Source organism: Acanthopagrus latus, chromosome 20 (genome assembly GCF_904848185.1).
Source record: "Acanthopagrus latus isolate v.2019 chromosome 20, fAcaLat1.1, whole genome shotgun sequence".
In the NCBI taxonomy this organism is placed as follows: Eukaryota; Metazoa; Chordata; class Actinopteri; order Spariformes; family Sparidae; genus Acanthopagrus; species Acanthopagrus latus.
Window position 1 is genome coordinate 7970646 of NC_051058.1, and position 72089 is coordinate 8042734.

Consider the following 72089-nt stretch of genomic DNA (forward strand, 5'->3'; position numbering starts at 1 on the left):
TTGTTGTTTTTTTATTCAGTGAAAATGAGGTTCAAAAAGGACCATCCAATTCAAACTGGCTTCTCTTCCCTATAGCCCCAGTTAAACTTTGTGTTTTCTCCACCTCTTTCATCTGCTTTTCTAAAAAGCTGAAACAATAACACTAGGGATTCCTGTCCAAATATACTTCTGTAATGAATACACATTTGAAAACCTCATCAAGCCCATGAGCCACACAAGCCTCTTTCGAGCATTCAATCCCCAAGCTTTCTTTGTGCTCTAATCAGTGCCTTAAAATGTAAGGGTATTTGTAATCGATAATCTAGCGCTTAGTAAAGGGTGAGTTCACCCCAAAAATGAAAATTTGGTCATTATCTACTCACCCTGACGGATGGAGTGTCCGGTGAAGTTTCGCAGTCCACAAAACATTTCTAGAGCTTCACAGCAGAAGACTGTTTCATTGTTCTCCTGAACAGCTGAAGTGGATGGAGACTCGTTTTAAAATGTAAAAAAAAAAAAAAAAAGATGACTCAGGGTGGCAATCTCAAATCCAGGGATAATACCATGCTGTTGCGCTCTGTAGGGATGTCAGGAAAATGATAATGTCACCACTTGCTGCTTGACCAGTGATGAGAAGATGATGGATGGTGAAACACTGGAGGGATATCGGGCCATATTTTAAGGTAACAAGGTGTTTAATGACCAGTTAGCTCATGTTAGCGTTCAAACACTTTCTAGCTAACATTACATCTTGACTACATCCAGTGTGTTTTTTTCACTTCCAGGCTTGGTGTGTGTTGACATTTTAGAATTAATGACGCCTTTCCTGTTGTATTGTGTAACACCAACAAACAATAATGTCAGCTAGGAAGTAGCTAAATGCTAATGTTAGTTGTCTAATGGAAGCTACGGGGATTTATCAAAGACATTTTGCCTTGATAAATGGCCTTACGTTGCTTCAGAATTGTATTTTTTGAAATGATAATGACATGTCAGATTTCCCACATTTGTTGGACTAGCTTCCTGGAACACAACAGTACGACATTCGAGATTCCCACCCTGAGCATGATGTCAAAAGAAAAATGGTTGGTCATGGTCTGTTGCTTGTTTGCAGATAATTCCTGTTACACATTACACCTTTAGGTGACATAAAAAAAAAAACACTTGCGTCATTTAATGCCGTTTGTGCTGCTGTTTCAAAAAGGATGTAACCGACTTTTGCGGTCCAAAATGAAAATAAATTGCGGCGATCGCAAGAGGCTAGAAATCCCAAGTGAAAATACCCTTCAGGTCAAACAAATTTACCGGCGGTTGACACCAAGTGGCCTACGGTCGCTGGCTGCAGCGGTCGTGTTTACACATGAAGCGAGACAGGTGTAGCGGTGGTGTGCCATCTGCGAGGCCATGTTGTGTCCACACCGTCCAGTGACCCAGAAAAACAGCATCCTGCCTATTTGTGTGCAGGACGGATAAACTGAACGGAGCAGCGTCGCTCTGCAGCAATTTGCACATGGCAGCGATAAATCCTGCATTTTCTCATCCTCTAGTAACACCAAGCGGGTCCTGTCGTGCAGCCTGATGAATTAAAGAGCTTCTAAATGCGTGGTTTCGAGTGGCAGCTCCTCCCGGCAGAACGGCGAGGTCGGGAACATGATGTGATTTGTGTGTTTTTTTGTTTATGTCAGCAGTTTGTTTCGTGTAAACAGAAGAACTGGGTACTTAGCAATTACAATAACCACAATATTAGTACAAAGACGTGTTTCATGGGAAATCTTTGCTGTGAGGTTGGAATGAATGAAAATTGGGGGGGGGGGGGGGGTAAGTCAAGAAACCCAGGGCCTCGGACCCCGTTCACCGCCTACGTGTGGCACTTCTCTTGTCCTGCTGTGCTGCTGCTGGACAGGCCCTTGTATGTTTATAGCTATTCCTGTTGCCACATTCTCGTATGCGCTCGCTGCTCCTGATGCCAAGTCGTCAGCATTCACCCGACCTCGCTGAAACACTCGCAGCAGCTCAAGAATTGGCAGAGGGGCACACACAATCAGCAGAGGCAATCTCTTTTATTTCCTGCAGGGGAGGAAGCAGCGAGGAGGTTGGCTGAGGACACGGAGAACTCTTTGACCCCCTCCTTTAGCACCGCCACCACCGCCACCAACCACACCACTGGCATGTGCGGTGTGGGTGTTTATGTATGGCGGGGGCGTGCGTGTGGACAGCTGGTGTTTGTGTTTACATCTACGGAGCCGTGGATTCGGGGAGGCGAAAAAGATAGCAAGTGGCCGCGGAGCTGAACTCCCTCTTTCAAAAGCTTTTTCTCCTCCGTTCGGGGCTTTCATCCGTGGCCCTCGTCGCTCCGGAACATCACAAGGATTTCTAAGTTCTCAGACACAAAAAGAGAGAGAGATCGAGAGAGGTTTGTGACTTTGTAGTCTGGCTGGGTGGCTGTGTTAAATCTGCCTGGCTGAGAGGTAACTAGGCGGGAGATTACAGTGCATCCATAGTATCCCACTGTCATTATTTACCACACTGCTCTGGCTCTGGTGTCTCTAGTTCGCTCACTCCTCACACATAACTTTATGTCTCGATCAGGCGGCAAACTGAGAAACTTGGACTGAAAAATGAAACCAACGCAGAAGTGCTACAAAAACGCAGCTTCTAAAAATGGCCACTTAAGGCTGTCTCCAAAAGCAAGTATATATTATCAACAACGAGGGGCAGCCTATCACCGGAGTAACTGCTAACTGTATTCTGTTCATACATCCGAGACGTTAGTTACTGTTGGCTCAGTTAGCAAAAGAGCGAGACACACAACCAGGGCGTTCACACCACTTGCGCAGCAGCTTTGGATCAACGTTTTCAGACACAGAGCTAGCTGGTTAGCATTGACTTCAGTGGATATCTCCACAACATAATACATAAATGACATTCTTCCAGAATTTCGGTCAATTTTTGAATGCTCTAAACTATGCTGCACCTTTACGGCTCCAATGTTAAAATGCCTGTTGTTACAACAGAAATTTCAACCTGTTTATAGCCTGGAACTGAAAAAAAAATGGTAATTTAAGCAATTTTTTTTTTTTTTTTTATTCACGCCAACTGTACGGGGGACACATTTTTATGTAACTGATATTAACACTTGCGCATAATTAATGGTGTGGCTGCTTTAAGCGACACCTAACTTTCTAGCTAGCTATCTCGCTAGTTGCTGACAACTAGCAAGATGACAACTAGCCATCTTGCTAGTTGTCAGCAATGCATCTCTATCATGTTTCCAATAAGGGTAAAGCTGGATACAGCTCTGAAGGCAGAGTCTGTTAATTCCTATTAAAGCTAAGTGCCGCAAGAAGGAAAATAGTTTTGCCTAAATTAACCTGTCCTTCACATAGCTTCTGGATTGTGCTGCCCACTGAGTGTGCACACAAGAGACTTTCACCAGCAGAGAGGCTAGCGTTCATTTCAACTCAACACTAACATGAATGGGGGGAAATAAAATAACAGAATCGTGTTACTTTCCATGTTATCAGGTCAGACAGCTCAAATTGTGATTTGTGGGGCGGTGACGCTCAGATACTTTAATTCAACGTTTTACAGTCGCTTCTTTCATAATGTAATCTTATGGGGGAAGTTTCTTTGGCCCAGTGTGCATCACTGGATGTTGCAATTACAGGGTCTGGCCGTAATGACATACTTGATTCAAAGCCCAGCGCTGTTCCGCGGGGATCGGGAACCACCAAACCGAGCTTAACAAGGGCTCATCAGAAACCAACGAGTGACGTCATGGAGACCACACTGATGTCTTCTTCTACAGTCTCTGGTCTTCCTCAGGAGACCAAAGGACACTTTCTATGATAAGCCTCATATTCAGCTTTACAGCCAATACTCACACACTGCAGTGCTGATTAGGTTGACATACAATATTTATTTAGGTTCACAAAAAATGATAAGTTAATTATCAGGTAGTCCACAAATATTGTGGGAATGGTCTCATACAGCCATACAAGTGGGGAAACATACATGAGAAACCATTTAGGAACAGGCCCACCCAGAGACGCTCTGATTTAACCAAATAAAAGTATGAAGCATGGAAAAAAGGATGAACTCAAACATTAGTTTAGTCTAAATAATAAAAAGAAAGTTGCTTATTTATTCATTATTATATCCATGATTTCCCCAATTATCTTTTTTTTTTTTAAAAAGACCTTCAGCTATTCAAAATATCTCTTCTTACTCTCTCCTTTGTTATCCAATGGAAAAATAATCCAAACAGGAGAAATTAAAAAAGGGACAGACCCTGCATTTAAAATATTGCCATATATCAGGGTCATCCCTGAACTGTCCCTCAGCAGTATCAATGGACCAGGGACCGGTCGAAAATCTAGAGACCTAAATGTTGTAAAAACCCCTCAGAAGTACAGTTTCTGAGGGTTTATATATACTGTATATCTGGAAGTAGTCTGTAGTGTCCCCAAATAGCCTGTGGTGGGCTTCCCGAAGCTGCCCCACACCCATTTTCTTCTTTGTTTCTCTTATCTAACAAGACATTTCATGAGAAACTCTCATCTATTGCATTTCTATTAGCTTTGGGATTGAGACCCACCACCCCACCCTCATCTTCAGCTCCACACACCCCGTCCCATAAACATGTCTCGACCTCATGTATGTTTGCTACAAAAGATGTTACACGTTATGAACACATCATGCAAAGTGGCAATCCTGTTTACAAAGATGGAGTAGTCGTGTTTTTCTTCTTTTTTCTTTTATAATCTGTAGCCATTTTAGCTGCGGTTTGATTCACTCCTTCCAAAAAAACCAAATCAACCTGAAGTCCCACCCATTTTCAAAGCCACCTCCCTTAACCACTCAACAAAAAAAAAAAAAACAAAACAACAGAACAATTAGCATTTATAAACGATATTATATTAAACCATGATTTTCTCTTTTTTTTTTTTCTTGTAATAACCCAAATCTCCAGAAAAAAGTGGACAGTTGTAGTCGTGAGTCCAGGTTTGAAAACTGTCAGGAAAGAGCCATTGCAGCAAGGATTGGTTAGCATAAACCAGAGTCGGCTGCTGCCTTTGAGAAAAAACCTTTAAAAACATGTCCTGCGGCGGCGGCGGTGGCAACGGTTGGTTTAAGAAGAATCCCTGATTGGCTGAAAGAAGTCAGGTGACCACCAGGTGAGGTAAGAAAAGTCCCACCTTTGAGGATGGGGATGACAGTATGGAGGTGTTGCCTCTAAACTCTAATGTGTGTGTGTGTGTGTGTGTGTGTGTGTGTGTGTGTGTGTGTATGTATGTATGTATGTATGTATGTGTGAATATATATGTGTGTGTGTGTATACATTTTTTTGATTACAAACCGACCACCCGCTCACATGCGTACACACTCACACTCAAGTGCGTGTTGAATTTTTTTTTTCTCTTTGAGTCAATCTCAAACACTGCATTGCAAAAGTCCCTCTCTCCTCATGCAGCACAGACAAGTTGCAGAAATGCCGGCGGCAAAAAACACCGGTTCAAACAATGGAGGAAAAAAAAAAAGTACTAAACGAAGAACTGAAAATTAAGTTTGCTGCCTTAAATGTCCTTGAACGTCACAGAGAATCCTTGGGCGTGACAGTTGTTTTTTTTTAATTTCCATTTTGTTTTTTGTAAGTTCATTAATATTTCTCTTATCTATGCATTTACTTAGGAAAAACTAACAAAGATTTTCAGTTGCTCTCTTATTACTATGTGTGTGCGTATCTTTTTAGTTTTTTTTTGTGTATTTTTGTATTGACATTTGCATTGGTTTTTCTCCTCTTCTTAAAATGTCCACGTTGGGTTTTTCTTGGTTTGCGTAGTTTTTCCGTCTCGTTCCACATCCTTTCATCCTTTTTTGGAAAAAAAAAGACCAAAACCCGAATTTCTACCTTTTATCTCCTCCCTCCCTCCCGGTCATTATTCACCCCCTCCCTCCGCCCATTTTCCCTCCCTTTCCTGAAGTGGAAGGGAGATATTTTTCAGTCCTGTGCTGCCCTTCATCTCTCGGCCTCCATCGCTACGCTAGCCTTCTGCTCAGCGCCCGCGTGGGGGTTCACGCCTGTGGGCCAGGCGGGGCAGGGCTGCATGGGGGGTTGCCCCTGAGTCCAGAGTCCCTGTGGAGGTTGCGGCACATTAGGTACGTTTGGTGAGACCCCCCAGCCGCCGACCTGGGGGGGCGGGGGTGAGGTGGCCATGGAGGCCGCCATGGGACTGCCACCGCTGCCGCTGTTGAAGCTCTCGGACGCCTTCAGCCGGGAGAACATGGTCAATGCATCCGGGAAGTTGGGGGGCGTCGCTGGTGTGTTGGCTGGGGTGCACATCTGAGAATGAGGAGGGACAGAGAACAATGAATGCACGTACACAACACCTCTACTCATACTGGAACCATTATAGATCTATTGACGATAGTTTGATTAATGCACCTATTTTTTTCTTTGCCATCTGTGGTAGTAAATGAAGAGTCTGTGGGTTTTGGACTGTTGGTGGGACTCAAGAAACAATATGAAGGTGTCAAATTTGGCTCTGGGAAATTGTGATGAACATTTTTCCACACATCTTTGACATTTCATATACTTACAGATAATCAAAAATCAGCAGATTAATTGATAATGGAAGACGTGTTTGTTGTAGCCCTAGTTTAGCCACTAACATGTCAAGTCATCTAGTTCAGTTAGCAACGTCTGATTTCTGCAGTAGAGCTGACAAGATAAGCTGATAAATCAAAACAAATCCATTTTGATGATAAGTTGAGTCATTTTTCAAGCACAAACACCAAGTTAACGGTGTCCAGCTTTTCTCAAATGTAAATACTGGCTAGTTTTTTGGTCTCCTCTGATGGTAAATTGAGGTTGATCAGATAGAACAATGTGAAAATGTCACCATGGCTCTGGGAATATGTTGCTTTCACCATTTCTTTATTATTACTTCTCATTTTTTTGGCATTTGAGTATAAGAAACAATTAATTTACACAGGAAAAATAATCAGCAATTTTCTGAGTTCTGACACCGAATATGTTGGGAACTTACTGCTTTCCTCTGTGGGTTACAGTCTACTTGGGGGATTATTCTGAAGCTGCATCTCTGCATTACTGAGACCTTTATCAGTGGACAAACTGGAATCTGTGGTTCTTCCCTTTACACAATGATAAACTCCAATATTGCTGTAATGGAAAAACCATGTTATGCTGTCCTATTATCTCCAAGAAAAATAGGTCTACACCAACAAACAGAGTTACTGCAGCCATGTACGTTACAGGTCAGATCTCAAAGGAAGTTCTCAGCCGTGTTTAAAAGCAGACATCGGTCTAAAGAAGGCAAACTGCTGTGTATAACTGAAGGGAAAGTTAGGGGAATCCCAGGCACTCTATGCTTCCCCAGAGGGTCCCGATGATGACATTACAGTCCTCTGTTTGCATCCACTTCCTGTTTCAACAGCAATATAACGTCCAGGACTTCCAGACTACAGAAAGGTGGTTGCACATACAAGCAAACTCACACAACAAGTCCTTTTGGCTTCACTATATCCCCCTGTGCTCTAACCTGCTCTGACCCTCCTTTGTGGCAGCACCGTTATTGTTCTGCTGCCAGGAACACACACACACACACACACACACACACACACACACACACACACACACGCACACAATACAAACGTGTGCCCAAAACAATAATGAACCTACCACCTTGCAGCTAACATGCCATGTGAACGACATGTTCAGCTGCTCAGAAATAGTAAGCCTTCATCCTCATCGCTGGTCCGCTTCCTCCTCTTTGTCCCTGTCCATTTGTAACCAGGAAAACAACAAGTACCTGCTGTACTCCACAGGGAAGCAGAGGTGGAGCGATGTTTAGCCAGGAGGCTTGTCCTCTAAAAATAAGATCCCGGGCTGGGAGGCTAACAGGGCAGGCGCCTACATGACAAAATAACCCTGGATCACCTGGATCTAAACAATGGAAGAAAACTGCTTGGCAACTCCCAGGATTAGGACTGTGATCAACACATGACAGAATCATAAATCAGATTCATATACTGTGATTCATATATTCTTAAAGGGTCAGTTCACCCAAAATTCTAAAATGCATATTTAACCTTGTACCTGTAGTGTTATTTATCCATCTAGATTGTGGTGTTGTGAGTCACAGAGTTCTGGAGATATCAGCCTAGAGGTTACTGTCTTCTCTTGAATATAATGCAGCTAGATGGCTAGTGCCAGAACATTTGTTTTGTAAAAGTCATCAACAATGTCTCTTACTTGGTTACTCAAGATAACCTATAGTCCTTGTTGTGAGCCGTTGAAAGATTTTCTTCCTACACCACTGTACAGAAGGAAGTGTGTCTACTCAGCTAACTAAGCTAGCTAACATTACAGCTCCACCATGGAGAATGATCGTGAGCCTAGATGCTCATTTCCCTCTGTGATACAGTTAGGGGGTGTTGTTCAGAAGACAGAAAACAGTTCTTACTAGGGCTGGGCAATATATATCGTAATGGTTATTATATCATTATATCCTGATATGACAGTGTTGTCTTTTCCCTGTTTTTAAGGCTGCATTACAGTACAGGAATCTAATTTCCTGAATTTATTGACACATTGCTGATGATTATTTAATGTAATTAATGCAATTGTGTTGGTAGTTTGAGAAAGTATCCTCCTAATTACATTTTGTGGATTATCTTGCGTAACCAGGTCACGACTTCTAGAAAGAGACATTGCTTTGGCTTTTTGACACCCTGGGCACCAGAAGTTCTGTGCCATCTAATTTGAGATGGCACAGAGAAGAGAAGAGAAGGCAGATATATCAAGAGATCAAGAGAAGGCAGATATATCTGAAACTCCACAACTCACCCCATACAATCTAGATGGATAAATAGTGCCACAGGTGTCCAGACAACGCTGTCTACAGATTCAGGTCAAACGTCTCTTTCTGTTTTAAGGGGGGTGAGTTTTCTGGAAATGGGAGTCACTGGCTCCATGATTCAACGTTGAGGAACAACAGCTGCAGTCACACATGGATACTGGACAAAGTATGTTCGCATGCTGAAAAGAGTGGAGAACAGCTGGAAAACAACATTCCCCTCACTGACAGGCAGAACTCAGGCTGACCCGCGCTATCTGGATCCATCACCCAGAATGCTCAGTGTGTGACACGCTGCCTTTAGCGCACAAGCAGCCTTCAGAAAAACAACAAAGGTGACAGGAACACCTCTCCTCCCTTGGGGTGTAATCGGATCGCATTGCCCGCTAAAAGTGCTGTGGCCTGCAGGTTATAGCCCCGCGTATGTACAGTCCCGAGCCGGGGCCGAGGTAAACTTTTCTCCGAGTCGCACACTGTTTTGAAAGGTGAGTGTGTGTGCTCTGACAGGAAACGCTGGCTCATGTCTCTGGCTGTTTCCTGTGGTAAAGAGACACCCTGGAATGCTGAAGTAACCTCTGTGATCCTTCCTGTTCTTGGCGAGGGAGGCTGCTGGTTGGATTTGTCCGACCTCGTGATCAGCCGAGGGTCCATGTGACTTGTGTTCGCGCAGGAAACAATAGCCTCCTGCCTCCTCGGAAAATGAGACAGAAAATGCTGACACGTGACCTTTAAAGACGGCAAATGAGGCCTTCGCATCAGACTTACTCATCTATACACTCCTACACACCTGCAGTCAGCCAGGAGACTAAAAATGTGACTTATTTTTGCTTCATATTTAACCAAAAACGTGAGAGATGGGGGGGGGGCTGATGACAAAACCACGCCAGCGTCTCACAACTGCCCACCTCACACTCCTCCACTCATAAAATAACACCACACACCTCTAAGTGTCGGCATGTGTGTCTGTCTTTGCAGGGGACCTTGGACGCAGACAGTATCGACCCACGGGGAAGAGGATCTGGTCCAAAGACACAGCAGCTGTCTTTTCTCTGCCAGGCTGTCTGAGAGTGGATCTGACCGCTTATCGGACACTGATAGAAGCTTCAACACAGCCCACACCAGTCAGTGAGTAATCACTGATGATCCAAAGAAACATCATCAGCCAGACAAATGAGCCACATATATGGGAAATGCATCACGTGACCTGCGGAGGCATAAACTCTGCATGGTGTCCTACACTGAGATTAACGTGCTGCTCTGGTGCAGCACACAGAGGAAGCAGGTTACTGTGTGATTTCCCCTTGTGTGCATTAAGCAGCCTAGTCGCAGATTAACTCTCGCTGCAGACCGAGAGTCAAATCCAATTGGCTCCTGACCAACAGACGAAGCACGTGGGCCGCAGCAAGAGAGTTAATATTTCATTTAAGGGAGTCACTACCTGTGTGTACACAGATACACACACACACACACACAAACAGACAAAAATAGCAGACAGTATGTAGTTGCATCGTGCATACATCGTAAAAGAGATATGGACCAGAGGCACGTGAGGCACACTGGAGATATGTGCAGCTCAGCTCTGGATGGGGTTCGTTGTAGAGTTGCAGAGATTATCAATTTAATTGCTACCGATTTTAATTGATTAATGGGTTTGAGGATTTCTTTTTGCAAGAAATAAAGATTCCAGCTGCTCAAATGTCAGTATTTTATGGTTGCTTGTTCAATAAATGACAGTAAACCGAATATCTTTTGATTATGGACGAACAAGTTATTTCAGGACGTTATCATGGGCTTTGGGAAACATTCATTGACTGTTTTTTTTCACATTTAACAAGTAAATCAATTAGTCAAGAAAATAATCAATACATTATCATTAGTTGCAGCCCTATTTATTTGAGAAAAACAGGCTGAAAGGAAATCAGTTCATTTGGGATCAACAAATTTCTAGATTTTGATTAAAAAGCGTGTGCACAATGATCTATAACTGTGGGTTTAATAATAAAAAGATCTGTTGTTCATCTGCGAAGAATTAGTGTTAGCTGTGGTCTAATGACAAATGCACTGAACCAAAACTGTGTACATGAAGGATGACACAAATATGTTCCTCGGAATTATGTTGTTTAATTTATCTAACAAGCAAAGATGTTTATGTGCCCATTTAAGAGCTGGTATCTTCCCACTTTGTTCTATGCACTCTATAAATGTTTTCTTCACCATGTAACACTTTGTAATAAAAACAGAATGCATGATGACGGAGTTGGCCGTTCACACATGAAACATTTAAAGTAGCCGGTTACTTGGGGACGGACTGAAGATGAGGGAGAGGGAAAAGGTCACCAAAAAAGGAAATTTCAGCCATTATCTACTCACCCCCATGTCCACAAAACACTTCTGGAGCTTCATAGCAAAACAGCATCCTCCTAAATAACTCAAGTAGATGAGGACTTGTTTTACATCATTAAAAAAACACTCTCTACAGATTGTCCGGCATAATCCAAGTTTCTGGAGTGTCTTAACATCATTTTTGGATCTTGGGGCTACTAAAGACTTGGATGGCTACAGACAAGTTGTATGGAGCCTTTTTATTTTAATTAGCTACATTGTTTATTTACGTTTTAAAACAATTCCCCATCTACTTTAGTTGTTTAGGAGAATCCTGCAATGCTGTTTTGGTCTGAAGGTCCGGAAATGTTTTATTGACAACAAGATATTTTTGAGCAGCCCTCTCAGTTGGGAGGGGCCATATGTAAAAATGCACAAACAGCAACCATATGTGACTCCTTCATGCACCATCAGGAAAAATCTGTATGCAGATACAGTATTAGATAAATATACAGCAACTGGGCAGGAATGGATGCATTTGAGTTCAGTGATGTTAAGACAGCACATGAGGAGGTCTGGTGAGGTAAACCTTTTTTTCCAAATCGAGGTTACTGCGACAGTTAATTGTCTGTCTCGTCTCTAAAAACACCGTGGGATGTAATTCTAGAAGAGTCAGCTCAGTTCACCCGAACAAACGGCTGTCTGTTGGCTTTGTTAGCTGGTTAACGACCAGCGTGATGAAACATTAAAGATCAAGTCAGACTCGCAACAGGAACAGCGCAGACATTTACTGTCGTGCTGTTCCTCTTTGGTCAAAACTGTTGAGACACACAAGCGGATGTTAAAAGCTGTTGCTGTATCAAGGTGGGGATGATGGGCTCTGTGCATGCGTGTGGGACTGCAAAAAGTGTGTTACAGCAGTGAGGTCTAGACGTGTATTCATGATACAGATGGAGAGACGTGGGGAATAACAGACAGACAGCCAGAGCCAGTTTGTGTTCAAAACAGAGCCAACAGAGAGGGGTTGCCATGGGGACAGCTGGTTATGAGGAAGCAGCAGAGATCTTGTTGACGGGGCCATGGCTGAGGCAGGAGCGGCTCTGTGGTCGCGCTGGCCCAGCCTGTCCTCAAGTGTGTTTGCTGAGCCCGGCATGAGGAACGCATGGCTGACAGGCAGCGACCACTCTAAACATGCCTGGCTTCATCCAAAAACCTTCAGCACTCCTCTGTTTGTGTACATCTGCGAGTGTTTGTGGACAAACACACACATTCCTCAGACATATCGTGTGTGTGTGCGTTTGTGTGCACGTGCCAGGCTGAAAAGAGGATCTTTCTGTGCTCTTGCATACTTGTGCAGAGGGTCCAGTTACATCTCGCGACCCCAGCTGACCTCCCCTGTGTGACGTTTACCTCGGTGCAGCAACCATACACTCACATTCATCTCATTTCAGGCTCTCTGGATGTTTTCCGTGCAGCTGTCACAAGAATTAAAAGCCAGATTTTTTCTGATAATGTCATCAGCTTGTTTTCATTAACTTGTGTTATAATAGACCAAAAGTCAAATTCAGGTTATACTGAGAAAGTCATAGTTGCCAAGGCACAGCTAATGTTGGCAAAAGGAAATACACAGAAGCACGTAAACATTTTTACTGTATTATGCTTGTTTCTTAAATGCATTAATCTAATCTCACAATGTCCACATTTTTGAAAAACAGTACTAACACAACTTCTCCCTCTCTATGATTTCGTCAGCTGTGAACGTAAATGTGAACCTATGATGCGTCTGTTTTCTCTCCCTTCTTTATCTTTCTCTCACTTCCCACTCCTTGTCTCCCTCTCCCTCCAGTTTGCGGCTTGTTGCGTACAGTTCACACACTCTTCGTCAGCGCGAACAGCAAACTGTGCCGAGAGATCTGTGAGACGTGATAATCACAGCAAAGCATGCGGCCTGACATCCACAGGACCACAGTGTTATTGGAAATTAAGTTTCTGACTGTAATATAACATTTAAGTTTCTGTTCTACATGGTGTATATTAAACATTAAGTGCTTGGACATTTGATTTACTGATTTCTAAATGTTAAGTGACACTTGTCTCACTCTATAAACAAACTACTTTTTAGCCAATTTCTAAACTTCATAAGATATGGAAGCAATCAAATTGAAATTCTGGATTTGGGGTATTATTCAAAACAACACGTTGACAGGAATTGGTCAGAAAATGTTGCTTCACCAAGTCTTGCAAAATAACACATGGTGCACAACTGCAAAAACAAAACGAGGTGGGAGCACGGAGCCACCGGGCATCAACACTTCAGCATCTTTATTTGGTCAATTGTTGAAGCCTCGGGCGAGGTATGGTGGTACACTCAGCCTAAAATGTTTAGTTACACACAGTGAAATATAGTCTATTTCCATTTCTACGTGTTTTCAGACTTTCTGCTGCTAGCTACCATCATTTCAACCTTGCTCAAATAAAATGTATTATTATTATTCTGTTTGTTGTTTAGTATCTCAGAATGTATTGCCCAAAAGGTCTGCATCTGATGTTTTCTTCATGGTCAGGGGTCTGGAATGATGGTAATAACAAAATAACATTTAATCAATTAATTGATGTCAGATCTGTCACATCTTAAGACATTTAACTATTACATAATGCTGCAGAGAAACAACTTGAAGCTTATCAGAATTACAAGGACAAGAAATGTGTGAATTTGCTGATAAAAATAAATAAGAATTTCTTATTTTACTTAAAAAATATTACTTACCTTATTTCTTAATTCTACCTATGTAGAAGTGTATGGGGTGTAATTATTTTGGCATATAATTATTCAAAATGTTGTGGTGAAAGAACAAGAAGGTAATAACAGATGTGGGGCTGTGTATTTCAATAAAGAAAAATAAAAAGACAATGTTTTGTGCCAATTCAAGCATAGGTTTCTGAGTTTACGAAATGCATGTGAATACAACATCAAGTCCCTGTCCATGTGTGAGTGAAACTCTAACACAGTAAGCAGAGGACAGAAGCATTCTGTGAAAATGAATAACTCCAAGCATAGTGTTTAATTCATCTCTACTTCAGCACAAACATCTGCCTGCTAGTGTGATGCATAACCTGATGACATTTACTCACCAAATGGATATGGCCACATTTTGAGACTTTTTCTGGCTCAGACATATTCTTACAACTTCATACAGACTCCTATGCTTACGATGAGGCAAGTGTTTTTTTCCCTTCCCTAGCATCCCCTCCCATCCACATTGTGTACATATAGCATTCTTCTCCTTGGCTACAATGACAGGCCACGTTATAATGCTCAACTGACGGGAACATTTTACTCAATGATGATGGTGTCATTATAACTCTGGACAAAGTCAAGAAGCCACTCAATCCATCTGTTCCACTGAAACTGCAATACAGTGCACAGTTAAGGACTATTAAATAGGTATTTAAGGGGTGTAAAGCTGTACAACACTAAAAAAAGGAACATGAAGTCTTTACATCAATTAAGGTTGAAAGGAGTAGCCAGATATGGACAAGAGATGACAAACTGTTGGCTGCATCTAGTGTTGCAACTGGTGTTAAGAGCTGGATGTGTGGGAGGATGCTTAGACTCCAGCAGCATCACGTCTGGACTAGTCCTGGGTGCGTTCATGTCGCGCATGTTTAAAGCAGTTTATATGCATTCGGAAACATTCATTCCTTTTGTTTGGTATGTGGGAACAATGCCAGTCAATCCCTGGCAACACTGACTATGCAGGTCTCTGGTGCTGCAATACAGTATGTTCTGAACAACTTGCATGAACCCACATGGGACCAAAAAGAAGAAGATGAATGTTGACCAAGCCATGATTAGCAAGATAAAATCAAACTTGGCACCCAGATGAAATGAAATGCCTCTTCAGTATATATCAAATCACTGCCAGAGAGCTCAGAGAAGTCCGTCATGTTTTGTTAAGGTTACGGGAACTGGAATTGGATGTTTTGACAACATGCTTCCCAAATATGTGACCTCAACAGATGACGGTTTACCAAAACTCTGTCCAATAAACAAGCACCATGTGGGTCAATGTGACATCCAGAGCCTACTTGTAACCTGGCAGTGAAAGCAGCGATAAACCACAAACAATGACGCCATAAAATAAACTTTTCCATTTATGGATTTTACAAAAGACATACTGATGTGGCTATGGTCGGATATTGCAGATGCTGTGAAACTGTGGAAATGAGGGCTACATGGACAGACAAGACTAATCAGTTAAGAGAGCAAAGGAGTAAAAAAGGATAAAACAGAGAAAGAAAACGTGACACCAGCTGATAGTGAGGGGACAGAATGAACGATAGCCAAGAGAAGGCATTGCTGCATTAGCTGTGCATGAGTCTGCCCGTTAAATGTTTAAACAGGAGAGCTTTTATGTTGTGCATGTAAGCTAGCAGAGCTTTTTATTGCTTTTGGATCTCGAGTTCAGCAGCTGGATCCAGTACAAATATGACCCACTAACAAGTATGGCAACTACGCTAACCATAACAAGGATACTCATGACAATAATAACAATATAATAATAATAATAATAATAATAATACTAAGACATCCTGAAAACGGATTAATTGTGTGTGCGTGTGTATGACTTGTAAATTAAATATCTGGATGTTTCAAGAAAAGATTTTACATGATAATACAAAACTAAAACAAACCAAAACAAAAAGCTGCTCGTTTAAAGGTGAACTGTGTAGTTTAGCCAAAGAAATTTCAATCTAAACAAACTAAATAAGCTAACTCTATTCATTGTGACGACTAAATAAACAAACTGACCTTGAATGACAGCACAAGTTCAAACTGTTTTGCTTTGTATGTGGTGGACCCTGCCACCTTTCTAGCTTCAAAGAGTGTTTCCTCTGAGAACAGAGTGTTTATTCAGTTTTGGAAAAATTATGTTAATTGCCTGATTAATATTGAAAAGACAGAACTCTTACAAATTCTTCGACATATTTTAGAGATACCTAATACCTAACTGAGAGTATAAAACTAAACACCAGCACCTTCATCTATCTGTTTCTACACATCCTGTACGAGCTGCCGTCACATAACTCGTGTAAACACACACACACACACACACCAAAACCAGACAAGCGACTCTGTCTCTGTGTTTTTATTATCCCGTCACACACTACGTTTCCTACACAAACTAAATAAAGGAATAAACAGGTGCTGCTTGGACAATTTAAGTGTCCTCCCCTCCCCTCTTCACCCTTGATCCCTCACTCCTTCGACCTCACCCAGCTTCTAGCAGCTGAGCCCTGAGACTGTGTATGTCTGAGTTAATATTATACACACATACAGAGGAGCATAGTTGGATTTGTGCTCACGAGGGCCTCGGTTGATCATTAGCCAGGCTCTGTTTTCATGTGCACTGTTGTGACACTGTATAATGCAGGGAGGAGAATAAGGAAGAAAAACAAAAAAAAGACAAGAGCGATGACAGAAAAAGAACAGAAACAGAAAGAAAACAGCAACTGACAAAAGATAAGGGGGTTGAGACTGGGTGGTGCAACAGCACACACCGCGCTGGTCACAACAATGGCTAACAGGCTAACAATACATGTTCAGTGGCTCACATGGATCTAGAAAAAGGAGTTTGGCCTGTCGACTGGTAACAGTCTGGCAACAGAAACCACTAGGCCAAAGGTCATCGTGAGGGAAAATAAAACATGATTATGATGCAAACACCGAAGATATCTTTCTCAATCTACACTGTAGATCAAGTTCAACTGTTTTTTTTTTTTTTATTTCACCTCACATGGAACCCATTTATCAGGCTCTCTTATCAGTGTTAGCTTCAAGTTTCACTCTGAACCACGGAACACTTTTATTTGGATAAAAACTCAAATCAAAACTTATCAGAGTTGCCTTCCCAATACACAAACTGAGTTATTGATCTTATAGAGGAGCACACAGAAGCCCATGCAGAGTTTAAAGCTCAAAATCAAACTGGCTGCGTGCTAGAAATAAATTAAAAAATTGTGAAGCTAAGAGAGAGGAGGTTCAAACATGGTCTCAGTGATATGTCAAGGGTCATGAATGTGAACCAGGAAAGCAGGAAAGGGAAGGACAAGGCTTAGGAAGGTGAAAGCGCTGGAATAGTAGGACAAGGTGGCAGAGGGCCACTGTGAAGACGTCCGCTGACCTGAGACTGGCTGCAGCTAACCTGAAATAACAGAGGCCTAGGAAACACAATGTGACAACACTCCTTTATGCAAAAGGCATGGGTCCCATGTGCTGCTTGTGTTTCCTCAGCCATAGGCCTTACCCCTGTTCGTGCTTATGTGTGTGTGTTTGTGTGTACTCAGTGACTCCTAGAATCAGCGTGAAACCCAATCTAACTCAACTGCTCATAAACACATCTGGTCCTCGCAGCCATCCCACATGGATTCCCATTCCCAGAGTCCCTTGAGCCAAAGTTCCTGTGTGCGCCTCTGAGTGTGTGTCGGGGTGTGTGTGTGTGTGTGTGTGTGTTTTTGCGCACGCGCCTTTGTGTGTGGTTAGGGTTCTGGGAAGTCGTGCTCCTGGAAACATGCAGGGCAACACGCTGGAACATGCAAAGCGCAGGCCAATCCACCTCAGATGTGGCTAACTGCTTGGCATGACTGTACGGCATACGGATACAGACAACCACACGGACACACGCTCACATATCCAGGCACAGATACATGCACACCCATTAATAACATTAACCCATCTAGACATGATTAACTTTGAAATCTGAGATACATCACTGTATACAAAAACCCTGTAGATTACAGTGCACTGTACACACGCACACAAAATCATATTTGAAGATACCACCAACGACAGAAAACAAACTAGACTTCAGCTCATTCTGCACTTAATAAGTGTCCCTAAGTAGTAGCTGCAGTGGAGCTGCAACAATTTAACAATTAGTTGTAAAAGGGGCACTATATAATATCTTTACAATATTAATGAGGTAATAACACAGAAATATTTATCTTTTCCAAAACTGACCAAACAAGCTGTAATAAACAAACTCTTCGTTTTCATGACTGAATAAACAACTTGACCATAACAGACAACACAATTTCATACTGTTTTGCTTTGTTTATATTCGGCACAGCCTGCCACCTCTCTAGCTTCCAATAGTGTTCTGGGGATCTTATTTTTTGCCTTATTAATATTGTTGATATCAAAATTCTGTGTCTGAACTTAATCTCCAAAACTGCATAGTGCCCCTTTAAGAAACAATCCTAGTACCGTTTATATACTTCAGTTAGCCTTCCTCCATCTCCTGCAGTGATGATAAACGCACAGAGGCCGAGACAGAGAGAGAAATAGCAGCAGACAGTCGTCCATGTTGTCACATCGTGATTTATGAGAGTAATTATACCTCTGCTCTTCTGCATGGGCACACCACACACTTCAAATCTCACTGGGTTGAGATCTTACATGGATGAGAAAGTTCAGGTTCTAAAAACCTATCTCAAAAGCCACACCCGGACACCAAAACCAAATGTTTGTAGTTACCAAAAACACCCACTCAAGCAGCGCGCGCACACACACACACACACACACTCACACACTCCAACCCTCCTCCTTTCTCCTACTGTGTATTTATATTGCCAGGAAACAGCCTTTAAACAACCTCACGCCCACTTTTATCACTACCCTGCAGTACCCAATACCGTTCTGCTACATCACTGCGCCTCATCAGTTGACGTTGAACGTTGACCTCCATAAAATCCTTTCTTTCATTTTTCTTGTGCGTGATGTTAGTGGAGAACAACAGTCATAGCCCAATACAAAAAAAAAGGTGATGACTGAAACCGTGGAGCTGTTTGGTCATGATTGCTGGTTGCAGCAATGTAGACCATGCCTGGTTGTGCTTAACGCATATATTTAGTTTATATGCTCGTCTAATTAATGAGGAAACAAGAAAGTCAGATCTGCAGAAAGGAAAAAGAACCAGGAGCTAAACCGAGAACTAAAAGTGTTTTACTTTCATTTTTTTTTTACATCAAAATACAAAGGCAAATCCAAGTGAGAACAGGAGGTGGATAAACTGTGGGACTGCAGATAGGATTCACGAGGAAAATATTTTTATTAGCCTGACCTACTAAAAACAACATACTTTTCAGCATCACAGCCCTTACTCCACTCTTCCACAGGGCTGCTGCACGAGGACCACCTCACTAAATTTTTTAACAACCATGACTCTGGCACAAATTACACACATGTGAAGCAGCCTTTGTGGCTTAGGTTAGTTCTTTTCCCTGCTTAGTCACATGATTGGGGGGGGGGGTGTCACATGTTCCCAGACAGCATTAGAAAATCATCCAAGCTGGGCTACTTCCTCCTTCATGGTCACATGAGGATTCATTCATTCACTTGGCTGTCTGTGTACGAGCCCCACATGGAGGGAGATTCATCATGGAAACACCGACATCGGTGTCAACATGTCAGCATTTTTCCTTTCAAATTCATGGAGTGGCACAGTGAGCAACTCAAAGACAGACAGTTACTACACTGTCCAAAAATACTTTCCAAGGAAATCCATTTAAGGCAGCTTTGCTTACAAATGACCAATGATTTCCTGTCTTATTACTCAGCAGTGAGGTGACAAAAGTAGCAAAAATAGCTCAGACTTTATCAAGGCAAATTGTTCAAAAATGCCTTAAAATGAGGTTTGGACATTCCTAAAAAATGTCTGAAAACAAAGAAGGCAAGAGTGCAAAAATATGTGCATGATATTTGATGAGAGGGATCAGCATCAAAACAGCCAGAAGCAACATAAATACAACTTCCACCTCATGTATTCCAAGTATGAGCAAACATGCCGGTGCGTCGCTCTGTTCTGTGAGAGGAAGCCGCTTTGAGAATGATGGTAAAAGAAGAAGATGATGAGGACAGGGAATGATTATAAAATTCTCTGACAGGAAACATAAATGGCTAAGTGAATTCTAGATCCTTCTGCATCTGGAAACAGACAGACAGAGAGAGAGCAAGCAAAGGAGGGACGGAGTGAGAGTGTATAAACTACAGAGAGACGGGCTGCTATGTTTCTAGTTATACCGGCACCCCTCCGCTGTGAAAGGGTCCATTTTGGGCTGGCGTGAGCGTCGCATCTTGTAGGAATGTGTTGCGGTGGCACTGTTTGTAAAAGCAGGGCATGTGGAGGAGATGGCTGGGAGGGGACTGAGCTAAGGGCCTGGGTGTCCATCGTGGGACATAGATGTAACCTTTGTATGCCTAATTTAGGACAAGTGGACAAACTGTTCATCGCTCTCACTGAAAGAGACTTAACATACACACACAACAACAACAATCACAGACTTAAATGTGTGCCTGTGCACAGATAGTAGTCAAAGCACCGGCACTCCCCTGGCTCTGGGATTGCTAGTAAAAGAAAATCATAATGACAGGAGCTTTAGCTAAATCCTCACAGCATTACACAAGACTGTACTGATGAGTGGGTTAACTCACCTCACCATTTAATATTTGATACAGGGTATAAACCTCTGACATACAATGCACAAATTATGAATTAGCAAAGCACATGTGAACAAAATCAGACTTGACTAGGCCTGCAAATCCTCTGCAGACAAGCTTTGTTTAGAGATACAAATGTGTTTCTTAAACAACCGCGCTCTTGTATCCAACATGGTTTCTCTCCCATGATGCCATATTTAGATGGGAAAGTGATTTGGCACATCACGTTCAGCCTCATGCATTGTTTCAGTACCTCAAAAACAATAGAATAAAGCAGTATCCATAAACCAACTGACCTACATGACGTCCTAACCCGCTGCACTGCCAAGAACTGCATGTCTACAGGCTATCTGTTGGGGCCAGCAGGGCTGGGGGTGAGGCTTCTAGCCAAAATAGCGATCTCAAGGATGAGTTGAGCTTGTGTTGTTAGGCAAAACATTATAGCAACAGCATGTGCGACAGAAAATGTAACTTAATGTCGTTCATGTTTAGATTGAGGGACAGAGAGTTAAGAGTGAGAGCGAGAGCTAAGTGGATTAGATCTGTATACCGGTGAACACTGTGGCCTGATAAGCTGCAGGAAGGTTGGACACACTGCCCTACTGTAGTACATTTGTGACACACACACACACACACACACACACACACACACAAAAACTCTGTGCATGCACCAAATGCAGCCGTGTGCATGTAAAGCACGAGAGACCTGCACACATTCTGGTGTATGCAACAAAAGGGAACGTGAACTTGTGATTATGCAAGAACATTTCTGCAACAGTAACATCACAAACACACGTAGATGCTCTGCATCCCGACTTTCATTAGCCGGTGTCTGCGGCAATCAAGCTCATGCCTGTTTGGCAGACAGAACAGCACAGCTCTTGGCAGATTGTTTACTCTCGAAATTAAAGTGAGACATTTCATGAGCTAAATAGAGGATGGAGATGCTCTTATTTACTGCTCTGATGATAAAGGAGGTGTGCCTTTCTTTCTTACAATAAAGCTGTGATAAACATGATTCAGCTTGCCGTGAATCGTTTTGATTGCCAACTACACTGAGGCTATAAACACACACACAGTACAATAAAAATCCCAATCTTGTTCCCTTTCTTCAAACAGCTTGATGGCAGCTTAAAAAAAAAATAATGTCGTCCAAAATGCCCCCACTTCCGCGTCTTCCAGAGGGTAGCTGTTGCTAGATGCTGCCATGCATGCAGCTGCAAACAAAGACTAGTGTGCTGCCAAAGTGGGCTGCTGCTGCTGCTAAAAGCCCAAATACTGCTAGTGTTTCATAATGTTCAACGCCTGTGTGTGTGAGTGTGTGTGTATGCAGAGTCTCCTCCAGCCCTAACGCCTTCCAGTTTACTCTGCTCCAATTTGACTGCCCCCAGAAAATGTGTGTCGTGTCGGGCGGCACCAGCAACCCAAAACAGTCAAATTACTGAGAGGCAACTGCACGGGTGTCTATTTGAGAGAGGCAGCTGTCCTCTTCCTGGAAAGAGACTTTTTTCCTGTCTTACCTTCCTGTAGTTATGCACCTCAGCCAACACAACAAAAAAAAAAAAGAGGAATTTCTTTTATCTGCATTTAGATCCCTTTTTCTCCCACACATTACCCTCTCCCTCTTTCTTGCTTTCCTTATTTCTCTGTCAGTGTGGCTGCTGCGGCTGCATGCCTGCCTGTGTGTTTATTTCTGGAAGCTCACAACATGGCCGACATGTGCTTTGTTATTGTTAGTACAACATCATCCCTCTTGGCCTATAAGGGCTGTTTGGGGCCCCCCCTCCTCCCCTTGTTCCCCATCCCACCCCAAGCAACACATCAGCCTTAAAGATATATTAGCACAAAATCAGGCTTGTTAAAATTATATAAACAGAATAATAAACAGTGTGTTATGATCACCACCACCATCACCTCCTCCCCCCTCGCACTCACCATTTGATGATGATGGCCATATGGAATATTTGTTTCTTGAAAAAAGGCACTGAGGGCAGTCTAAAAAACACAGAGAAAATGAATGAGATTTGGTGAGAGAAGGAGAAGAAAGGGCACTAAAAATAGCTGGGAGGGGGGGGAGCATTTTGTCCGATCATCGCTTGTTTCCGTGCTGATTTTAAAGCCAACAATACAACGAGCTTGCGGGGCGAAGGCAAAAAAAATTTACAAGCTGGATCTATATTGGCTTGACCGCAGACTAAACAATGAAAGTACTCTTTAGTAGGCTAGTCGATACAACACGGCGGTCATCTTTATTGCGTAATCGCACTCGCTGGCCTCGCCTGTACACTGCTGTCATGTGTCGGATTATAGTATTTAATCTGGAGTAAAGTCTAATTGGATATGCTAGCTGGACGCTCTGCCCCACTGCTTTACTGTGCACTCCTTGCAGATTTACTCCTGCTAAAGCTCACACAAATACATAGGTATATCTACTTTGAATGAAGTGAAAGTTATTCTTTGAGAACGGGCCGACTCCTGGCCACCTAAAGGGACACACAGCGAACACCAACGCTTTGTTTTGTGTTGCTCAAAAAGTGTCGAGAGGTGGACAGGCGAGCTCGCGCCGGGGCTAACCTAACGGTCGGTCGGACATAAACATTAGCCGTGTGGCTAACGTTACTCCGCCAACTGTAGCTAACGTCAAAGCCTTGATCGTTTTTATGTTTCTGTTACTTCTTCTTCTTTTATAAGTATCATTATTATCATTATTATTATTATTTTTTTTACCTCGAACTGCCAATGTGCCGCCTGCAAAAGCTGCTTCGCCTGGTCTGCCGCACAACCCGCCGTCAGGACGAACTGGTTAATCATGACTTGATGTTTGAGTTCATCCATTTTCGACGAAGCCCCGTGTCCTACTCGCGGCGACTGGCTCTGAGACAGACTTTCGACCGTTTTTCCTTCTCTTGCTTCACTCTTGTATTCCGCTCCTCTGCCTCAGTCGTCCACCATTACAGCCGGTTGAGCAAACACAAATATTTACTGTAGGAGCGGTAGTAGAAGGATCGCGGCGTGATTGACAGGCGGCGGCGGCCAATCGGGTGAGAGCGTCGCCGGTGGGATTTGTATGCTTCGAGCGGAGGGTCTCGGCTCGGCGTGTTTCTTTACCGACTGGTGCGTGTCCGTTTTTACACTTCAACATACGTTGGACGAAAGTGTTCCATCGCAGTGCGTGCGTTTTAAATTACAACACACACGTGGCGTTGGAGGCGCCGCGGAGGAGGTGAATTCCCACTCGAGTGATCCCACAACGGGTTTGTTTTGGACTACAACTCCCGTGAGCACGCGCTTTGTTTGTAAAGTTCCAGAAGGCAGACTTTTGTGAATGACGGCCGCTCTCGTCCAATTCCCAGGCGCGCTGTGTCACTATCTTGCCAAATATGGTAAACAAATCCACCATCGCCAATTACATCGCTCGGAGTTAAATTAGGGGACAGCCGACAGTCATGGGTGAATATATTCAGAAGCGTCGTGTCTCCTCTGCGCACTTCTCCTCATAAAGCACATCTCCCCTCTCAGTGTGTGTGTGTGTGTGTGAGAGCGTGTGTATCCCATCAGTGCCGCAACTTATCTGCACACATCAGTGCGGACTGCGGCGGTACTACATCCCCATTTTCGCCTTTTGTTGTGTAATAACACAGCGAGCATGGGTTTTCAACTGCAGGCTGCTGCTTTGCTCAAGGACACGACAGAGTGAAGATGTGGGGTCTGAGAGAAGGAGAGTGATGAGTGTAAGAAAAAAACACCCAGCTTCATGCAGACGGCCACATTAAAGGCTAATTACCCTACAGCTATACATTTCTGAAAGTAATGAGCATACAATAATGGATAATTGGTCATTTGTTATTTTAGATGGCAGTCTGGAGAGATAGCAAGGAAGAAGAATGCAGTCATGTGTGCTCACTTACACAAAGGTGGTATTTGTAAGAACACTCTTTATTCTTTATTCTATTTGGATACACACAAAGCTAGATCAAATCAGACAGAGGCCAAGAGGCCATCAGGCTCATACCAAGGACCCGCTTAATTATTTAACATAATTTGGAAGTGCCAAATATCGCACAATAAACAGAACAAAAAAGAAATCACTAGACAATGAACAATGAATGAAAATTGAATACAGTACAATAGTTACACTGAAATTATGTAATTCTTCAAATCCCCCCCACCCCCCTTAGCTTATTATATTTGAGAATAGTCTCCAGCCCAACAATAAATCCCCTGCCTGCACTGATGAAGGGGGATTAGGGTGAGGATGGGAAATATCCAGGCTACTCAAGCAGCAATTTTGAAATAAATAAATAAATAAATAAATAAATAAATAAAATGCAGGGCTCTGTGTAAAATGAGCCCTCTGATGTCAACACACACGCATGCACAAACACACACCCACCGCTCAGAATTGTGGGAAACTGTAAACTGTAAACATCCTTTTATCAATGGCATGTTTGTAGCAGCTGTATGAGAGGAGAGATGGAGGAAAAGGTTGGAAATACTGACACCTAGTGGTGAATAGAAGGGAAGCACAAAATAAAGTTACAATTTACTGTAACACTAGGGGGGAAAGTTGAGGTCATTGACATCCATGGTAATAAAATCATGTTTTTACATGGCGTAAAAACTAGTAAGAGAAACCAATTCACATTTATATTCTAGTGTGACCTTAGATGTGGTCACTCTGGTTAACAGTTGACAATTTGTTTGTTACCTGCAGCTTGTTTCGGTTTTCTTTATGGGCACTTGCCATACCATTTTTCAGATTTCCACTTCAAACTTCCACGTCAAATCCAGGTTTACACAAATACAGAAATCAAGCAGCCAAAATGTCCACTGTGGGCAACTTAAAGAAACAGTTTTTGATAATTGGGGAATATGATGAACCATTAAGATAAGAACATTGGCCACTCTCATGCTTGTACTTAAAGTATGCAGCTATTGCCAGCAGCGAGCTAATGTAGCTTAACACACTGAATAGAAACAAGGAGCTCCCTGTCTCCGCGCGTCTATTTTAAACTCAGGAATGAACAAATTGTATCTCATTTGGTTAATTCACAAAAAGCATGTGGGTTTTTGTTATGTTGTTTCACCCTGTTGTTAGTTTTTGTGTTGAGCTTGGTTAGCCACAATGTCAAAATGGTTCCCTTTAAAACTGGAGCTATGTCTGGACATTTGTGGTTTTATTCCCTAACTCTTGAACAAACCTTGTTGCTTGACATTTTAGCGGAGATGGTCTGTGCTTCTGCATTTTCTTTCTGAGAGTAACTAAGAAGTTTGAAACCACTCTCATGTTTGTACCATAAACATGCCATTATTGCCAGATGGCTAAACTAGCTTGATGCAAAAAGGGAGACAAAGTGAAACAGCGAGCCTGGCTCCGTCCAAAGGTAATAAAATCACCTACCTGCACTTTGTGATTTAACTAATTAGAAGTCATTTGTTAATTTATTAGCCTTAAATCACAACAAATAGCTGGGTTAGCTCCTTCCCCTTGTTTATTGTCTTTGTGTTAAGTGTTATGAGCGAGCTTCAGGCAATAGCTCATTTGTCAAGTACAGAGATCAGAATTGTATAAATCTTAGCTAAATCTCAGCAAGAACCTGAATAGGCATATAGGCTAAATTGTAAAAACTGTTCCTGCCCACAGAAATGATTTTGTCCACACATTCATTTTAATTTTCTAACTGTGAACAACTGTGGATTTTACCTTGTAGCTCAAGAGTTTGCGAGATATGCTCACTTGTTCTTTTTGCTGAGAGTTAGCTAAAAAAAGAAAAATGACAAGGCTCTCATTTTCGTAGACCTACTTTTAATATGCAGCTGTTGCCAGCTGCTGGCTAACCTAGCTCGACACAAAAAGTGGAAACAGGGTGAAACAGCCTGGCTCTGTCCAAGGGTTCCAAAAACACCTACCTGTACTTTGTGAATTAAAGAAACAGGATGTAATTTGTTGGCTGTAACTACAGCACAGAGTCATGCCAGCACCTTTCATGTGCTTCCACTCTATGTGTTAAGCTAACATAGCTAGGTTGCTAGTGATAGCCTCATTTTTACCACACACACAGCTACAACAGTGGTATCAATCTTATTGTACAACCCTCAGCAAGAAACTGAATATAAATATTTGACACAGACAAAGTTTAGGTTTTCCCTGTGTTAATGTACGTGTCAAAAATGAGCTGATTTAAGAACGTTCTAAAACTCATAAAGGGAGAATTCCTGATGTCTGCGCTCTGCACAAGTTTGTTTATTGATCACTGACGCGAAAATATCTTCCACCTGTCCCTAAAAATGAAGTTGTGAGCTTCACAGGAGGGATGAAGTGAAGGGACTAATAGGAAATACATACTGGAGAAACAGTCCTCCTCAGTGGCCTCTTTCAGCCCCATTAGCTGTACTGTAGCAGTATTGTATGTGTGCTCAGTCCCTGCTGTTGGGACAGCCTGGCAACAATAAGAACAGCTGTCCAAACATTTGCCCGTCTCAGCAGCATGCCCTTTGTCAAGAACCTGAACAAACCTGGAAACGTTTTTTTAAAAAAATCAAGCCCCCTTGACGGCGTGCAGCAGCTGGCCCGACGTATCCACGTTCTTTGAGTGTTGCGGCATCATCCATCCTCGGTGCCCTACGTGGAATGCCAGCCCTCGTCAGCGCTCCAAATCTTCAGCAGATGTGTTGACAAAATGTGTTTGGGTGGAGGAGAGATGGCTGGCACTGCATTATGACATATCCTCAGGGCTCAGGAGCAAGAGCCATCATTAATGCATGTGGGCCGCAGCTCTTGTAAAAAATTACTTTCAGGCTCCAGTTGTCAAGTGGCCATGATTTTTTCAGTATACAGTGTTTGACTTACACCGGATCTACCTTTTCTTTAAAGGTGCACTATGTAGAGTTGGGGAAGAAATTTTAATTGGAAGATTTTTTTTTTACTTTTCTATGCCTAAATAAACTAATTAGACAAACTCTATTTGTTTTCATGGCAGAATAAACTGAATAAACAAACTGACCTTAAAGGACAACACAATTTCATTCTGTGTTACTTTGTTTATATGTGGCGGACCCTGACACCTTTCTAGCTGCAAACAGTGTTCTGGGGACCTTATTTTCCTCTGAGGACTGCTTGTTTTTTTTTTAGTCATGGTTACAATAAATATTTCAGTGTACTGTATACTGTAAATATTAAAATTCTACGTTTGAATTTACATCTCCAAAACTGCGTAGTGCCCCGTTAAGGAATGGCAGGAATCACTATACTTAAGTTTTGAGGTACTCATACTTCAGATCAGATGCCAGTGAACATTTTAAAAGTTGACTTTAAAAAAGAAGCACACTTAAAGTAATGCTTTCCATAGGATCTCTTTATCAGATTTCACAGCGTAAGAAAGGACTTCTGTTTGTCTGACATGGATGGTCGCATCTCTCCCTCAACCAGAAAATAAGGCAAACGTACAAGGAGTGGGATGGAAAAGTCGGATATGACATTTTAGGAAAGCCAGGAAACTTTGCATCCAAGGAAATAAGAGTAGAGGCATTTGCCAGCCGTGTCTCTCCTCCTTAGAGTTAACTTTTCCAAACCCATATGCCGGTCGGTGCTCATCAAGTCTGGTGTACTTGCAATACAGTAATAATCCACTGGGTGGCAGTGTTTCAACATGACCTCCTCACACAGAATGAATGTTGCGCTACAGTTACAGCAAACTGCAAACCAAATCTACCGGCACAAATAAAGTCAGCTAAAACTGAAGCTCTACAGAACCTGACAGTATGCTGGATGCATTCTGATGGCATTTCCTTTTATTCATTTTTTTTTTTTTTAAAAGAATGTCAAATATAAAAAGGTTGTTTTTGCCGGACCAGCATGACGGGGCATCATTCAATATCCGACATGCTTCATGAGAAGCGACAGGAAATCAAAACACTGACAAAGCAGTGACACATCCTCTAAAGGACAAGTCCAACCAAAACTGAAAATCCTTAAGCTTAGCAGCTATAGTGAAGGATTTCTGCTTTAAAGGGGCACTACGTAGTTTTGGAGAAATTCTAACTCAGAATTTCAAAATGTACAATATTAATGATGTTACCTAAAAAACAACAAGCTGTTCTCAGAGTAAAATAAGGTCTCCAGACCATTGTTTAAAGCCAGAAAGGTGGCAGGGTCCGCCACATAAAAACAAAGTAAAACAGCATGATACTGTGTTGCCCTTTAAGGTCAGTTTGTTTTTTCAGTATGTTTAGGGGTAAGAAATATTCTTCTGGTTAAAACTTCTTCCCCAAAACTACAAAGAGCTCCTTTAAAGGAAATTAAAAGACAGAATTTTTATATTTACAATCTTGAGTTTATCATACAAACTCTATAAATATGTATTCATTATTTGGAGGTACAAAGGTGGCGAGCAGCCAGACGAGCTGTATTGAGACATTTTATGAGTTTGTGTTTTTTGTTGTTGTAGGGTTTTGTTTTGTTCTTATTTGTTTGTTTGTTTGTTTGTTTTTACATTTTAAAACAAGTCCCCATCTACTTAAGTTGTTTAAGTGAACGTTTTTTTCCCATCTGTTGCTCATGACTACAAAACTTCCCCTGACTTTCCCTCAGCATGGGGATGAAGAGATAATGACTGAATTCCCTTCTTTTTTGGCGGGGCAGACTTGTCCTTTAACTTCTGTCTCAGCTTATCTTCCATACATTAACAAAGCATTTGTTTTGAAACAGAGCGCATTTGCAAAAGGGATTAAGTCGGAACCCGCTGACAGGTAGGCCGTCCACATTGTGAGGGAATGACAAACAGGGGCCGGTCGGGTGAGGTGGGCTCTGCTCCCCTGTGAGCGGGATGCGTGGCGCGTGTTTTTTGTTGTTTTTTTTTCAGCGCCAGCGGGGATGGAAGGGGCCGTGACGCGCGCCACAGAGGTCACGTTACAGCCTGTAGCCGACACACTGACTGCTGCGGTGAACCTGTAGTACCCTCACATTCAACAGAGGGCCGCTCCTTCTGAGTGAGCGTGTGTGGAGAGAGAGAAAGAGAGAGAGAGAGGGAGTTAAAGCGACAGCTGAAGGAGCGGGGCAAGGATAGCCAGCCAATCAGAAACACCCCTCGGGCGGTTAAAGGGAAGGTGGGCAGTCTCTCGGGGCTTTATGAGCGACTTCTCTCGCACATTCACGCGTCTCGACCTCCCGCAGACACTCAGTCCGGTCACTTCCTCCTCCGCTTCAGATCGGAGGTGACAGGTGATCGGCCGGTCTCGTCTGTCTGTCCGCCTGTCTGTCTGACTCCCAGCAGCGGATGTTCTTGGCCAGGCTCCTTCTTCTTCTTCCCACCGCGGTGAGGCTGGACGGATAGCACTCACCATGGCGCAGGAACCGGAGGGGAACAACCGGCTCCTGCAAGACGTGCTGGTCAGACCGGGCAACGATACGTGCGCGGACTGCGGCAATGCAGGTAAGAAAATAAATAAATAAATAATTAAATTAAATTAAGTTAAAAAAAAATCAATCAATAAAAAAAGCTTCCGAACCCTGATCCGAACCGGGCTCCCATGCAAGCCGGTGCACGGAGAGCCAACTGGTGCTGGGAAAAAAACCAACAAGTCTGAGTGAATTCCAGCCCAGAAATAATGACAAAGGCCTGGTCAGGCAGGACACATGCACCTGAAGACAGGCTTTTTTCTTCTTCTCTGCAGGTGTAATGAGGCCGAGCAGACATGGACTCTGGACTGAGCCATAAACACATATAACAGTGTGTGTGTGTGTGTGTGTGTGTGTGTGTGTGTGTGTGTGTGTGTGTGTGTGTGTGTGTGTGTGTGACATGTCAACTGTCCCCCATCCACAGTTATTACTGCTGTTACTGACAGTGTGTGTGTGTGTGTGTGTGTGTGTGTGTGTGTGTGTGTGGTGTCATCATGTTCCACAGTGTCAGCAGTCTGCTCAGTAATTACCGGTGTGTGCATTTTTTTTAGTTAGTTATTTTTTGTTTTTGTTTTTTTGTTTTGTTTCACCTCTTTGTTTTCCATTCACAGGACATGCATTTCACCTGATTATTCTCTATTAAGCTGCTTCATCCCCTTTCTCCCTCTCTCCATCCTCTCCCTCTTTTTAATCCAACCAACCACCACCACCCCTCCTTTTTCTTCTCACTGAAAATGGCATTAAACCAGTTAGCGGCCACAGAGGCTCCAGTTTCGGGCCGTGCGCCCAGGATGCCTGTTTCCTTGGCCCCGGCTGCACAGCTCCTCAGAGGGGTACTGGCTGTAGTGGAGCAGCTTTTTTCCTTTTTTTCCCCGGGGAGCCAGAGGCACCCTTGCAAATTTAGATGGCTTTGTCTGACACTCGAAGAGGGATCTCGTTTGGAACCCGAGGGGTGTTATCTCGTTGAGGAATAAGCAGAGATGTGGCTCGCGTCGGGGTTCGGTGCTGTCTGCGTGTGTCGAGCTTAAAAGTGTCTGAAATTTTTATGTGGCCCTTTTTGCTCCTCAGTACCACCAACTTACATAATGCATTCCAGCCTGTAGCGCGGTTTGTAAAAGCTTTTGCATAAATTGTCGGAGATGCTCAGTTTTAAAGTATGGTTTCATCTGCTGGTTTGTAGCACTGGCCAGCAGGATTAAGTTTTTACAGCATGAGGGATTGGCAGAAAACTTTGAGCAGGTATTCATGGTTCCCAGAGGTTGAATCTTAATGACAGCAAGTGCATGAGTTCCCATTAAATTTGATAAAGATATTCCTGGCCCCCACAGGATGAATCGTAATAACCTTTGCAATCCCTTAATTCCTCCTCTACTGCCATCATTATCCCAACACTTTAACCTCTTCAACAGCCAGAAGCTGCTGGATTGACTGTAATGAAATGAAGAAAAGACATTCGTGGTCCAAAGACGATGAATCCTAATGATTAGGCAATTCCCTCTCTCTTCCTCTTGCAACAAGAGGCAGGTTTAATTATCAGCTGATCCTGTGAAATATCTCAATGTCGACATGATGGATTGACCTCAACAGCAGAAAGCAGCATGGAGACAGCTGACAGCATCATACTGGTTGCTTCTGCATGTATTTAACTTGAATCTTTCATTGTCGCTCAGTTTAGAGTGAACCATGTTTGAGCAGCACTGCTTGAATGGAGACGGTCAGAATTCGTGGCTAAACTCTGCTGATCGGAGCTGGAGCTGATAAACACCTTGAACTACTGCCGAGTCATTCCTCACTGAGGACAAACGCAAAATGTCACGAGGTGGCAGCGTGCTTTGTCTCCAGTTTGAAAGTGGTTTTAGTCTTGTTTGGGGAACACTGGCGCAGTCACCTCTACCCACATATCCTTACTGAACCTTTGGGATCCATTTTTTTTTGTAGGCTCTTCAAACTGTCGTCCAAAGACTGCTGTGGGCGTTCTTGAGTTTTGCTCAGTTGCGGAACAGTCAGAGAAGAGTGGTAACTGCAGGTTGACTGATCGATCACAGCTAAGGAAATCTCAGCGGGTGATGTGACTCATGTACGCTCTGTTATCGCTCAACAAGTGCTGGGATTGCCTTGAGCAAGGCACTTCAAACACAACTGCTCAGCGGTCAGGAGTACAACTTTGCATAAATCCGGCAGCTGCTCTCGCCCAGATTCGCATGTGCAAACGCTGGGCTCGTTCTGTCAAATTTCCAGGAAATCAGGCTGAACAGATGAGGGGTGTTTCAGGCGGCCATCCATCACGCCAACCGTTATCTCTCTCCCTCCTCCTCTGCTACCAGATCAGGCATTCCCGGGCTCATAATTCACGTCTCATAATGGTCAAGATATGAATTATTGATGCTGGTTTCGGCGGCTCCTTCCCAGATGGGGGCCGGGTCTTATCTCAGTGGTTTTTCCAGAAAAACATCACAGTTTCATTACAGCTCAAAACACCACAGATCATCTCAACACAGCAAAGTAAACAGACAAACACGTACCGGTCTAGATGGGAAGTACAATTACCAATGTTATTTAAGGTTTTACGTGCGTTTAGTAGGCTGTTTGATGGAGCTAATGACAGTATACATTTGCTTGTAATTTGATTACATGACCCTAATTACATGTAAAGAGTTAGTTCCCCCTTTCTAAATATGCAACATACAGGGCATAAAAAAGAATAAAAAAAGAAAATGACTTCTTCAATAATATGAATAACGTGGTAAACAATAGCCTCCCAACTTGAGGGTTCGAATCTTTCCCAGGGGTCGCATGGTGCAGCTATTTTTTTGATCAATCTCTGAGTTGTTTTCACAATTAACGGATTAATCACATCAAAACATGTAGAAAAGTAGTCATCACAGTGTCCCTGTGCCGTCATAAATGATGAAGTGAAGCAGCAAATCCTTACGTGTAAGAACCAACAAACACTTGACATCTTCCGTCGAAAAATGACTAATAATGACATTTTAGTTCCTGTTTTCCTGTCAAACGTTTCTGCAGACCATATATGCTGAATCTTTACATTGTTTTTTCTCCAGTTTCACATTTCTTTAGGTTCACTTTATGATTCTATGTCGTGATGATGCTGTGCTTATGGCCTGGTCAGGTTCAGGCACACTAGGTTGGGGTTAGGAAAAGACCATGTTTTGAACGGTCTAGTTCTGTGAGCCGCAAACGCTGCTGGAAGTTGTCCTGACGTCTTGCTCAAAGGATCCTGTGGTTCCACGCTTAGGAACGTTGAAATGCTGTCACGAACAGTGGTTTGTAAAGCCCCCTGACCAGCCCCTCCACCTCCTGATGGTAAAGAGAGCTCATATGGACTTAATGTGAACTTGATATGACAAGTATTGTTTTTTATGGTCTCGTTTCCTGTTTTATTTTGAAACTGTCCCAGTCCCATTATCCCTCCCAGTGTTTTTCCATTCTTTGCCTCAGTCTACCTGCTCCTCATCCCGTCATCGGTGTCTGTATGTAGTTTTTGTTCTCGCTCTTGTCTTCGTCAGTTCGTTCCCTGCTGTTCCGAGTTGCTCCGGCCTTCCTTGACCTTTAATTCTGGCAGTGGGGTCGGTCGGCTTAGGTCATCCTTTTGCAAAAAACTCAGTTTCCAGTTTTGGGGTTAAAAAATGTTTTTGACTGGACGCATGGCTGACAACACAGAGGTAGAGATGCATTTTAAGATTTAACTGGCCTAATTGTTGACATGCTCTCATACTCACTACAGTCAACAGCAACAATCAAATGTGTTAATGACCAGCTTACATGGCGACGACAAGTTGACATTAACTTCTAAATTCATTTAGATGTGACTGACACAATGTTTAGTTCCCAGTCAGAAGCATCACAACAGTCAATTATTTTTGCCTTGCCATGCTAGCAGTGAAGGACCTCTAATATGGCCGCTGCTGCATTCCATCACATGAAATCCCTCCATTGTTTCTGAATCTGCAGGGCGACAGAGGAAAGGCAGACTATCACATCATCGGCGGCGACGCGTCTGTCCTCCCTCACCTCCGCCTTATCTCCCCATCGCAGATACAGCATCCACTGAGCAGACGGAGAGGCTGATCTAATTGGTCTGCGAGCGCACAAATTGGCCGACACGGCTTGGGCATTATTTGTGCTTAGTCATTCCACCTCTGCCTTCCTTTCCTTTTGCCTTTTTTTTTTCTCCCCCTACCTTTTCTCTGCTTGTGTTCTCAGATGAGACCGCTCAGAGGCTGAGCTGGGAGCTTATAGGGCAGGTTTTCTTTCTTTTTTTTTTTTTTTTTTTCTCCGTAGCTCAGCAGCGCTGTGGTTCTGCCCTTCGCTAAGGACACACAAACGAGTTATTCCCTCCAGAGAGAAGCCTCAGCAGTCCTCCGAGGTGTGAGGAAGGTGTTTGTTGAACAGCAGAAATGGCAGGAAGGGGTGGGGGGGTGGGGGGTAGACTCCTATGGAAGCCCGCTCATGAATTTCTGTACGATTTTCCAGTGATATATAAAGGGAAAGTTGACGAAACACATTTTTTAAAATGTATTTTCCCACTGCAACTCAATGTCCTGATAGAAACTGGTCACATTCAGTCGAGCCCTAACCAAAAGTGTGGTGGCTGTGCAAGTTGAGGTGAATATTGCCTTGTTTCATGTGTATTTGAGTAAGAAAATTCAGTGTCAACTTACACTCGTAGGCATAGGTCTCCCAGCTATAGCTCAGCCACTGCATTAACTTTTGTGTGCTCCCCGTGCGGTAAACTGACAGACATACATCGTGTTTGTATCCCCCTTTTACTGTGGGTATTGATCATCTGGTCATTCTTTTCACTGAGCCAGCGTCTTTTTGGGATGTAGTTAATGTGGGAGTTACACCTTAAAGGATATGTTTACCCAGAATAAGAATTCTGTTGTTGTCTATTAAACCTCTTGCCGATGGAACAAGCAGCAAAATCAGCACACACAAAAAAAAACAACATCTGAGAAAAAAACCAAATAAACATATGCGGGTTCCATACAGCTCATCTGGCATCGTCAAAGCCCTGAGATCCAAAACTGATTTGAGAACATATTATCTACATCCTCGAATTGTGGTTGAGTGCATGCACCCATGTGATAACTCCTTTAGCCGAGCAGCGACAGTGATGATTCTCTCTGAGAAAGCGTGTAAATTATGGCCTTTGGGGCTTCTGGGTAATGTTTGGGGGCTCTGCGAAACTTCACCTGACTTTCCGTCAGCATGGGGGTGAGCAGATAATGGCAGAATTTTACGACTGATCCTCTGCTCATAGCTCTGCCTTCTATCGCCGTGCCACCGCGTTCCATCACCGTGTGAATATGACTGAATGTTTTTGGTTAGCTGGTAGCGAAGCAGCTGATAAATGAGCCGCTGAATGTGAAGCATGAATGAAGCAGCTGATGCCAGACGGCTAACGGAAGCAGGACCTCGGTGCTCAGCTTGAACTTGAAACATGGAGTTTGCATGATAGTACTCAGATGACTTAGTATTTACATATACTGTACTCTGACCAATCAGAAGGAATTTGGGGTTCAGTGTCTTGCCCGAGGACACAGGAGGATGTGGGGATTGAACCCTGTGATTAGTGGACAACTCATTCTACCTGCTGAGCCCAACCCTGAGGGTGATTACAATATGACTTATTTGAAGGGGCGTAAGTAGCTAATCACATCTGTAATCAAGACATTTTTGGGGTACTTTTAGGGTGCTATTTTTGCAGCCAACTAAGCTATCACAGCGATCACAACCAGGCCAATGAAAACCATAATTTGGGGAGAAAAAGCAGGAAACTCTGACCGTCACCGCTGATTTGATTTTTCCAAGATTTGGAAAAAACAGAAACCCTCTTTAAATGAAAGTCGGCGTCAGCGTGTCAACATCTCACCATTACTGTTATTAATGCCTCCTCCGTTTAATCTCTCATCTGCTCTGATGGGATTGTGATACCATCCTCCCAACCGCACTCACTCAGCCGAAAGTTCATCCTGTCGGAGAGGGAGGGAGCGCTAAAATACTTCAACAAGCAGGATGTAAGCGAGATGATACAGCAGATTTTAAAAGGGTGTTCACAGACGCACATTTTCACTTTGGTAAAAGCCTGCCATACTCAGAGATTTTGAGACATGAAACTGTGTCCTTTTTGTGGTTCGTGCATTTCTCCCCAAAGGCGAGGGATCCCAAAGCGGTGATGAAAATCGAGACCCTCAATGCCACCTTCTAGCCGGCCAAGATTGGCAACCCCTGTGGCCTGCAGATCACCTACCTGAAAGACAACAGCACAAGGAACATCTTTGTCTATCACAGTGATGCTAAGGTACACTGCTAATTGTCACTTTGATCATGAAGCTGACACTACTTTATACAATATAGTAAAGAGTTAAGTACCAGGGGACATCATTGCGGGATGCCTTTACCATACTGGAGGCAGCAGTGAGTCACTATGATCCTCACGCTTTTCCATAGCTACTTGTCACTTTTGTCATGAAGGTGACACCATCTAGTTCAGAGAAAATCATAGATCAGGACTAAATTCAAAGAATTTTATCACTGCTCATAAAAGAGTTTCCCACAGTGGCACATCAGTGTGTAGACTCCATGTTGAGTCTTAGATTCCAGTAATACAGGGAATTAATACAAGGTTAGCGGTATAATATGCATTCTGCCTGCTTTACAGAGTTGGAAAAAAAAAAAATACCTTTGGGTATTTTATGTAACACGGCAGCCAGAATGCATTTGAATAATGGTACATTTTGGTGTTCAGGAAAGTATTTTTAATCACTACAGTAATAATTGTATTTATTGATCCCATAATTTCCGTTCTGTTTCTTGGAAAGAACAATGCAAATTTAGTGTTACTGCTAGGAAAAAAAGACACACATGATCTGAGTCAGAACACCAAGTACTCATTTATTGTGGTTTTCAAGAAAGAACCAGGAATTCCTAAATAAGAGGTTGCCCTCATTCTCTATTCAAGCAACATTGTGATTTTGAACCTCTTTATGTTTGTGTGTGTGTGTGTGTGTGTGTGTGTGTGTGTGTGTGTGTGTGTGTGTGTGTGTGTGTGTGTGTTTGAGTCAGAGAGCGAGAGAGAGAGACTGCATCAAAAATGAGAAGATTAGTGGGAAGAAAGAGACAGATATTAATAACCATCCGGGGAGAGAGTGGAGCCTCAGACAGGAATAGCACTGCTCCCTCTGCTGGCTGAGCGCTGTCACTGACGGCCGTGACTGAGAGAGTTCATTGGGTTCATTCGGTGTCACCGTCGCTCTCGCTCTGTGGCGGAGTTATCGACAGCACTGCAGCATCCACAGGGCCAAGATGCCTTTTGGCTGCACCTTATTTTGTCGGAAATGTACCTTCACCCAGGTTAAAAATACATACTGTGAATAGACAGTGCGTGGGTTTCCAGCAGGATATGTTGTCACTAAAGGTGGTTTTTTTTTGTGTGTGTGTGTGTGTGTGTTTTTTTTTTTTTTTTTACACAGGAGATGGTCGACTGGTTCAATGCTATCAGAGCGGCCAGGTTCCACTACCTACAGGTGGCCTTCCCCGGAGCGAGTGACGAGGAGGTGAGGGCGACTGATTTGATGTTATGGAGCGTAATGTCGAGAAAAAACTGGTCTGAAATACCAAGAAAAACCAAGAATGTAACATCAGTAATCATTCAATTTCTTTTAGTGTCTGTGTTAAGCAGTTTTATTGCTTGTTGACTGTTTCTTTTTATGTCACTTAATTCTTTAATCATCTTTTAATATGTGACAAGCACTAATCGTAATCTTTTTTTATTTTTTATTAAGCTGGTGCCCAAACTGACCCGAAGGAAGGCTTTATGGAGAAGACGGGTCCAAAGGTTTGTGTTGTGGTCGTGCTCTCTGGATCCTCACGCCCCTCTACAGTCAAATCTAGAAAATGTATATTATCACACCTCAACTTTACAGTTATATTCGCCCAGATCCTGTCAAAGTGTCTGTAGTTCAGGTACAGAACAATAGTTTCCAACCTTTATTGGGCTTATTCTTTCACACATACAAGTATTTGGGGGCATTGACTAATCCTCCATTCTGTCGGATGTGCAGACAGAAAGGTTGTTCAAGTAACCACTGCGAAGTGGTGTAGTGCAGGGATTTGCAAAAAAAAACAACTAATGAAAAATGAGGACAATAGCTCCAAATATGCATTTCTTAATTCCCCAGGCCACGAGATACAGCCTAAGAGAAGAGCACTAAGACAATAAAGCAATCTGCAGGGACAATGTTTCAGTCCATGAAGATTCAACATTTGTATATAGTGTGCTATAGCACTTGGCTGGAGCACAGAAATGTGACATATCGAGGCATAAATATATACTAAGTTAATTCACCTCCTGATGTGTTCTCTTTAGAGTTTAGATTCTCTTCCCCAGCCCGAGCCTGACCCTAACCCGACTATCCTTGGGCCGGGTCGGGCTGGGCTTGGCCTTTGATCAAGCATTTGTGTGTGTGTGTGTTTTTTTTTTTAATAACTCAAAGTAATGACTGTATTTTCAGATAGAAAATGCGCAAAGATCGGGCTCATAACTACTGTTAATATGTCGGGCTTGGCTGGGCTCAGACACAACGTGCATGCGCTCGGGTCAGATCGTGCTTGATTTTTTTGGGCCTGATATAAGCTCTAATTCTCTTATACCTCAGACACTATGGCGGATAATATCGCATGGAATTGTGGGTGCACTTGCAACCCCTCAACGCAATGTATTGAATAAGCAATATATAAGATTTCTTTTTTCGAACACAGTCGGAGAATGTGAATCACAGTTCTGACATAAAGGAATTGTTTTGTATAGATATATATTATATTTAGCATGCTAACCAGGTAGCCCCGTCCTGTTCCGGTCTGAAGATCTCCACACTCCCAGTTCGGACTGTGAAACTAGACAACCTTCTAGGTAATGGCTGCTACATCAGAATGTTTATTTTGAAAAGGTTTTGATATTTTTTTTGAGTAATTGAGGCCTGAAAAGGTAAAGAATCTGGTATTTCCTGTGAAAAAGATCACAGATTAGGGATAACTTAAAATATGTTACATGAATCTTTTTTTATATATTGCTGTTTTGTATGTCAGAACCACTTTTTTCGTTTATGTTGTGACTGCCCCCCAGCTTGTAAAATATTGCTTTAAAGTGTACTATATAGCTATATATAGAGCTCAGTATAGCTATAGCTTATACAGCAACCTTTATTTTATTATAGTTAGACATTTTTTTTATTCATATATTCATGTATATTTAATTCTTACCTAACCAGACACCCTTTAGACCTCTGATGACAAATTCTAGTGTTTGCAGTGTACCAAGTCTGTTTTTTCTCTCTTCAAAATGCAATTGTCTTTTGCTCTGCCACAGCACACAGAGGGCTTCAAGAAGAGGTGGTTTACTATGGATGACAGGAGACTCATGTACTTCAAAGACCCTCTGGTAAGGAGACATGACCTTTCCTTCAGTCCTGACTGATCCCTTTAGTTACCACAACTTTTACTTTTCTCTCTCTCTCTCTCTCACTCTCTCTGCTTCCCAGGATGCCTATGCCCGTGGCGAGGTGTTCATCGGCAGTAAGGAGAACAGCTACACCGTCCTTTCCGGCCTGCCCCCGTCCACGCAGGGCTACCACTGGAACCACGGCATCACCATCGTCACGCCCGACAGGAAGTTCCTGTTTGCCTGCGAGACCGAGGCCGAGCAACGAGATTAGATAGCTGCCTTCCAGAGGGTCATCAATCGGCCGATGAGGCCACAGGAATATGCAGGTGAGGAAATCTAAATATTTGAATACCGACAGGATCCCTTTATTCCTGTTATGTCTTTAGTGTTTGTGGTGCCATGTTTTAAGGTCCCCTGTGAAGCTTTTTGACTGCTAGCCGCATTATGCAACAATGCTTTTAAGCATGGGTCTCTGTATGGTTGTATCTTTTAACACACAAGGTGCAAACCAAGCAGCATAATTAACATCACAATGTATTTTGTGTCGTAAACTATCTCCTCCTTTGTTAGAGGGTCCGTTTTTATATCGTACATGTGTTTCTCTTCATATCTTTTATGTTTTCTCTATGTTACTGTCACAGTAGCATCAGGGGCCATCGTTGCCTTTCCACTGAAGTACTTTTGGTATAGTAACCTTTGAGTCCCACGTAACCCCTGGTAACTGTATAACTGAATAACTTTCATTGACATTCTTTGCTCCTCATTCGATGAAGAAACCAGTTCTGATGTAAGTGATGCTATAACAGCATCTTTGCTAACCCCATGAGGAGCAGTCATTTATGAAAAAATGTTCAAATGAACAATACTTCTCTAGCATGCCGACTGGTCTGAACAACTTTGGCCACGAGCACACATCCTGAAGCCTGCCTGCCCCACAATGCCAAAGTGACATCAGAGGCCATTGTTATGTTTGGACTGAAAATGTATGGATGTGAGATATGTGAAGCCCCAGTGTCCTAATGGATGCGTCACTGGCCTCCTATGTCAGTGACTGACACATATGCTTCCCATATTGTTGCCTTTCAAGTGGTACCCTCTGTATCAGGACACACGTGGGCATCAGAGAAGCCCCAGTGACCTAATGGATAAGGCACTGGCTGCCTAAGCCAGGGGTTTTGGGTTCAAGTCCCATCTGGGGTGACTGATGGCAGAGTGAAGCCTTCCTGAGGCTAGCAGGCAATCAACCATAACTGCTCTCTGCTAACAGTATTTAACTGACAGCTGGGCAGTCTCTCACTGCTGTCTGACTGAGACAGTTACACGGCTCATGGTGAGTTCTAGACAGCTCAAAACTTCCAGCCTTCCTAATTAAAATACAATGAATGCCACTCAAATCAGACTTTTCCACTTGTAAACTCGGAGCAGATCCATCTACCTCAACCTTTGTGACCGTGGGATGCATGTGGAATTCATGTATAGACTATAGTATTTGTATTAGGCTAGTAACTGGACATTTTTGGATACATTTTACCTATAAAAGTGCCTCAAATTAAAATGTGCAATGGTGTCTGATACCTCATGCATCATTTTTCCTTTTTTTAATCTTTATATGAAAAGAGGCTGCGCTGCTGTTGGTTGCCGAGGGAAATGCATTTTGTAGCAGTCAGCCATGTTTAGTGTGGTAGTAAGTGTGGTAATTATTACATATGTTATCTGTATAGAAAAACAAGAGTCATAATGTCACATCAAGGCTTTTTTCCACTAACTTATGTCACTAAATGCTATCTCTCATCAGCATTTATGTTGTCGGCTTTTCTTAAAAAAATAAATAAATAAATAAAAAAGAGAGTAAGACAGTCCTGTTAATGATTTTATGTATTTTTTTATTTTTATTTTTATTGGCAGTTGGGATAAAGGGCAAAGTTACTTGGCAAACAGCAATGTAAACAAATGTGGGTTCAAAAACGATAAAAAAATCAGCGCTGATGATATGCTGCCCCCTGTTAGTTTTGAGTATGAATTCGACGTGACCAGATCTGACATACTGCCCCTTTAAACTGGTGTTGTGTATAACATTGTGTGTGTCCTTGCAGTGGAGGCCCATTTCAAACACAAGCCTTGAAGACCACAGGGAGCCACAGCTCAGCTGGATCGGCCCAGTCTCAATCAGATCAGAGACAATCCCAACGTGTGACCGCAGACCATGGTGGGAGGTGGTGGGGTGGGGTGGGGTTGGGGGGACAGAAAGGGGGGTCTTGGGATGGGCCGGGATCAGAAAAAAATTGTTGGACTAAAAGAAGAGACAGTTTGACTCAAGTCTGTCTGTGTGCTGACACTTTGAACTCTAATGGGACTAAAGACCCGTCATGGGTTGAAACACTGGTGATCAGAGGCCAAAGGGTAGATGATGTCATCACTAATGCGCCTACCAACCCTGTGCTATACATTATCACCCTTCCTTTCCCCCCGACCCTTTCCCCTGCAACAACCTCCAGATTTTGTCTCGTGAATGGTTCATTCTACTTGTAATCTAATGTAATTATGTAATCTAGAGTCATTTCACTGGTTGCTTAACAAAGACAATGCATTGTTAATTTATTGAATGTACAGTTTTGATGACAGTGGCTTACCATGTGTGTGTGTGTGTGTGTGTGTGTGTGTGTGTGTGTGTCCGCGTGTGTGTGCACGCGCGTGTGTGGAATCGTGACGTTTTTGTTGAGGACGCTGTGAGGTCGAACCACTGGCACTGGCACCCTGTTATACCTGAAACTACAAAGTGCTGTTAACAACAAATATGCATAAAAACCACACAAACTCTCAGTGATCACCGTCGCTGTTAACGTAGCCGGAGGTGGCTGATCTGCATCCAGACAGGGTTCTTTTACAACCTCAATCTGACAGCTGTTCTCTTATTTATTTGTACTGTTGAACATACTGAGTCATCGTACACAGTTATTGCTGCTTTAAAGGATTGTAATGTGACAGGATTGTAATTTAAATAACACTTCTACAACTGTTTTATTTACGTTTTTTTGCATCTTGTTTTAAAAGACACATTGTTGTGTTGACGTTAAAATCACAGTGACAGTTTGTTTCATTATAAAAATGTTAAGATTAATACAGTTGATGCTGAAATCGCGTGTCTGTGTTTGATTTTTCCTCAGTCATTGTAATTTCAGCATATCTGAAATGTAGCTTCACTATATATACAAATATGACAGATTTCAACTCAAGGACAAAGGGATTTTCCAGGTTTGATTTGGATCTTAATTTTATTTTATTTTTTATTATTATTATTTATCTATTTTTTTAAAGTATTTTTTGCCATAAAATGGTTTTAACATTGTGTGACAGAGATGTAAATGTGGAAAAATGTAAAGAGACAGATAAAGATAAAGAAGGACAGAACATTTGTGACGTAAGAGGCTCTCGGGCAACGAAGAGTGAAGACGAGGTGAAGGAGCGCGTGTCAAGTGATAGGCTGCTGTGTCTGGACGCGCTGCCATCTTGGTTGATGTCATCAATTATCATCAACAATTTGAACTGTTATCCTGAACAAAACTTTTTTTTAGGTTACACGTAACCAATGGGAGAAACCGAAGCACTTGGAGTAAACCCAACCACACATGGGGGTGAACATGTGATCTCCACAGAGACAGGTCTAGCCTGAGCCAGAACCCGACTGTGAGGCACATTAAGTGGCCCCATGCTGTCCTACAGAACAGTTCCTCTTTCCTTCCCTGCCTGCAGATGTTCCCCTGCCCCAAAACACAGAAGGAAAATAAGAGAGAAATGAAGGTAGAGTGTGGAGAGAGGGGATCCTGTAAGGGAATTTGGTAAAAGGGGAAAACTTTTACCTAGTTTTTAGGCTAACTAATTGGAGAAACCGGCGCACCCGGAGAAAACCAAACATGGGGACGAACTGGCTAATGTTCTCCAGCATTCTTTGAAGCTGAGGCGTTCATACATTTTTGGGAATGGTTGTTTTGGTTTCTATGAATGCGTGGTAGGAGAGTCACTGGTTTAATATCAAGTGGAGGTAGTTCAATTTTATTAACTGGGCCACAAGTATCACAATTACGTCTACCCATTTGCCCAACATCCTGGTTCTTTCCTTTCGCCACAGTCTGGGTAGAGGGGCCCGCGTGATGCGGGGTAAGTGTGATTCTCTTTCCACGATACTCTTTCACCACATGAGTGCTCTCCTGTCTTACAGCAGTCGAACGTACCTCATGTATGTGGCTCAGGGTTTTTGGATCCTGGTTCCTGTTGCACTGCTCCGGAGCAGGAACAGTAAATGAACCTGGTTGATCGGTGGTCTTGACAGGGGGGAATCTGGGATATGTGGGCTTTTGCATCCAGGGCGGTCTTGGCATGTGTTTGGGAACCGGTCTGTCACATGAGAGGCACTTATATCTCTCTCCAAGTGGTTTTCTTAAACCAGCAGCATCGTCCGCTTCCTGAGGGCTCTCGTGCTGTTTGAGCAGCCTCTTCAGGATTGAGTCCACATCAGCTCTGGCCACCTTGGAATCGACCTGAATGCTGAGTTTGGACAGCTTCGACACAAAGTCAGACTGCAGATAGCTCACTTTGCCTGCCAGGTTCTTTGTGTCCTCGTTGAGTTTGTCGAAGTTGCTCTGTCCTTTACTGGACATCGCTTTGACATTCTCTGTGTCCCTCACCATTTCTTTACAGACATGCCTTTTCACTTCCTCCTGCAGCTGTTTGTGGAGTTGGAACAGAAATTTGATCTTGCTCTCAATTTCCACAAGGCTGGTGGTAGAAGTGGACCTGTCTTTACTCTCATCCTGATCAGACTCATCTTGGATGCACTTGGGGATCAGAGACATCACTGTATTCTCAATCATGCTTCGCAGGTTGGGAAGGTCTTGATGTGTGTTTGTCTCCTCACAGAGAGTCACTTTAGCGCTCAGCTTCTTAATGTCATCCTTCTGCTTATTGACAGATGTCCTGAGGGAAGATATTTGCTGCCTGAGCTCATGAGAGGCTTCTCTGTGTGAATTTAAACTCTCTGATGTTGCTGAGATTGTTTCTGTTTCTGCTCTTTGGTTCAGAATCAGGTCCTCCAAACTATCCAGTCTCTCTGTTAGGTTGTCCCTGTGCTGGCTTGTTTCATTTACAAGGCTTTCTATTAAAGAGTTAATCTCGCTCAGTTGCTGCGAAGAAACCTCTGGAGGTTCCTCCTGAGAAACGCCGAGATGAACAGGACCTGAATTTAAAAGCTCCTTCTGAATGCTTTGTTTCTGACTTAGCAGAGCAGACTGCATGGCATCCCAAGTCACACACTGGTTCAGTATTTCTGGGTCCGGATACATGTCCAGTTTTTCCCTTATAGCTCGCATTTCCTCCTCATGTTGTTCTGGGTCTGGATACTTCGGGAGAGTTTCCCTCTGAGATGGTATTTCCTCCTCATGTTTAACTTGGTCCGTAAACTTATGGAGAGTTTCCATCAGAAATGACAGGTTCTCCCTGAGTTGGTCTGGGTCCGGATACTTGTCAAGATTTTCCCTCAGGGATCGCAATTCCTCCTTGTATTGACCTGGGTCTGGACACTTCTGGAGAGTTTCCATCACAGATGACAATTTCTCCCTGAGTTGGTCTGGGTCCGGGTACTTCTCAAGCGTTTCCCTCAGAGAACGCAATTCCTCCCTGGGTTGGTCTGGGTCCGGGTACTTCTGGAGAGTTTCCTTCAGCGATCGCATATCCTGTTGTTGGGCTACCTGCTGACTTTTCATCTCCTCTATCTGCCCCATCATGTGGCTTAAAAGAGAGTGCAGGTTTGTTAAGTTCACTGTTGAAGCTTCCTGGAAGGATGCGGCCAATAGCTCGTTCGAGTCTCTGTTAGCCATTTGGTTTCTCAGATGTAAATTGAAAGTGAAATCAAGCAAATTTAAGCTTATCGAGCTAAATCTTTAAGTACTACTTGAATACTTATCTAACAAATGTAGATTGAACTGCTGTCTCAAGTGCTCTCAGAAACTGATACGTGTCCTCTAGTGTCACTCAACTGTAACAACTAATTCATGGGATGGCAAAGCCCCTATATACTCTGCTCTGCTTTCATCCTTGACATCAAAGCATTGACGTCACGTGGAATGTTTTGATTGAAAGCCGCGCAGGCTCCGTCCCCAAAGCTGGAGCGATTCCAAGTGACGTCACACGGAGCTGAGTTCAGGTGATCAGTGCGCCTGCGCAAAGAACGGTAAACATATCCAATGGAAGTCCACGTGTTTTCTAGAAAGGGCGGCCTACAGTCACCTGTTTTCGTTATTACTCGATTAAATGTGCGTCATTAGTGATTGTCATCCACACAGATGTGAGTGACAAGCGGCGCACTACACTAAATGTTCTGTTCAGAGACCGTCATCGTCTTTTTACATGGATACAAATGAGGTTACAGGAGGACTGCAGCCGACTTCAGTCCAGGAGGAACTGAGCTCACTGCTGAAGCTCAGTGAAGACAGGTGGACCCGCGGTCTTTGCAGGTAAGGCGATGTAAGATGAGAGCGTTCAAATGTAGTTTACACGTCAAAACAACATGGCAATCACTTTAAGTTGACTTGAGTGTTGACAAGCTAACCATTTCGAAGTTGCATTTGCGTGCTAGCTGCTAGATAATATGAATGCATCACCGAGTTTCTGTGAATTAGCACTCGTCTGCTGTGAGGTAAACAAAGTCATTACTACCGCTAGTAAGGTAATAACACGAATAATAGCCCCTCACGAGTCCTGTTCAGTGCACCCATTAGCTCCATTAGCTTCTAAATTAGCCTGTAGGCTACTTTTTCCATACATAATAGAGTCACGTGTATTATTAATCTACTCGTCTGGGGATCTTTGCTAGAGTGTCAATTAAAATTTCTGTGGTTTTGAACACAGCTTGGCTGCCTTTGATCCCACATTATGGAAGCAAATCTGTTCCATAATTCAAATTAAAATGGATTAACAGAAATGCTTTTTTTTTTTCTTTCATACCATATAAGCAACATAAGGATAACATTTAAATCTGGCCACGCCTCTTCTTGGCACACCTGACACCTGTGAGTGTAAGCTAGGTGCTGACAGTGACATTTACATGGCTGCAGACAGATGAACACTGCTGAATTATTCCAAGTATGTCAGCTTGTCTACGTACTTGTGTGATGATATCAGAGCTGTGGTGGCTCTGCTGTATTCTTGTAAGTGAGCGATCATGTGGGCTGACATCAACACGTATTATTGTTCTCAACTTAGAACTTGAAAAGTAAAACCCAATGGATCTGTAATTTCTCTCGCAATCAGTGACAGGACTATTTGAACGTTATATAAGATATCTGGTGTGATTAGAGCTTTATGTTTAAACACTCTGTGTGTGTGTGTGTGTGTGTGTGTGTGTGTGTGTGTGTGTCCGGCTAAACTTTGTAACATGTCTCTGTCTTCAGAGTACAAGCAGCAGAAGGAGGAGCCCTGCTACCTGACCGAACACACTCCATTTAAAGAAGCTGACAATGTGGAAGATTTCTGTATTCAACACAATCAAAGAGTGCCTCAAATAACAGTCATCCAAACAAGAACAGTTATTCTGGCAGTTTTTCCTTGAATGTTTGCAAATGCTGTTGTCTTGTTGAGGGGGATAATACAACAGATTTTTCTTTTGGAGAATTAAAGCTTTCACCTGACAGTGTGCGCACCTTGCTAATATTTACACACACTCACTAATATGCAGCTCAGTATCAGAGCGGTAATATGGAAGATTATACTGGTTGATGACTGCACATGACAAGAATTGCAGACTAATTAAGAAATAGAGTTGAAAAACATGGATAAGAAAATATTAATTGTGTGCAATTCCATAAGACTGAGCAATATCCATGACTCCAAAACAAGAACAACACTTTTAGCAATTTTTGCTTTTAATGTTTCAAGTCTGAAAGTATTGTTGTGTCGGGAAAAATTGCACACACTGAACCCTCTATATATCCCTATAAATAAGATTGTTGCAAGATCATTGAATCAACCTGAGAACTGAATTCCTCTTTTGGAGACTCAAAGCTTTTCCTTCAGAGTGTGCAAACCTTGCTAATATTTACACATACTTGGCAAGATCTCACATAATGATTTGACTGCACCAAATATATCATCAGTTCCCATCTGATCTCATGTCATGTTATGGGTGACACTAACTTGTAAGTGATGGAGTAATTAATAATACCCAGTTATCATAATAAATGTCTCACCATCAGCACTGACCCTGGTCTGAATAACAATATAATAGAAGCTGTAACAGTATGATGGTGGAATTAACGAGGGATCACGCTTGACAATGCTCTTAATGAAACACTGGTCAGTCTTTGTCACTTGCGTTTTTAATTCTCGGGACTAATAAAAGGGTACGAAAAACAATCCAGTTGTTGTTCTTGGCACTCAGGCAGAAGGGTGACTGTCACTAAAGAATAAACAAAAAACAAAAAAACACAGTACAACTCGAAACATTAAAAAAGACACAGTGTGGGTTGCTTACATTTGAGGAACCCTTAAAGTTTAAACCCGACTGCAATCACCAGAAGAGCAGCACCATCTAGTGGCTTCTTTGTGCCAGTGTATGTCAGAATCACAAGCTGGTGTTCAGCTGCCTTATCATACAGTGACCGCATGGTTGTATTTTCTTCTTTCTTTTTAAACCGATTACATTTTTGGAAAAAAAGTATGACTCGGACTCTTATTTTACACGTCACTTTAATGCCATAATCCGGCTGTACAGTTTTTTTGTTTTTTTTTTTTTTTTTGCAAATAACCTCTTAATTCAAATATATTGAGTTTGAATTATGTAAAAAGAAGAGAAGATGGAAAACATCTCTACCTCACTCTGAGCTATCCTTTCAGGATGGCTCCCTAAAAAATACGATTCTCACTTAGACTATTCAGGTAAATGGCTCCTCCGACAAGTGTAAAAGTTGTAATACCTAATACGCAGACATGGGAGGTACCTTGATCTTCTCCTCAACCTCAAAAGGTCATTCAACAGTTGAATAAGAATGGAAATGATATGAGTTGTATACCTTCACAGTCTAAATACACCTGAACAACTGTGGGAGATTTAACTCAGTATTCTGGAGGAAAGGTGTTCATCCATCCAGTAAAGTTCCAGAGACTTGGTGAAGCGATGCCAAAGAACACTGAAGTGGTTCTGCAGACGCACGGTGGCCCGGCACCTTACAATGACACATTTGTGATTTTTTTTTTTCCCTTTGATTTGTCACACATCCGTGAAGAAAAGGTCACTGTAGAAGGTGCCACACTCTAGTATTTTCCTAATGCTGTTGTTTACTTTGTAAAGCAGTAGATGGCGCTCGTCAGTCACCGCGTCCGGATTCGTGTGCTCACCGTAGGACACAAGTGTGAACGGGTCTGGGTGGTGTAAATGTCACCTGATGATCTCGCCACTCTTCCACAAACTTCCACATGCAGGCTATTGGCTGGCTCCAAGGCCTCGTGGAAGTATGGATAAATCAATGTTGCTTCTGTCTGGCTGTCTTGTTGTCATTGGCAACCGGGCTGTCACGCCAAACTGCTCAGACAGTGCGCCACTGAGCTGCTGCGGGCGGGTCGCACCCACACAGGAAGTGTTTAAAAGCGGGTGGGACGTCGGCTCAGCAGCCACCATGTTTGTCTTCAAGATAGTGTGGTCACTGAGGTGCTGGCAAGTGTAGCAGATATTTTCCTCTTTGGGAATGATTACATTTAAATAGTGAAGTTGAGGCTTCAGTACATGGTACTGTGGCCTTAATTGGAAAAGAAATAAACCTGATTTCATATATGGCCCTTTTAAGTTCAATCCATTTTGGGACCGTGTCGACAACGGTCACTGTGCGTTGGAAAAGGTTTTTTCAAACTCTGTTTTATACTCTAAAAGGAGTGTCAAAACGTTGAAGCCTTTTTCTGTGTCAAAAGTCAGTGGAGCATATCGTGTAGCTGTTCGCATTGCCTGGAAAACCCAATCCAGCTGTCCTGTCCATCAGGCACTCCACCCCGAGCTGGATCTGTGAAATTAGCTGATCTCCTCACAGGAAACCCAGCAGGAGCAGCTGCTGGGACTGGAAAGAGAACTGGAAATGAAGCAGCAGGTCGGCAGCAAGAGCAAAAAGTCCAGCCGAGAGAGAAAATGGCCTCAGCGATATCAGATATGAATCTATCGTGGCTGCTGAGTGTGGCGAGTGACACCACTCTCGTATTTATTCATTAAAAAATGTAGCCACAGCCAGGGGTACAGCTACACTTAGCTAGCTAGCTCAAAGATTGGAAACGAGGACAGTAGAACTGGCTTTAACAAAGGTAAATTAATCTGCCGAGCAGCCTCACAAATTCACTGACAAACACTTTATATTTATTTTAATTTGGCACAAAAAACTCCAGAGTCTTGGTTTCAGTAGAATTATGGCAAGACTTGAGGTTTCTGAACAGGTCAATTAGTGTCAAAATAGTCAAAATTTTTATATTAGCGAGGTATCAACTGACTTTGTGAAAACAATGTGACAGTGTGAAAGGGGTCGCTTGCACTGATGAATCTACAGAGACACGTCACAAGAATCTGCATCTCCCTTAAGCTTTATACTGAGTTTCATCTGATTATTCAGCTTTCCTGGCCTTGACGTCACCATTTTGGTTCGCTCTCATCGCAGTGTAAAAGCAACAGGAAGCAGCTTTTTCAACAAACACTAACAGACACTCTTTGGACCCCTTAAAGCTGGGCAGGTGGGGTATTTTCATTTGAAATGCTTGTTATGCGGTCTTCAGTGATAAACTGAGAGGTGAGACACAATATCCTGGTCCCCGTGATCCCTCTTTGCTTTTGGCCATAAACTCCTTACAGATTAATGCATACCTAACTCTTGCCTCGTAAAGGGAAAAAATGAAATACCTTCGGTTCAAATCAAAATGTAACACAGTCTACTTTGGAACCATCAATAAGAAGTTTGAAGGTAAAGACTTTATTTTTCTCAGCCAGATTAAGAGTGGAAAACCTGCTGTTGAACCTGAAACTCCCCGTCTTAAATAGGTGCTACTTGCATACCAACATTTCCTTAGTGTGAAGTTTTAATTTTAGTGTCCAGTGCAGGTTTAAATGTCACTCCTCAGTGCTTTCCACTCAGAAAAATCTTTAGATTTTTTTACCCCCAAGAAAATGAACAAATTTATTGTAACATAAATTATTGCACGACATGAGTCATTTGAAGCTTTGGCCAACAGATACCAGCTTGGTCCTTCAGAAATCCAGCTAGGTTTGGTCCATATGCACAGACTTTTAAGGGGCTTCTCCCTCTTTAAGGCCTGGTGAGTGTTGTGTAGATAGGCTGCTCCCAACCAGAGGGTGGACTGTGTGCAGGTGGTGCCAAAGCCAGGCTGTTGATAAGCGGCGTGGCGTAAGGCCTGCAAGAGGAGTGAAAGTATGGATACTGAGACAGATACAGTACTTTCCCATCAAATATTATACTTTTATTTATGCAGAACTTGAGACAATGCACTTCTCCTCAGTTGTCCCATTTCCCATTTTTGAATGAAATTCATATCCTGATTTCTTTGCTTGGGAACACTGATGGTTCTGATGGTTTACATCCAAGACTAACTCATTAGCTAAAGGTGAGGGTCTCTCGTAGAGCTCCAGTACCCACCGCCACAGTCTGCCGAGCGTCTTGCTCAGCTCGGCGTTGTGCAGATGAGGATACAGCCGGTTGAGCAAACACAAATATTTACTGTAGGAGCGGTAGTAGAAGGATCGCGGCGTGATTGACAGGCGGCGGCGGCCAATCGGGTGAGAGCGTCGCCGGTGGGATTTGTATGCTTCGAGCGGAGGGTCTCGGCTCGGCGTGTTTCTTTACCGACTGGTGCGTGTCCGTTTTTACACTTCAACATACGTTGGACGAAAGTGTTCCATCGCAGTGCGTGCGTTTTAAATTACAACACACACGTGGCGTTGGAGGCGCCGCGGAGGAGGTGAATTCCCACTCGAGTGATCCCACAACGGGTTTGTTTTGGACTACAACTCCCGTGAGCACGCGCTTTGTTTGTAAAGCTCCAGAAGGCAGACTTTTGTGAATGACGGCCGCTCTCGTCCAATTCCCAGGCGCGCTGTGTCACTATCTTGCCAAATATGGTAAACAAATCCACCATCGCCAATTACATCGCTCGGAGTTAAATTAGGGGACAGCCGACAGTCATGGGTGAATATATTCAGAAGCGTCGTGTCTCCTCTGCGCACTTCTCCTCATAAAGCACATCTCCCCTCTCAGTGTGTGTGTGTGTGTGTGAGAGCGTGTGTATCCCATCAGTGCCGCAACTTATCTGCACACATCAGTGCGGACTGCGGCGGTACTACATCCCCATTTTCGCCTTTTGTTGTGTAATAACACAGCGAGCATGGGTTTTCAACTGCAGGCTGCTGCTTTGCTCAAGGACACGACAGAGTGAAGATGTGGGGTCTGAGAGAAGGAGAGTGATGAGTGTAAGAAAAAAACACCCAGCTTCATGCAGACGGCCACATTAAAGGCTTAATTACCCTGCAGCTATACATTTCTGAAAGTAATGAGCATACAATAATGGATAATTGGTCATTTGTTATTTTAGATGGCAGTCTGGAGAGATAGCAAGGAAGAAGAATGCAGTCATGTGTGCTCACTTACACAAAGGTGGTATTTGTAAGAACACTCTTCTTTATTCTATTTGGATACACACAAAGCTAGATCAAATCAGACAGAGGCCAAGAGGCCATCAGGCTCATACCAAGGACCCGCTTAATTATTTAACATAATTTGGAAGTGCCAAATATCGCACAATAAACAGAACAAAAAAGAAATCACTAGACAATGAACAATGAATGAAAATTGAATACAGTACAATAGTTACACTGAAATTATGTAATTCTTCAAATCCCCCCCACCCCCCTTAGCTTATTATATTTGAGAATAGTCTCCAGCCCAACAATAAATCCCCTGCCTGCACTGATGAAGGGGGATTAGGGTGAGGATGGGAAATATCCAGGCTACTCAAGCAGCAATTTTGAAATAAATAAATAAATAAAATGCAGGGCTCTGTGTAAAATGAGCCCTCTGATGTCAACACACACGCATGCACAAACACACACCCACCGCTCAGAATTGTGGGAAACTGTAAACTGTAAACATCCTTTTATCAATGGCATGTTTGTAGCAGCTGTTTGAAGAGAGGAGAGATGGAGGAAAAGGTTGGAAATACTGACACCTAGTGGTGAATAGAAGGGAAGCACAAAGTAAAGTTACAATTTACTGTAACACTAGGGGGGAAAGTTGAGGTCATTGACATCCATGGTAATAAAATCATGTTTTTACATGGCGTAAAAACTAGTAAGAGAAACCAATTCACATTTATATTCTAGTGTGACCTTAGATGTGGTCACTCTGGTTAACAGTTGACAATTTGTTTGTTACCTGCAGCTTGTTTCGGTTTTCTTTATGGGCACTTGCCATACCATTTTTCAGATTTCCACTTCAAACTTCCACGTCAAATCCAGGTTTACACAAAGTTTTTAAATAAAGAAATCAAGCAGCCAAAATGTCCACTGTGGGCAGCTTAAAGAAACAGTTTTTGATAATTGGGGAATATGATGAACCATTAAGATAAGAACATTGGCCACTCTCATGCTTGTACTTAAAGTATGCAGCTATTGCCAGCAGCGAGCTAATGTAGCTTAACACACGGAATAGAAACAAGGAGCTCCCTGTCTCCGCGCGTCTATTTTAAACTCAGGAATGAACAAATTGTATCTCATTTGGTTAATTCACAAAAAGCATGTGGGTTTTTGTTATGTTGTTTCACCCTGTTGTTAGTTTTTGTGTTGAGCTTGGTTAGCCACAATGTCAAAATGGTTCCCTTTAAAACTGGAGCTATGTCTGGACATTTGTGGTTTTATTCCCTAACTCTTGAACAAACCTTGTTGCTTGACATTTTAGCGGAGATGGTCTGTGCTTCTGCATTTTCTTTCTGAGAGTAACTAAGAAGTTTGAAACCACTCTCATGTTTGTACCATAAACATGCCATTATTGCCAGATGGCTAAACTAGCTTGATGCAAAAAGGGAGACAAAGTGAAACAGCGAGCCTGGCTCCGTCCAAAGGTAATAAAATCACCTACCTGCACTTTGTGATTTAACTAATTAGAAGTCATTTGTTAATTTATTAGCCTTAAATCACAACAAATAGCTGGGTTAGCTCCTTCCCCTTGTTTATTGTCTTTGTGTTAAGTGTTATGAGCGAGCTTCAGGCAATAGCTCATTTGTCAAGTACAGAGATCAGAATTGTATAAATCTTAGCTAAATCTCAGCAAGAACCTGAATAGGCATATAGGCTAAATTGTAAAAACTGTTCCTGCCCACAGAAATGATTTTGTCCACGCATTCATTTTAATTTTCTAACTGTGAACAACTGTGGATTTTACCTTGTAGCTCAACAGTTTGCGAGATATGCTCACTTGTTCTTTTTGCTGAGAGTTAGCTAAAAAAAGAAAAATGACAAGGCTCTCATTTTCGTAGACCTATTTTTAATATGCAGCTGTTGCCAGCTGCTGGCTAACCTAGCTCGACACAAAAAGTGGAAACAGGGTGAAACAGCCTGGCTCTGTCCAAGGGTTCCAAAAACACCTACCTGTACTTTGTGAATTAAAGAAACAGGATGTAATTTGTTGGCTGTAACTACAGCACAGAGTCATGCCAGCACCTTTTATGTGCTTCCACTCTATGTGTTAAGCTAACATAGCTAGGTTGCTAGTGATAGCCTCATTTTTACCACACACACAGCTACAACAGTGGTATCAATCTTATTGTACAACCCTCAGCAAGAAAGTGAATATAAATATTTGACACAGACAAAGTTTAGGTTTTCCCTGTGTTAATGTACGTGTCAAAAATGAGCTGATTTAAGAACGTTCTAAAACTCATAAAGGGAGAATTCCTGATGTCTGCGCTCTGCACAAGTTTGTTCATTGATCACTGACGCGAAAATATCTTCCACCTGTCCCTAAAATTGAAGTTGTGAGCTTCACAGGAGGGATGAAGTGAAGGGACTAATAGGAAATACATACTGGAGAAACAGTCCTCCTCAGTGGCCTCTTTCAGCCCCATTAGCTGTACTGTAGCAGTATTGTATGTGTGCTCAGTCCCTGCTGTTGGGACAGCCTGGCAACAATAAGAACAGCTGTCCAAACATTTGCCCGTCTCACCAGCATGCCCTTTGTCAAGAACCTGAACAAACCTGGAAACGTTTTTTAAAAAAATCAAGCCCCCTTGACGGCGTGCAGCAGCTGGCCCGACGTATCCACGTTCTTTGAGTGTTGCGGCATCATCCATCCTCGGTGCCCTACGTGGAATGCCAGCCCTCGTCAGCGCTCCAAATCTTCAGCAGATGTGTTGACAAAATGTGTTTGGGTGGAGGAGAGATGGCTGGCACTGCGTTATGACATATCCTCAGGGCTCAGGAGCAAGAGCCATCATTAATGCATGTGGGCCGCAGCTCTTGTAAAAAATTACTTTCAGGCTCCAGTTGTCAAGTGGCCATGATTTTTTCAGTATACAGTGTTTGACTTACACCGGATCTACCTTTTCTTTAAAGGTGCACTATGTAGAGTTGGGGAAGAAATTTTAATTGGAAGATTTTTTTTTTTTTTACTTTTCTATGCCTAAATAAACTAATTAGACAAACTCTCTTTGTTTTCATGACAGAATAAACTGAATAAACAAACTGACCTTAAAGGACAACACAATTTCATTCTGTGTTACTTTGTTTATATGTGGCGGACCCTGACACCTTTCTAGCTGCAAACAGTGTTCTGGGGACCTTATTTTCCTCTGAGGACTGCTTGTTTTTTTTTTAGTCATGGTTACAATAAATATTTCAGTGTACTGTATACTGTAAATATTAAAATTCTACGTTTGAATTTACATCTCCAAAACTGTGTAGTGCCCCGTTAAGGAATGGCAGGAATCACTATACTTAAGTTTTGAGGTACTCATACTTCAGATCAGATGCCAGTGAACATTTTAAAAGTTGACTTTAAAAAAGAAGCACACTTAAAGTAATGCTTTCCATAGGATCTCTTTATCAGATTTCACAGCGTAAGAAAGGACTTCTGTTTGTCTGACATGGATGGTCGCATCTCTCCCTCAACCAGAAAATAAGGCAAACGTACAAGGAGTGGGATGGAAAAGTCGGATATGACATTTTAGGAAAGCCAGGAAACTTTGCATCCAAGGAAATAAGAGCAGAGGCATTTGCCAGCCGTGTCTCTCCTCCTTAGAGTTAACTTTTCCAAACCCATATGCCGGTCGGTGCTCATCAAGTCTGGTGTACTTGCAATACAGTAATAATCCACTGGGAGGCAGTGTTTCAACATGACCTCCTCACACAGAATGAATGTTGCGCTACAGTTACAGCAAACTGCAAACCAAATCTACCGGCACAACTAAAGTCAGCTAAAACTGAAGCTCTACAGAACCTGACAGTATGCTGGATGCATTCTGATGGCATTTCCTTTTATTCATTTTTTTTTTAAAAGAATGTCAAATATAAAAAGGTTGTTTTTGCCGGACCAGCATGACGGGGCATCATTCAATATCCGACATGCTTCATGAGAAGCGACAGGAAATCAAAACACTGACAAAGCAGTGACACATCCTCTAAAGGACAAGTCCAACCAAAACTGAAAATCCTTAAGCTTAGCAGCTATAGTGAAGGATTTCTGCTTTAAAGGGGCACTACGTAGTTTTGGAGAAATTCTAACTCAGAATTTCAAAATGTACAATATTAATGATGTTACCTAAAAAACAACAAGCTGTTCTCAGAGTAAAATAAGGTCTCCAGACCATTGTTTAAAGCCAGAAAGGTGGCAGGGTCTGCCACATAAAAACAAAGTAAAACAGCATGATACTGTGTTGCCCTTTAAGGTCAGTTTGTTTTTTCAGTATGTTTAGGGGTAAGAAATATTCTTCTGGTTAAAACTTCTTCCCCAAAACTACAAAGAGCTCCTTTAAAGGAAATTAAAAGACAGAATTTTTATATTTACAATCTTGAGTTTATCATACAAACTCTATAAATATGTATTCATTATTTGGAGGTACAAAGGTGGCGAGCAGCCAGACGAGCTGTATTGAGACATTTTATGAGTTTGTGTTTTTTGTTGTTGTAGGGTTTTGTTTTGTTTTTATTTGTTTGTTTTGTTTTGTTTTTTTACATTTTAAAACAAGTCCCCATCTACTTAAGTTGTTTAAGTGAAGGTTTTTTTCCCATCTGTTGCTCATGACTACAAAACTTCCCCTGACTTTCCCTCAGCATGGGGATGAAGAGATAATGACTGAATTCCCTTCTTTTTTGGCGGGGCAGACTTGTCCTTTAACTTCTGTCTCAGCTTATCTTCCATACATTAACAAAGCATTTGTTTTGAAACGGAGCGCATTTGCAAAAGGGATTAAGTCGGAACCCGCTGACAGGTAGGCCGTCCACATTGTGAGGGAATGACAAACAGGGGCCGGTCGGGTGAGGTGGGCTCTGCTCCCCTGTGAGCGGGATGCGTGGCGCGTGTTTTTTGTTGTTTTTTTTTCAGCGCCAGCGGGGATGGAAGGGGCCGTGACGCGCGCCACAGAGGTCACGTTACAGCCTGTAGCCGACACACTGACTGCTGCGGTGAACCTGTAGTACCCTCACATTCAACAGAGGGCCGCTCCTTCTGAGTGAGCGTGTGTGGAGAGAGAGAAAGAGAGAGAGAGAGGGAGTTAAAGCGAAAGCTGAAGGAGCGGGGCAAGGATAGCCAGCCAATCAGAAACACCCCTCGGGCGGTTAAAGGGACGGTGGGCAGTCTCTCGGGGCTTTATGAGCGACTTCTCTCGCACATTCACGCGTCTCGACCTCCCGCAGACACTCAAACCGAGCCCGCTTCGCTCTCAGTCGGCATGGCCCTGTCCTGACTCCCTTTCTTTTTCTTTCTTTTTTGTAATCTCCATATGAGCTGCTGCTGGATGCTCCTCGGCCTCCTCCTCCCTCCCCCGGCCGCACTTGTTGCGCAGAGACTGGATGCGCCGCTGAGTCCTTGGAGAGGATAGTAGAGGAGGGGAGGAGAGGAGAGGAGAGAAGGGGAGGGGAGGAGAGGAGAGGGGAGGAGAGGAGAGGAGAGAAGGGGAGGGGAGGAGAGGAGAGGAGAGAAGGGGAGGGGAGGAGAGGAGAGGAGAGAAGGGGAGGGGAGGAGAGGGGAGGAGAGGAGAGGAGAGAAGGGGAGGGGAGGAGAGGGGAGGAGAGGAGAGGAGAGGCAGGGACGGACTGCAACAGGTGCACACAAGAGAAGATCCTCCAGAAAGGCTGCACCGGAGGTAGGCGCATTACGCATCACTTGGCATCTGCTTTGGGATATTTTGACCAAACACTCTTCAATTCCCGGCGGTTTATTTGACATGTGTCTAACGTCTACGTTTCCTCCTTTGACCGCAGGATAAAACGGAACTTTTAAATGCCGTTTTGAAGATCTCCTGGACATCTTCAGCCCCCACGAATCCAGGATGCCGGTCCTCACCAGCCCCGACATCGCCAACAAGTTTAAGGAGAAATGGCTGGAGGTTTACCCGGAGGATCAGCTCACCGGGTCCGACTCCGGCCCCACGGACGACAGCCTCACCAGCCTCCACTGGCTCCAGAATTTCTCCATCATCAGCGCGGACCCGGAGCCACCCAACGGAGCCGGGCCGGGCTGCCCGTCCTCCCAGCAGCACCTCTGCCTCAAGCGGCTCGGCTTCCCCAGAGGCGGCACCGACTCTCCGTCCAGCCCGCCGGCCGGGGACACCGCCGCCACCGGGATGCCTCCGTACCTCGGGAGCCCCGTCACCTCCGGCAGCGACTCCACCACCGGCGCGGCGCCGCGCTTCTCCACCTGCGCACATCCAGGGAGCGGCTACCCGCAGATCCCCATCCAGGCCAGCCCGCCCGTGGAGGTCGACTACAAGACCAACCCGAAAGTCAAACCGCCTTACTCTTACGCCTCTCTCATCTGCATGGCCATGCAGGCCAGCAAGCAGCCCAAAGTGACTCTGTCCACCATCTATAACTGGATAACGGAGAATTTCTGCTACTACAGACACGCGGAGCCCAGCTGGCAGGTAACCAGAGCGCCTCGCTCTCCTTCTATTATTGATGAGTCAGATAAATGGCGAGCTGAGGAGGAGAAGGGGGGAGCAACTGATCCCAGTGTCTCCAGCAGACATCACACAGGGGCGTCTTTGTGTCTAAATCATCAGAAGTAGCTCCAGCATGTCCACAGAGTGATCCCAGCACAGGACGAGTCTAATTTAAAGGGGCACTGTATAGTTTTTAACTAAATAAACAAACTCTCTTCTTTGCCACCTGCTCCAAACCTTATTTTCCTTACCTTAGCTAAACAGCTCGTTTATTCAGTCATGGAGAGGATTAATATGTCTGACTTTGTATTATTACCTCATTGATATTGTAAATATAAAAATCCCAAGTTTGAATTCCTTCTCCAAAATGACATACTGTCCTTTTTAAAGGTCAAAAGGTGCACTAAGTCGTTGTTTTTGAAAGACAGTATATTCAGAAGTGAAAGATCTTTACTGACTTGTTCTTTTTGTGTCTAAACAAAGTAAATAACAGACTATTTGTCTTCTTGACTTAACAAACAAACAAACTTAAAGGACAGTACAATATCACACTGTTTCGCTTTGTTTATATGTGGCAGACCCTGCCACCTTTCTAGCTTCAAACAGTGTTCCTGGGACCTTATTTTCCAGCTCGTTTTTCCCCCGTCATGGAAAAGATAAACATTTGGGTTTTTTTTTTCTCTAAATATTCCAAAACCGAGTTTGGATTTCTTTCTCCAAAAACAATGTAGTGCCCCTTTAATGAAAGGCATTCAGAAATTTCCATCTTGCAAGAGAAGAAGAGTGCTCATACAGGTTTTTTTTTTTTTTTTTTTTGTCTGAGGGGAATGATGGTGCGGTGAAGAAAGCACTCTAATGTTTGTGTGTGTGTGTGTGTGCGTGCGTGCGTGCGTGTGTGTGTGCGTGCTTGTGTTAATGAGGGCTCCTGAGAGAGATGGCAGCTAAGCACAGCTGATCATGTTTGAAATGCGCAGAGCTTGCCTGCTACTAGAAAGCCTCATTAGGTACATTTGCTTTCCTATACAAACAACAATAATACACCCCTCCTCCTCCTCCTCCTCCTCCTCCTCCTCCTCCTCCTCCTCCTCCTCAGCGTTCTCGTCTCCCTTACAAAGACAAACTGGCACATTCGGTTTTTTGCATGACTAACTCAATTTTTTTTTTGCTCAAAGCCAATGGGATCCTGTTAATTACCCTTGTTTTTCCTCTCTCTCTCTCTCATTCTTGTCACAGAACTCGATTCGCCACAACCTGTCGCTCAACAAGTGTTTCAAGAAGGTCCCCCGACAGAAAGACGAGCCGGGGAAGGGGGGCTTCTGGCAGATCGATCCGCAGTACGCTGACATGTTCGTCAACGGCATCTTCAAACGCAGGAGGATGTCTGCTAACCACTACAACAGCAGCAGCAGCAGCAGCAGCAGTGGCACTCACAGACAGAGCAAGCTGCTTCAGGGTTATCACAGCACCCAAAATGGCTTCCCCTACCAAGAGGTGGGCAGCAAACGGAAGCACCTGCCCTCCAAGAACAACATTAAGGCCATGAGGGCGACTGAGTCTCCTCTTTTGGCGACGGAGGCCCACAAAGCAGACATCCTGCGGGGGGACTTCGACCTGGCGTCCGTGTTCGACGACGTCCTCAGCGGGAACTGTAGCACCTTCGAGGACCTGGACATCAACACAGCGCTGAGCTCCCTCGGCTGCGAGATGGAGGTCTCCATGCAGGGCAGGCAGCACTCGGCGGGGCTGGGGAGGTGGTGCGGTGGCGGCGGCGGAGGGGACATCATGGGTCAGAGCCAGCACCTGAACCACCACCAGTCGTACGGTTACATGGACCTGAGCGCCGCCTCCATGGACTGCGTGGTCAGCATGGGAGACGTGCTCCACGTGCCGCAGCAGCACCCGCAGCAGGATCAGCTGCTGCAGGGCCACCACCACCTGCAGCAGTTCGACGAGCCCGCCGCGCTGTTCCCAGAGCAGCCCGAGGCGTCGGTGCTGCAGCCCTGGGAGGAGATCAAGGAGGAGGTGCACGCGATCCCCCTGACTCTGGATCAGAACTTCGGCCTGTGCGAGGGCTTCTTCACAGAGATGCAGCCGTGGGAGCGAGTGGAGGCCTATCTGTGACCTTTGACCTCACAACTCATTGACTCTTAATTACTGACCTGAACATCTCTGATTACTGGTCCAACCCTATAGTGGCCCCCAGAGGGCTTTGAACTACACTTCTTCATTCACTCCGATCAGTCTGCAGTCCAGTGCATTTGTTGGTTATTTTACGTCACATTTACTTGTCTGTTTTGTTTAAAGGAGCAGTACATAGTGTTGGAGAAGAAGAGAAAGACCTACATTGGATGAATAAAAAAAACAAAACAAACAAAAGCAAACCAAAAAAATCACCTCTCTTTGTTTTCATGACTGAATAAACAAACTAACCTTAAAGGAACAACACAATTCCATACTGTTTTTCTTTGTTTATATTTGGCGGACCCTGCCACCTCTCTAGCTCCAAACAGTGTCCTGGAGACCAGAACGGCTCGTTTGTTCATTTATCACATCAGTTTTTACCTCATTATATTGTAAATATTAAAATTCCGAGTTTCGAATCTCCTCTCCAAATCTACGCAGTGCTCCTTTAAATACAAATACGATGAGATGAGCTGTGATGCCAGCTGACAAAGATTCCCCTAAAAAAAGACATCGATCTGACTGTAAAGTTAGTTGGGCGACACGATTAGGGATTATTTCCCACCACTGACTTCCACTGACTGACAGGAAGCAAAGGGCGACATGCGATAACACAACAGAGACACGTTTATAAGTTTCACGTGGACTGCGAGGGATTAGGGCGCACTGAAGACTGAGAGAAGGGATATTGTTATCCTCCAAGATGGATTTTCTGGAACCGATGTGAGGCAGCGGATGGCGAGAGAATGTGTCGCTGGATTGGACCGAGCCGCGGCTACGTGACGAGATGTTGTCGACAAGAGACGAAAAAAAAAAAACAACCGCCCTCCCTTCAAAGCACTCTCCACAAACAAGCACTGTGGTGACAAGACCAAGAGGACAGGCAGGATTCTATTTTGCTACATTAGCAGGTTGTTAAACTTTTTTTTTTTTTACTAACATGCAACGAAACCAGTCATTCATCGCAACGACGTGTGACGACGAAAGATGAAGACCAGGATAGACACCGAGAGAAACTTTAAATTCATAGTCCGAGATTAGAAATCAGTCATTTATGGCTTTGTTGTATAGTCAATTTAATATATATTCACTAAAGAGTAATATAGAATGAAGCTAGGCAGAAACATTTGTCTACAGACCTGGAATCGATCGCCTTCTCGTCATGTCATGAAAGTCAAACATTATGCACTTTGATAGGTGGCAGATTTAGGGGGAGCGGGGATGGCTTCGTTTTTTGGGATTGATTAGTTTGATTTTTTTTTTTTTTTATTAATTCAAATGTTTCTCATGAAGTTTACTGACCACAAATGGAAGTGATGCATTATACTGTAATTGTCCACATCGGATTCTTAATGAACAATGAACTCAACACAAGAAGTCTTTTGTTTTTTCGCTTGAATATCCTGTTTTTTTTCTATCCAAATGTATACAACACTGGACATTTGTTGATTATATTTAGCCAAATTTGTTCATAAGGAATATGCAGTTCGTTGGTGTTTCTGTGTTGATTAATGATAAGAAAAAAAAAAAGTCCTGTTTTCTGTCACTGGGTGATGGATTTTCCCTTTTTGTCCTCATTGATTACTTTGGTGTCTTTTTTTGTTTGTATGATTCTTTTTTTCATAAATCTGTGATGAGAACATAATAACTGTCGATTTCCAAGGGGGGAGGGGTGATGAGCAGGTACATATAAATCAAACTCTTAATGGCCAGATTTTTTCTTATTGTATCATATTGATCAAGTTTGATACGAACTCTTTAATCTCACCATGTTATTTTCATTTGTACTTTTTTAAGCTGTTAAAAATGCAATCATGCCTCGATGCAATAAATGGTGTCAATTAAAGAAAGAACAGTAACACAAAAACATGTTGTATTCACTTGTCACCGTGAAGCAGACACACATGTTGGACTGCAATATGTCGCTGTGGTCGGGATTAGTGTTTGAGTTGGAGCTGTGTGTGTGTGTGTGTGTGTGTGTGCGCAATCAGGAGATAAAAAGGTCTGTCAGGGTTTATTATTAATCAGCAGACAGGTCTGGAGAGGGGGTACATAAGTATAAACAGCTGTACAATACAATGTCATTTCCTACATTAGACCTTTAACATTGCATTTGTTTAATGAAACTGTTCTGTTGAGGTGTGTATTCAACTCTATGATCATTTTAGAGACACGACAGTCAGGACTGCAACCAAAGTCGGGGTGTCGGAGTGGTGTATGGTCTTAGAAAAGCAGAAAAATATTTAAATGACATGAGATTTTAAAATGTATGATGATTTAATAATCTATTAGAAAGGACTTCCCAAAGAAGAAAAAAAAGGAAGCGAGTCTGCTATGCTAGCAGCTGTTCTTTCGAGCAAAATGCTTATATCAGTGCTCACACTGGCCATTCGAACATGCTGGTTCCATGTTCACCATATTCACCATATCAGCTTAGTGTGTTAGCATGCTTGCAATTGCTAAATCGCACCAAACATTTCTGTTAGAATCTTTGTTTGAACATTTGCAATGTGCAACAAGACAAAGATTCTACAGCTTTGTTAGTGGCTCTGAAAGATTAAATGCTAACGTCAGCATGCTAACTTAAAGTTACGTATGCTAATGTTTGGTAGGTACAATGTCTGACATGTTCGGTTTTGTGTGTTTAGAATATAAGCATGCGTACAGTAGCTAACTAGCACTACAAATGTCTCATCAACACTTTAAATATTTGCAAAATGCAACAAACAATTTGTAGTATGACAATATAGAATCTACAACCTCATTAATGGATCTAAGAGGCTAAATGCTAAGTCAGCATGCTAATTTACTTACAGTTGAACATGCTACTGTTTAGCAGGTATAAATCTACCATTTTCAGCTTAGTTTGTTTAGTGTATTGGCATGGTAATAGCTGTTAATTAGCACTAAACCTTCATTAACGTACTGCACAAATTGTTTGTCCACCCTCATTTGCCGGCCTGCTCACCTGCTTCCCTTCTGATTTTACCTGTCTTCTGTAGCGTCCTGCACTGACTGTCTAATCGAATGGCTAATCTAATACCTGGGCACTGAAGAACAGCTGAAAGTCTGGGCTAACACAGTAAAAGTATTCTCAATGTAGGTTGTTACTGAAAATGAAAAATTGACATTCCTGATAAAGAAAGTGGATTTCAGGGGACCATGACCGCCTGGACCAAAGTTCATTTCAATCCTCAATAATTATTGAGACGTTTCTTTTTTCTTTCAAAAATCACAACTGTCAGTCTCACAGCGGTGCTTACGGAAAAGCCAGGATATCACCATCATCAGAAAGATTCATCCTCTGTGGATAATGTCTGCCTGTACAAAATTTCCCAGCAAAACAATTTTTTAAATATTTCCGACTGACAGACCGACACTGCCATCCCTAGAGGAAAACTGCCCGCTTGGCTAAAAATAACATGAAGAAGCATATTGTAGGTATAGAAGCCAAAAGGTTTGAGGGGAAGAAGACATCGAATGCATAACAGATAAGAAGCATTGCATAAATCAAACCCAAAGAACACAGAGGCCTGATAAAAGTGCATTTAAGAAGTGATATGAATGGTTTCCCTCAGGCGGGATTCCCAAACTTTGCCGCCGTTGGTTTGGAAATATTCAGGAGACTTCTGCTCCGAGGGTCGTGAGGAGCCAGAAGTTCAGAAAGATAACTCAGGGCCAGGACATACGATGTACAATCACCATGTCTCAGCTTAAGTTAATGTTCTTTACAGCCAATCAAATGTTTGGACTGTGTGCTTCAGGGTCCAGTCGGTTTAATGAGACAACACACGATCGCCTCATCAAGCCTTTTGTCGACTCACATCAGTTCTACGGACATCACGTGTTTGTTGGATCCAGGTGTAACAGAACATGAGGAGTCCAGAATTTATTGCTAAAGAAATGCTGTGAAATGTGATGCTTTCTTTCCTCTCTGCGCGCATCCATGTGGGCGGCCCACTCGACATGTTGACCCTGCACGTATCAGAGCGACCTCCGCAGAAAAAAAAAAAGAAAAAAGAGAGACGCATCACATAGCTGTTCGACAAAATCGCCCTCCGGACTTACCGCAGCACATTTTCTCACCCTTTTTCCAGGATCGTGGTTGCATGCCTTGTATGAAAATGTGCTTTTCCACCTCAAATCTCTTTTTAATTGAAAAGCGCTGGAGGAAAAGGGGAGAAATGCGGCTTATGGGGTCATGTGTGGAGATCTCCAGGAATGGGTGGAATAACTCAGATTCCTAAAAACAGCAGGGACTGCAGCCCGGTCAGAGGCTGAGACGTGTGACCGCTGACCGACCGACCGCCTCCGCGTGGAGATCCTGTGTCGCCTGCGGGCCTAGAGGTCACTTCATTTTGGAAAGGAACATCAGCGTCACTATCGGGCTCAAGTTGAAGGCTAAAGAGGCCAGCCACTGGCCCCAAACATGTGTGTGAACTTCCGCAATTGTCTCTGTTTGTGCACATGTGCGCCGGCACTATGTGCCCATAATGTTTGTGTTGCTCCACATGCTTCTTTGTCTGCACTCAGGCTCATGTGTGCGCCGCCCGCTGAGCGTGTGTGTACACGGGAGCGATCGGCGCCCCGTGGCGGCCCAGATAACACTATCTCTGTGGAGCCAGAGCCCCGTGGTTCTATTCAGCTCGGCGGTTGAGGGGCTGGGACTGCCCAGCACGCGGACCTGCTCAAAGAAGGAGGAACAAGCTGGGCTGTCACTGTAGGCTAACCTGGCTCATAATGGTTTATAACCTCCTCCTCGGAGCCCCTCTTGGGGGGCTCCGCATCGTGTTGGGGAGGGTTACACGGAGGACGGCCGAAAGCGGAGACAAGAAGAGGGTGTACTTGGTGTTTTATTGCCATCATGGCACCCTCTGGACTGCTCCTGATTAGAGTCAGGCATCAACAGGGTCAACCAGCTTTGCTAAAGAAGAGCCCCTCCCAGCGTGACACAGACAGAGGGTTCAGCTCCTCATTTATTGGGGATAGCCACGGAGCTATTCTTTATGGAGGAGACACACGGTGGGGGTCCCGCACTAATTAGATCCTTCATTGTGGCACAAAGTGAAAGGTGGCAGAGGGAAAACGCCTTAAGCCTGCTTTATAGCCCCAGAGGAACCCCTGAGTGTTAGTGATTACATGTACAAATAAGTGTTAGATCACACTGATACATGTAGTCTCCAAGTGGAAGGGCATCGCTCGCATACATCAGGGAGGGATATTCAGCAGGACAACTCACTGGACTGATGGGAAATTGTCGTCCATCTCTTGTTTCCAGGCCCTCATCACATATTGATAAGGGAACAAGACTGGACTGATATTCAGTGGTCCGACCATCCCTTAATTCCTCTCCAGACTGGCCCGACACAGGAGGAGGGACGTGGGCAGGAAACACACCTAAATAGTCTTTCTAGAAAGCTGTTGGTTATGTATGAAATGCTAATGAGGTCTCCATTTAGATTGCCTGTTCCATTTTGAAAGGAATTGCGGATGGTAAATTAGAATAAAAGGATTGAGACATCGTACGGCGAGGGGGGTTTCTTTCATTTACAGAGATTAGGGCCGCACCTACGTTCATAATTGGGCAAAGTGTGCACACTGCTGTGTTTACATACAATTGGAGCGGGTTCATTACTCTAAGAACTGGATGTTATACATGGGGTTTTTGTCCAGAAGGGCCTTTATCTGTTTGAATGTGGCGATGACTAATGACGACTGGGTCTCTACTCTGCCAGCGCCACATGAACCCCCACGGAAAACCCTCTAGATTTTTGTCTCAGTTTTGATGTGCTAATTATATTTATTCAAGCGCAGACAAATGCAGGTGTGCAAATGAGCGCAAACCGGAACTGCACATGCACAGATGGCTATTACAAATAAGTCTAAAGGTTATTTGAGGCCTAAGAGGTTCCATTCACTGACAGAGGAGTGTTCAGCACTTCTTTATGGGCTTGTTTTCTTCATACTTTGTTTTCTGAGCTGGAAACTGTGGAACATACACTCAAGATTAAAGATCAATGCGGGGAACAACACATTCTCCCTCCCAACTTGTCGATTACTGCAACGTGGTCAGTGGCCTTAAGCTTCAAACTGTGACGCTTTACCTACCATTCTAGCATCGGTTGTGCACGTGCATGTCTCCCCAGCCAAGTTAGCAACAATACCTAATATGCCACATGAGTTCAGAATTAAAGATAACGCTTGCTTGATCCATCCATCCATCCATCATCTGTACACATTATATATGTGCGCCGCTTAATCCTCTGCAGGGTCGCGGGGACGCTTGCTTGATATCCAGTATATGTCCTATATCATGACATTTTACAACTATTAACTTTCTCAAATGGTTGCAGTTTGGTTAGGTTTAGGGGAAAAGATCATGCTTTAGGTTAAAAAAATCTACACTCACTCACGTAAGTACTAAAGTTGTGTAACATGGGTTCCGTCATTTGTATTTGTTAACATACCATAACATGGCTTAAAATGATAATTTAAAAATTCGCCCTTGACTCTTACTAACAAACGGGATGCAGTCTCCAGGGAGAAAATCACCCTGTTGTCACTGCAGCAGCAAACTTTGAAGCGCGTGGCCACTGACCAGGCTGCAGTATTTGATGCGCTGGGAGTGGGAGCCGCTGTAGCAGCTGCAGCAACATCATAGAACATTTCCATTGTATCTGTTATGCTCTGAAGTACTCCCCCATGTGGGCTTTGACCTTCACATTTTTCATGTACTCCACTACACAGAGTAGACTTTCAGTGACTGACTCAAAGTGACGGGGCTACTGCACATCAGCACGTTGGTCAGAGGGATCATTTGATGATGGGTGTCATGTATCCTATTGTTTCCCATAAGCTACATTAAACATGTGATGTTGGCATGAATGCCTATTTATTAGATGGTATTGTATGTTCAACACAATGCATATAGTATTGAATTGCACCAGTGTGTGCCAGTTATCTTGTGATGTAATTGTCTTTCATTTCATCAGAATATGCATGACCTGATCTTACTGTTTTATGTTTTAAACCATAACATAGGGCTTCATATTGCACCGCATGTATCATCAAGGCCTACCGAGTCATTTAACTGATTCATGTACTGTTATATTTTTGTGTTGTGCTCTATCAGGTTAAGTCTGCGTTTACAGTCTGATTTAATGTATAGACCAACATCACTGGTGACATCTAAAGACATGGCAACATCTCCACCTGCCAACAGGTTCAACATGTAAGAATTTTAGTTGAAAACATTCACAAATTAACCCAAATTATTATCAGAATGTGAATCACAGTTCAGATTTTATGACATCTGTGTGTTTTGTTGCATATCGACTGAAGCTAGTCCTGGTCCACAGCTCCTGTGCTGACAGTGTCAACACCAACACATCCCCGGGGCTCCAAGCTAGCTGTCTGGACTGCTAGATGCACGACTAACTGAGCTAACTAGCTAATGACAACTGCGGTTGGCAGTTTCTCGTTACTATCGATATTTTGCCCCCTATTTGTTTGTCTGAATTAGACAGGTGGCTAGTTGGTGCTGTGGCCCATAGACTAACTGGTGAGCTAACTGCTAACACTATCCCAAACGAGGTGAATGCTTTTTATTCTCAAAACTGTACATATTCAACAAAGAGTTATCGAAGAATGGAGGGGAAGCTCTGTAAGCTAGCTAGCTTGCTAACTATTAGTTATTTGCTCTATTGGCTCCCGTCTCAGTCATCTGCAATGTTCTGTATCCGTAGAGCAATTCAAAAGCACAGAATAAAGTTAAAGTTGATGGCATCATGCAGCTAAGCAGATGCAATATTTTTTTTCCATTCGTTGACCTCGTTCCACATCTACACGTCTATGTTGTCTTCTTTGCTAAGTTGCGTACCTTCATCTTCCGAAATTTTCCCAACAATGCTCAAACCCAAAAAGATAATTGCGGTGTCATTGTTTTGATTGACAAACCCCCTTGTGGCTCTATTTTTCAGGTTCGCCTTTTCCATAACATTGCTGAATTAAATATTACTGTGGATTGGATGAACAGTAAAGCCACTTGTATGTATCAGCATATATGTGTGTTCATTTGTCTTGTGTGTGTGTGTGTATGTGTACGGGTGCATCTTGGCGTCCACCACTCAGTGAAAGACATTCTTGCCCCGTGCCTTCGGTCTCTGTGGTCGCAGGGAGCAGTTGATTGTCCCACAGGCAGACAGGAGGAGGGCGCACAGCTGCCTTACTTACACACACAGAACACACACTGCATAGAGACTATCACACACACACACACACACAGTCTCACACCAGTCACGGATCGCTCAGGCACACAGATACGTCTGCACGAACCCCCTCGCACCGTCAAAAAAAACGCTCACGCACACTCATGCCCACACACGGAGGGCTAGCCAAAGGGCAGCGTGTCAGGAGGGTGAGCATGGACGAGAGCGTGGAGAGGGAGCCAGGACGGCGCTGGAGCTCTGCCACTCACACAGCGTCAATGTCGGTGCCAGGGAGCAGAGCAGAAAACAAGCCTGGACCAACCTCCTCAATCTGGCCTGCTGCTCCGACTGACTCTCAGCCAGGAAACTCCTGGTTGGATCATTGTTGAGCTCCAGATTTCATGGTCGCAAACAATCCCCGCCAGGTTCAAGTTACGATGTGCAACTCTTTTTTGTCCCAAGGCGGCTGAATGTTAGCGCAGTCCTGCATGTTCCAAATGTGTTTGTTTCAGTTTTAAGTAACTATTTTGGCTGTTATACCCCTTTTCCAATGGTCTAGAATCATACTTCAACCTGCTAAGATTGGGATTTGTGTGCAATGGGTATGTTTAAACTTTGCATTTACACCCGGGGCAACTGACTTTGCAGTAGGCACAGGTTTTTATCACCTCGGCTCAGCTCAGGTTTGATCTAAATGGAAGAACTGGGAAGTGGTGATGCATTTTCAACATCCAGTGGTGGTACGTAAATAAGGAAGGAGTTCTTGATACGTTTTATTACTGAGATGGCGCCTGGATCACTCGTATGAAATCTGCTTAGTTGGGTTTTGAAGCCAAAAAAGCTCGACTTCCCGACCATGAAAATACCTGGATCGCTGACCAAGCCGGCTAACTTGAGGGGGGATTAAATTAATATATTAGTGCAGCTATTTTCAAATGTTATTGGACCAAATGACTCAAATTATGACAGTGAAACCAGCCACTTTTGGCAAGGGTTGTGACGCTCAAAGAAATCCACAGTTTTATAGATGCTTATTTCACAGTGGGTCACAGTTGTTGATTTCTCTTCTGTTATAGCCGTTTCCAGCACATTTGTGACATGGCGTCAGTGATGTACAACATAATTCAGGTTAAAATCACAGACGGGGCGGCCCGTCTTGCAGTTAACCATATATCCATTACATTTAGCAAACTCTTTCACCTATTAACCATCATTTTAAGGAGGCAGAAGTACCACAGGTTGGGAATCACTGAGAATTAGCCGTGTTTTTAGCGCAAATTGTGCATGTTGCAGGTTGTAATATATCTAAACACTTTTCGCAGTCAGTCATTACTTAGACGCTGGATTTTGCGAAAGGTCTTTCACAATCAGTGTTTTATTTTTCTCCTACAAGGCCGATTATGAAAGAAAGTGCAGAGCAAAGAAATGGATTGAATGACAAACAAAAGATGCTACATATTTGTTTCCACTTGACTGCTTCATTTATATGTCTGCTGCTTGTCTTTATGTGTGTGTGTGTGTGTGTGTGTGTGTGTGTGTGTGTGTGTGTTCGATGCATGTGTATGTGTCTCCATCCACGCCTGTGTGTCTTTGACAGATATACAAGGTTGTGCAGGTGTGTGTGTCTGTGTCTTTCCACCCCCACCGACTATCCAGGACCTCTTGAAGCCACTAGACAGCCTCCGCAACCCCCTCCTCCAGACACACACACACACACACACACACACACACACACTGTTCCTCCATTCTTCTCCCCATGTCTGCTCACTGCTGAGGGCTCTTATTTGATTAGCTGTGATTTGCTTTGTGAAGCAGTGGAGCATTTGGCTCACCGGGGGAGCTCTACACAGCGCACATACACTTTTGTGAACGCACGCGGGGGTTCTGAGACAAACACGCACAAAGACATGTACAGGATACATGCACATGAGTACGCTTAGAATCCGGCATGGTTTTCTCAAGATCAGCCCAACCTTGCCTCCTTCCTTTACGTGTGCAGTGGAGTGATTAACGGAAGCAATGTAATTATGCACGGCTGTCTCACATGAAGTTGACAAGTAAATATCTCGTTATTCTGTATAATAATACTAACACTAATAATAACGTTCATAATTAACAAAAACAAACATGTGAGGTCCAGCCCCTTCACTGTAAACACTGATTCACGTGTCCAGTAAACCAACGCCATGACCTCATCCTGGCTCTTTGGAGGGAAATCACCTCCGGTCACATAAGCATGACTGTGGAGCGACACCTTATCTCGGCCGCCTTCAATAATGGATGCGCGGCCAATGTGTCGGCGAGCGTGCGTGTCTTTGAGGTGTGCGAGAAAGACGCAACACAAGCGGCGGCTGTCATTGTGTCAGCGTCAGGCTCATGAGGCCTTTGTGCTCTTCCTCATTCATCAGGGAAGATCCACACGGGCGACGGATTGAATAAGTACAGTTCTTAAAGGGGAACTCCACTGATTTTACACAGAATCAGAATCTATTTACAACAGCTGTATAAAGTCTCTTGTTTCATGTGCTGAGTTGGGTCGAGCCACGACTCCCAACAGGCTACAGAGACGTTGCGCAACAACCTGTGTTACGATACTCAACTCACGTCTGTCACTTAGTCACTCCGCGTGCAGTATTCTTCTTCTGAATTGCTCAGCTCTGCTTATTTTTATGTCTAGACATCATCACAAACAAAGGAAACTTACAAGGGTTAAATAAAGGTTTGAACAAAGGTTTACGTTCTTGCCTGTGTCTGTTCCTGTGTCGTGATATCTGAAGGTCACATGGATGAACATTTTAATGTTGAAAAATCATTTTAAACATCCTTATATGATAATGATGTGCTCCATTAGCTCTGTGCCCCCCCGAGAAGCGAATAATTAGTCAGGACAGGGTTAACGCATGTCACAGAGCAGTGGCAATGGATGACATACAGCCCCGACACCATATTTAACCACAGTAGGATCTAGGGGCTTAATAGA

At 43.4% G+C, this 72089-nt stretch overlaps 2 protein-coding genes, 1 long non-coding RNA gene and 1 pseudogene across 4 annotated transcripts; 3 read left to right on the plus strand and 1 right to left on the minus strand.

The window, feature by feature from the left end:
- Positions 1–3875: 3875 nt before the first annotated feature.
- Positions 3876–23797, minus strand: ubald1a (UBA-like domain containing 1a). Its single transcript, XM_037080343.1, has 3 exons — positions 23407–23797; positions 22615–22674; positions 3876–6322 (listed from the first exon to the last, which is right to left on the minus strand). Exons 1-3 carry the CDS (start codon positions 23512–23514, stop codon positions 5999–6001), a joined length of 492 nt encoding a protein of 163 aa, XP_036936238.1. The 5' UTR covers positions 23515–23797; the 3' UTR covers positions 3876–5998.
- Positions 23798–29741: 5944 nt separating this feature from the next.
- LOC119010204 lies at positions 29742–42749 on the plus strand (annotated as a pseudogene).
- A 3001-nt stretch (positions 42750–45750) lies between these two features.
- On the plus strand, positions 45751–47945 carry LOC119009823. Its single transcript, XR_005071828.1, has 2 exons — positions 45751–46048; positions 46985–47945. It is a non-coding gene; the product is annotated as an uncharacterized LOC119009823 (long non-coding RNA).
- A 9908-nt stretch (positions 47946–57853) lies between these two features.
- On the plus strand, positions 57854–62747 carry foxj1b (forkhead box J1b). 2 transcript variants are annotated; one of them, XM_037080442.1, is made up of 3 exons: positions 57854–57923; positions 58042–58703; positions 59955–62747. In XM_037080442.1, exons 2-3 carry the CDS (start codon positions 58110–58112, stop codon positions 60840–60842), a joined length of 1482 nt encoding a protein of 493 aa, XP_036936337.1. In that variant the 5' UTR covers positions 57854–57923; positions 58042–58109; the 3' UTR covers positions 60843–62747. The 2 variants fall into 2 exon arrangements, with proteins under 2 accessions (XP_036936337.1, XP_036936338.1); XM_037080443.1 differs by having other exon boundaries at positions 57873–58703.
- The last annotated feature ends 9342 nt before the right edge of the window (positions 62748–72089 follow it).

Coding starts and splice junctions, on each gene's coding strand:
- ubald1a (XM_037080343.1), bottom strand. CDS start 23,514: ATGGATGAACTCAAACATCAAGTCATGATTAACCAGTTCGTCCTGACG. Junction 22,675..23,406: donor CGGCACATTGGCAGTTCGAG/GTAAAAAAAATA, acceptor TGTGTTTTTTAG/ACTGCCCTCAGTGCCTTTTT. Junction 6,323..22,614: donor ATGGCCATCATCATCAAATG/GTGAGTGCGAGG, acceptor CCTCATTCTCAG/ATGTGCACCCCAGCCAACAC.
- foxj1b (XM_037080442.1), top strand. CDS start 58,110: ATGCCGGTCCTCACCAGCCCCGACATCGCCAACAAGTTTAAGGAGAAA. Junction 58,704..59,954: donor ACGCGGAGCCCAGCTGGCAG/GTAACCAGAGCG, acceptor TTCTTGTCACAG/AACTCGATTCGCCACAACCT.